The sequence below is a fragment of the Patiria miniata genome, unplaced genomic scaffold, assembly GCF_015706575.1.
Source record: "Patiria miniata isolate m_02_andy unplaced genomic scaffold, ASM1570657v1 HiC_scaffold_9, whole genome shotgun sequence".
Classification (NCBI taxonomy): domain Eukaryota; kingdom Metazoa; phylum Echinodermata; class Asteroidea; order Valvatida; family Asterinidae; genus Patiria; species Patiria miniata.
In genome coordinates, this window is record NW_024037076.1 from 9,032,142 (window position 1) to 9,104,230 (window position 72,089).

The following is a 72,089-nucleotide window of genomic DNA, read 5'->3' on the forward strand; positions in this document are numbered from 1 at the left end:
GATTTTGATGTAACTTGTATTGATTGATCCTTGGGGGAAAAGGCGACACGTGCGATCCTCGTGTAATCATATTTAAAATGTCACCAGTGACATTTACGAAATTTCTCATTTCAAACTAATCCTCCAAAAAGGCAATTTGACGTTTTCCTTCCAAAGTAATGTTAGGCCATTCACCCTACCAAATATGGACATAATCGACGAATTTGGTCATTTACATTGTAGTTTCCAGAGGTTAATAAACTGTTGTATGTGTTGTGAAACTTTCAGCGGGCGAACGACCTCATCAACACCTCGTGGCGAACCGTGGCGACAAAAATGCGACTAATAGCTGTTGTCTATGTGTTGAGCTTGGTGTGAATGCACTCCCATCATTCCTTCGGATAACACCCGCCAACACCCGTACGCTTCAAAACAACGCAGCTTTCAAACAATGAGTCACCGTTTTGTTTTTTGTTTTTGTTAGGGGGATTATATTTTTTTTAGTTTTTTTTTAAATTCAGGTATAATCTGTTAACTAAAATCTTTTCTTTAAAACTAACTTTTGCAAATAAAATATGTTTGCGTGTTTTTCTGATCACTGATTTCCTTGAGGACTATGCTTCCTAGACGTCATGACGTCATTCTCTTTTTCGCCGTAAGCAACAATCATGTAATTAACGTCTGGCAATTTTTAAATTCCATTGTGTGGAGTTTTCATTACATTTTCCTTTCATTTTCGTTGGTTATCATGAACACAAGAAAAGTGATGTCCCAGTCATTGAGAATACATGAAAATCTTACGATACAATTATAATAATTACTTCAACACTCGCAGTTGATGAAGCACATACGAAAAAAAAATTGTTAAAGGGTCCGCGAAATGAAGATTTCTTCGGAACACATTTTGTGCAACTTTCTACTCCTCTTAAACTTAGGAAAACTATTTGATATCCCTTTTAGGTTAATATTATTGAAAAGTGAACTTCTTTAAACATTCCAAATTGTCCATGCTTTTCCGGACAACTGAGGGCGCTGTTGCTGTGATGTCATTTCAGGAAGACACTGTTCAGTTAAGAGTTTTTCTTTTCAAATTGTGAACACAACAATGTATTCATTGAAAGCATCTATGAGAAAAGTTTGCTCACCGGGTTACTGTCGTGTACTGACAACGAATTATCTAAGAAAAGAAAAATTTCGACAGCGAATATCCAAACTTCTGGCAACTTTTGGTGCTGAAATAGCAATAACATTGAGGTTTTTGCCCGAATGGTCATCACACTTTTGCTCATGAATATGGAAATTCGCATCAACATTAAAATGAAAAAGGCACCAAAATACCCTTGAAAATGGCAAAATGAAAATTGGAAATAAAGTAAAATGTGATACAAAGGTGTATTTTCAAGGATTGCTTAAAAAAAATAAAGGAATGACATGGGCACTTTAAAAAGTAGGCAATTTAAAATTGCAGTTGAAGTAGTGCAGTCCTATTGTTGAAATGAGTTGCCAGAAGATGAATAATCATCGTCATTGTAATTATTATTATTAAAAATTTCAGTCCCGAGACACGCGATCCCATACATGTCTGCAAAGTACACCTGATGGATTATACGCATTGTCGAGATAGCTCCATAATTGTAATTGCAGTAAGTAAAGCCGTCCATGATTATAATTGCAAAAAGTACGTTTCGCTTGTTTGAGGAAAAAAATACCGTTAGTATTTTCCTGAAGTTCTATACCCTTAGCGTGTCAATCAACGCAACCTTGAGTTATATTATGAAGTTTATAATTTGTTTATTTCAAGTGCTAATGAAAGAATCGAGAGTGCACTTCATTGCAGGCAGGCTTTTAGATCTGAACTGGTGCAGGTCCTGCAAAACAGTGCATTTCAAATACATGTTGTAATTTTTTTTTTTTACAAAAGTGCATATTGCATTTATATTGAACCAATTATTTTTTGGGTGAAATATAATCACCGAAATTACAAACGTTTGTGCCTTTTCTTTTAAAAATTCGAATTTTTTTTTTGATAATTTCTGATGGTACGAAAAAATACTGTACAGTTGTTCATCTTTCATTGAATATATTGCTGATGATAGCGTCACGTGGCCTTTTGCGATTACCACAGGAAACAAAAATGCACCATTGCATACGTGTACAAGCATCACATTCACTGTGTGGACTCCCGAACAAAAGAGGTCCACATAAATCAGGTAACAGCGACGTTGTGTGGACTTACACAAGTCCACACAGTGTTTCCCCCTCTCTTGAAAACAGGTTTAGAGGCATTGTTGGGTCAGGTTTATCTTAATGAAGAGAAGTACTAAAGGGAAGCTTAGACACACACAAAATGGGTTGACAGTGTTTTCACAGTGTGAGTAAAACGAGGGAGTTTTTTTCAGAGTTTTTTCTTAACTACACGAAAACAAAGGAATGTCCACATTAATAATGTAACGTAAATGATGGTGTGCACACGTGTGAAGAGGCGCTCCGCGTTTTGCTCTTCCAAAGATAAACTGATTCAAGTACCGACAAAGTGTTGCCCGAGTGATACCTTTAAAACTTAAAATATGTCTCTGAACTGTGACGGACATAAAATTGTAATAAGTATTTTTAATCCATACAACCTTCCGCTGGATTAGAACGGTAATTGAATACGCATCATAAAATAGTTCGTTCGTGTGGATAGTTGAGTACCAGGTCTTTTACTTTCTGTCTCTGTTTGTATTGCCAGGTGGAACCCACAATCATTCGTTCCTGGATACAGCCAACGTTAATAGAAGTAATTAGGGGAAGACGAAAAGGACAAGACTCATCATTATCATATCCATCGACTCGAGAGCAAAGACTGAGTAGACACCGAGCCCGACACTTCCTGTACATCCGAGGGGATTTTGCGTGAAATACGCCACCCTCAGACCACCTGCCGTCTTTAAGCCACGTTCCCTCGTATCGCCCCTCTGTGGTAGACCTGAGTGAATGGATCGACCTTATCACAGCCGATGAAGTGTCACCCAGCATCCGATCTCGTGCCGCGCCGGCTCTTGATGGAGTAACGCTCCGCCAGCACAGGGTAAGAGTTGCCGCGATCGAAACGTCAATATGTTACATCTTTAATAGAAATATCCCCTCGCACACACAGGAAATAATCAGAACTCGCGGGCTTTGCACACAATGCGCATAAATATACCCGCTGATTGTGAATTATTGTGTCAGTGAGGCATTTCCGCGATGCAGCTCGGGTATTAATATGGCCAAGATCCGCGGAAGATGTATAATAAATAGCGGGCTATTAGCGGGGACGTCGTGTTTGCGTTTTTCGAGCGGGCACGTTTCCTCGCAGATAATGTCCTGCAGTGCCCTTTTTATCTCGAGATAGATGAGGCGAGTTGTTAAGACAAAACCGTGGACATAGCCCCGCATTCCCGGAACTCGACGCTCCTTGTCGATTCTGGAACTGGAAAGGCCAGACGTGTCCATACACATCAAGGCTCTTGGGTTTCTTGAGACACCTGTTTGTTCAGAGAGTCCATTAAGAACTCGTAGCGGCCAAAGTTGTGGCAGCCTGCAAGAGTCGTGAAATATTACACGTCAAAAGTTAAGGGTAGATTCTTTGGTAGCATTACAGAGAATTTGTCAGAGAGTGTTGGCACTTAACATGCTCCGCAGCGTTCCCATACAAGCAGCTCAGTATCATTTCGTGCCTTGTTTATCATGTTTAAGAGTGATACCCTGGTCCGATCAAAAACGCTTCGCCAATTCACTGTAAAAAAAATAATAATAAATAGATACATAAATTAAAAAAAAAACACTTGAGAAAATGGGTTGGTATTTTGCCTATTGTTGGTCAACATACTCCTGGGCAAAATCCCCCAATAGTTGGAGGATTTGTACCCAAATTAATCAGACAGTGATGTTATTACATCCAATGTTGGGTAAATGACATTCCCTACATTGTTTTTCTCGATTTCCTATTTCTTTTTACAATGGATGGTTAGCACATTTCACGTATAAGCAAAATTTTTGTCTAGTCCACTTACATTTTTCCCCTAAAGGATACTGTGTCTGTTGACACTGCAAGTGCAGAATGGGCAACGTAGAATACCGTGATTGGATAAACCTTTAATAATAAGTTTGCATAATATTTGAATTAAATTATTTTAAAAAGATGCAATAGCTAATCAGCCTAACTTGCAGTTATTTTCTATCAGTTGTTATTACTAATTTGATTAGGAACCACTAAGCCACAAATCCTATGTGTTATTCAACATCCCTGTCGCATTACAAAAACTGAATTCAAAACGATATGTTAAATTGCGTCGACCTTGGGTACTTAGTCCTTAAATACACGTTGATGATTTATTAATGAAATATACAAATTCAGCATTGCAATTTTCTGTGCGTGTGGGTTTTTTTTTAATTATTATTATTGCGTACCTGATGTACAGCCTGTCTAAAAAAAATGGTACAATCAGAGAAAAAAATTGGTTAAATATGAAATTTCAAAATAAGTCATTCTTACTTGGCATTATATTAAAGAACAAAGACTGGGCTCTCCAATAGCGTTTGTTTGATCTTATTTGCTTTTGATACACCAAAATTGATTTTGTGCCACATTTATGCATGGGCAGAGTTGTTTCGAGTACTGTGCCATGCTGTCTTGAAGCTCACAAAAGATTGCAACTTGGCAAAGAGAAACAAACTCGATTTTTGTGTTCCGCAGTAAACTGGAGTTATCTCTGGATTGAAAAAAAGCAAATGAGATGAAACAAAAAGTATTGGAAAGCCTGGTCTTTTTTCTTTAATGTGATGTTCAAAACGACTTACTTATGTTGAGATTTAATATTGAAAAAAAATCGTTTTCGATTGTACCATTTTTTTTTTAGACAGGCTGTAGTGTGTTTAACAAGAATCAATAGAGTACGTTAACGCAGTCACTGTCAGGATGTGTTATTATTCGGTATTCTGCCTTCTTGTTTCTTTGGATGATCTATTCAGTTCTCGATGTTACTTTGAAATTCCTTTGCCGTTATTGCTTGGAATTGACCAAAGATTTACTTTTGAAATTTCTTTCATCGATTACAGCGCGATCATTTGTTTCTTAAGCCATATAAGGGAAAGGATTGTGTTACTTTGAAGGAGTGTGGCCCAGTGGTTATAGGTTTGTGGCTCATGAACAGAGGGTCAGGGGTCCGAATCAATGCGCTGGCCATTTTGTTGTGTCCTTGGGCAAGCCACTTCATCCCCATTTGCCTCTCTCTACCAAGGAGTATAAATGGGTCCAAGCATTAGCTGGGAGTAACATACGATGAACTAGCATCCTGTCCAGGGGAACACAATTATTCTCGGTTGTTTCATGCTACTGAAACCCGTAACACGCCGGCATGATGGGCCACATTTGCTCGCAACACAACTTACAATTCTGTTTTGTATCGTATTTTGCGACGCAGGCAGTTTTAATTAAGCCATCCCAGGAAGCTAATGTGTCGTAAGGAGGCAAGGGAAACTTCTGTATCCGAGGCACGTGCACAATAGATGTGCTCAGTCCAGTTCATCCGTAAGGGTTCTTCCTCGTTTCCTCCTACAATAGTACAAGTCCTTTCAGACTAGGAAATAACGGTCACGTGCTTTACGGATGTCGAGACCAGGATAGGTCTAGTCTTCGTCCAAGAATGGACTTGGATTTTACTCTCCTTATACAAGCTGGTTCGAGACTACTAGCGAGATCACTGTATTAACAAGATTTATCAAATCCAGTCTTGGCAATATTGGCAGCGCTACCCGGGAAATTCTGAGCATCATACCTCACGCGCGCTGTATTGCGACCTCCGCCGCCGCCGCGGCAATTTAAGTTACTTAACCACGTTTTTCACGCGAAAGAAACAAATGATGAAAAAGGTTAATGACACGTGAAAAGCAAGGGCTTAACCCATAGGATATTACTAAAGCAAAACCTTCACAAATTATAGTGATGGGGGATATATACATTTCATTCAGGTTCATTACGAATGCTCTTTCTTATTATTTCAGTCTTGCAGATCCCCTATTCGACGACTGGTGTCTCGGCAGCAAGAGGAGAAACGGACTTGCCGTTTATCGCTTATACTAAGAAATACGGAGCAATCGGCTTTAAACAAAATTTAGTCCAAGAGCCGAAGCCTATTTGCTACGGCAACTTCATGGAACGACTTTGCATCTTTGATTGTGAAGTTTAGAGGAAAGCCGAGTCAAACTGCCTGCGGGGTCTCTAAAGATTGAGGCTGGAGGAGCACTTGTTGCGTGCTTGGAACATCTCTCTCCTGATAGCTAAGCCGCCTGGTTATTAACGTTAAATCAGAACCGGTAACCCTTCGATTCCCTCCTAGTGGCATTCATCATATAGCACTTCACTTTATCACATAATCTCAGCGAGAGATTCCGTTTCACTCTTGGTCCTTCCGGCGACGGAACACAGCCAATTGTTGCCGTTGATAGAAACACCCTCTTGAGTTGGATGGGATTTGCAGTCAAGGAGTTTAGCCTAAGGTCCATCGGGCGAAAATAACGTCCATCTCTCCATCTCTCGGCTTTACATTTTGGAAGACAACAACAGTACGATTCGTCTGAGGAGTCGATCATCGAGTCAACGAGACTGAGTATAAAGACGGCTAGGGCCGCGCTCTCTTAAAACTCATATGAGAAAAATCAATTTGTTCTGGATCACACCTGCTTTTCGACATTCATTGGGATTTTCCGATCATTTACGACGTAAATTGACATGGTGGTGCTTAAATATGGAAATACTGTCGTCGCCATGTCTAGTACGAATGTGCTTTAAAGACTGACTCAACTGAAGCACGCTAATCATTTTGGAGTTGCATTTGCACGGGAACTGGTGCGTTGTAACAATGGTGTTTGGGCCTTTCGGAGAGCTGGACCCAACATCTGACGTGGGTAACAGCACAGGGTCTCAGCATGAGAACCTGTCTATCACGTTGGATAATGAGGCTGGCGGACACTGGAATGGACAGGGCCAGTTTGACCCGTATGACTACGGGCCAGACTACGAACACAAACCGGTGATCTCCTACCCGCATATCCACATTGCGGCCAAGATTATCTTGTGTACCAGCTACGCCCTCATGATGAGCGTCTGCGGCATCGGCAACTTGCTCCTCTGTTACGTCATCTACCGCTTCAGGCGCATGCGTACCACCACCAACCTGTTGATTGGTAACCTGGCCCTGTCCGATTTCTTGGTGGCCGTCATATGTGCCCCTCTAAGCTTCTACCAATATCTCTATCAGCATTGGCCGTTTGGTACCGCCATGTGCGTCATCACCAACTACCTGAAGTTCACATCACTGTACGTTTCGACCAACTCCCTTCTCGCTATCGCTATAGATAGGTAAGTCATTACTTCATTAAAATTGTGCCTTCAATTTATGATTGACATTGATGAAATTGATAATCTTGAGTGGATTGCGTTTAAAGCTCACACTTCCACCGATCTCAAGTCCTACCCAACCAGTAGGTGTGATCGGTCTATCCCAAGTCCAATAATTTTTTTTTTATCGAGTCATGAAATACATACAACAAAGCAACGCAGTTGTTTGTTTATTTTGACAAGCTTGTTGCATTTATGGAGATTGTATGACTTCCGATTGACGTGATACAGCAGAACTGAATGGAATAGGTATGATGGCTTAATTCCACAATAACTAGGACGCCCCAAAGCTCGCTTTGGTATTTGCACAATGCATTCGCCTTAAGAGCAAATCCAGAGCAAATGTCGCACACTACTAATAAGGAGGCATAATCCGATTAATGCTTTACATTGTACTAAAACACTGTGTTGCTCCAGGCTAAATCCATTCAAATTCACCCATAAGTGCAGTCGTAATTACAGTTTCCGGCGAACACATTATCCCTAGTTCTCCTAGCAGGCAAGTCAGACGGAATAAGTACGTACCAGTCCTCATTGTTACCAATAAGCACGTTTCCAGCAGCTAATGTATCCAACTAATTGCAAGCATTAAGCATAACATATTCACATACCAAGTTGAACTTGGATTGCAGTTTAAGGTCATTCCGTCTACTAAATCTGTTGGATAAAGGCAGGTGTAGAGTAGCTATGAATTTCGCCTTCGGTCTTGCTGAGCACAAGCTGCCCCTCGACGCCACTCTATCAGAGACGGCTCTAAGTTGCCTCTGAGCAAATGTTGACTGATGACTATGGTACCAAGGGAACTTTAAAAAAAACAATAGAATAACATATTAAGATTTTGTTTAAAACAAATTGTCATTGGCAGTCCTCTTTTCATGAGAACTTACATTTTACTGTGTTCCTAGAAATGCAATTTTGGCAAGACTATAATGTTGCTCACAATCTAACAAGAATTTCCTTCCAGTTTTGTTTTTATACATTTTGGCATTTCCCCATGTTTTACAAGTATCATACCTTTAAAAGTCGTAAACCTGACAGTTTTAAAGCTATTCCCAATGACAGTTTAACTCGCTGTCCTTGGCCACGCACCTGTGCATGCCGGATTCGTTAATTTGGAAATACGACGGGAAAGTGTTATCAATCAATCCTGGAAGCGCAGATGCTAGGGCGTACAGGGAGACATTCTGGATACGCCTAACTACTGACGAAACGTTCTAGCAAAAAAATGTCACTAGAGAATTGGGTTCCGGGTTAAAGTCCCGTGCGGAATCGTCCTTGGATCGAATTGGCTGCGCAAACGAGCCCCTATTGCCGTCGGCGGGTTGTTAGTCTAGTTTTCGTTATTGGGAAAAGGTTCGTAACTTTCGGAAAAAAAATTACTCAACAACTGGCCACCGATCAGAAAGAACAGAATAGTTTAAGATTACATAGACCCTTTCGAACTAAGTGCTTGCAATTTTGTACGTTAATTTAATGGATTGAGTAACGTAAGTTCAATGAAGTTGATAATCTATCGATATTGCTTATTTACGTCCACTTCTTCCGCCACAAGACTATTTGTAGTTGCATTTTCAGCGATGGATAAAAGATGTGAATTTAGAGTTATCAGTGCATTAGACATAATCATTGAGAAAAACAGGACTAAAATAGAATAACATATTGAGACAAACAACACTATAATAGTTGCATTTTCAATAATGGAAAAAACATGTGGATTTAATAGAGTTCTCGGTGCATTAGACATATTGAGATAAACTTCAATCTGCTATAAGATTATCTAGAAACAATTTAAGTGTACCCCAAAAGACACCACTTTTCTTCGCAGCAAAACCTTATATTGCTAAACCTTATAGGCCTCGGAGCCAACTATCAAAATAGTAAACAAGAAAAAGAGTTACATTTTACAGTGCTGGGCCGATTCGCGAAGAACTTGCAAGCGACTGTTGTATTTCAAGTACCGCGTGCAATATTTTATACACAAACGTTCCAATATACGTCGGTACAAGATCAATGGTTATTTTACTCTTAATAGTGAGTAAATGTGACACGGTTTTGGTATCCGTACAAACAACTTCATGTTGACATCGTTCAGGGCTGAACAAAAATTATAAAGACAGAAATGTCTTGTTAAAAATATGTGTAATTCTGATGCAAAAAGACCGATTAAAAATAGATGTTGGTATGTATATGGGGAGTAAAACGCTGGCCATTGATTTCGAACAGTTTAGCAATCTATGTTCGTATTGCTTGAAATAAATGATAAGAAATACGCATGTTCCTGTTATCCATTAGTACAGATAATCGAAATCTAACCGGTAATATGAAGCTCGCTTTGCACAGCAAGCAGTTTTGTTGAGTTTGTAACGGCCATCGATCAAGCAGCGATGAACGTTAATGGTGAGAGCTGCATCAAAAAACGACTCATCTTGAGATGGGTAGCTTCCTACAATACTAATTCAGTCGAGAACCTAAAACCGTGGCAGATTTGTGTTCATGTCACTTTTCATGAACACGGAATTTGATCTTCTGTTGAAACAGGCCGGGTGTGGGTAATGAACAACGGAATTCGAGACGCGTTTGTGATAATTGAGTCAAAGTGACGCAACCAGTGCTCAGTTACAATACGAAGGAACATTTGCAATTTCCCGAAAACGTATCTACCAATTTCACGAGAAAATCCTTGCTCAAAGTGAAGATAGGACTGGTGCCAAATACCCTGTGAAATTATCCGCCTGAAATTATATCATTCGGGAGAAACAGTCATTGAAGGTGGTTGAAGAAAACGAAATCGTGCATTAGCAACGGAATCCAGTTACGAGACCCCAAACATTCTGCATACGTTTTCTTCATACTCTCCAAATGGATATTGTCCACTGAGCTGAGACGTATCAAATTCGTCGTTAATATGCACCATCTCACGATTTTGAGCAATTCTGTCGCTTCAAACGAAAAATGCTCAAAAAGCAACTTATTCCCATTACCTTAAAACAGCCAATGCCGTGGGGATGCGTCATGAACATAACTGTTAACTGGGGAAAGAGCATTTTTGTTTCCTGTCACATTGTCGCATAGACTGTTTCATTGTCGCATAGACTACCCGCCTTTGTAGGCTACTTGTTAATGCATGTCAACTAACTAAGACCATTGACTGAAAACACTTTCTACCTATCCGGGTGCTTTGGTTTCTCTTTAATTGAGGTTGTCACTAGACAGAAATCAAACCTGTTCCCTTGAGTTTGTCAATACAATTTGCAAACATCTTTACATTGGTATTTGGTTCTTGATTGAGACGTTGCGCAGCTATACACTTTGCTTCAGGCGCTGTCCAAGGTGGTAAATGGTCAGAAGTGAAATTCAAGCTATATTCGCTGTCTGGATAGAGCTTGAAACTGATATTCATCACTCGATGAAGATTTCTGCTTTGTTTAGTCTAACATTGTTTTCCATTGATTGTTTTTGTACCAGATACGTGATTATCATGCACCCTCTGAAACCGCGCATGACCAAATGCACAGCCAGCGTGGTCCTGGTTTGCATATGGCTAGTCTCCATGATAGTCGTCATTCCGTCTGCAGTCTTCACCAACACCCACGCGATCACCAACGAGTGGGGCGAATCGGCCAGGCGCTGCGGTGACTACTGGAAAAACCTGACCCTGATGAAGGCCCACACTCTCTTCTTGGCCATTGTGGAATTCCTAATGCCGCTGACCGTCATGTCCATTGCCTACGTCATCATCGCCAAGAAGCTGTGGTTCAGGGAGGTTCCCGGGGGTCACGTGACCGTCCAACAGGAGCTGGCCGCCGAGTCGTCCAAGCGGAAGACGCTGCGCATGCTGATCATCGTGGTGGCGCTGTTCGCGCTCTGCTGGGCACCTTTCTACGCCTTCACCATCATCCGGGACTTTGTCTACCCTTCAGAGGCCCTGCCCCTCTTCGGCACCTTCGAGAACGCCTATTACATCGTGGAGGCGCTGGCCATGAGCAACAGCATGTTCAACACGCTCATCTACATCGTCTTCAACGCCAACTTCCGGAAGTTCGTGCGTCAGATACCCGAATCCTGCCGGGTGATGCGGAGGAGTCCCCGGCGTAACCGCAACAAGTCCGGACGGCGTTACTGGTACCCGCTGATGTCCAACTCGCACGGACTGAGGAGCTCCATCCGATCCAGCCTAGCGAGGTCACATTCCACCAACATCTCCCGACTGGCTGTAAGGCGGGAGCCCTCTGCACCATCGAGCAGTACTCCATCGGGACGCAGCGGCTGAAAATACTAACATAGGTTATATCAAATATTTGTTGCTGAAACCAAGGCTTACATTGAGCTGTATGGGCGTTGTACATTATATTACCTTAACTGACAGCGTTCCTTGATATAAAAAAACGCAATCCAACGACTTTCAGCGTTGCACAGACCTTATGTGATAAGGCGGAGTTAGAAGCAATGGTTTTGTATTGCGTGGATAGACATGAGTAAACCTTTAGTGCATTCATGTTTATTCAATTAAAATGACGCCAGCAACGCATACGGTCTAATAAAAAAAAAGAAGTAACAGTAATAATTTCGAGGCTGGTTCAGATTTATTGCAGGCATAATTAGCCTTTAAAAGACAGTCATTGTGTTAGCGGCCGTACCTATGTTGCTCAATAGCGCGGGGTTCAATTTAGCTCGGCATAAGATTGAAAACTGCCATTACTTAGGTTTCAATAGATCTGAGACATGATGACGCCACGCTTTGTTTATATGTGCACTTTCCTATGGGAGCAAGGTGGGACAAGTGGCTCTCGTCCGCAACTGGCTTCTAGATGAATAGCGCACATGTACACAAAACGTGAAGTCATTATTTCTTAGGTCTATTGCTATGCCCACCATTAGCTAAGTAACTAATGAGCAACTTAGCTTATAAGGCCGTGATCTAGTATATTGTAAGGTTCTTCATCCAGAACAATATTTGTTGTCCACAGGACAATAGACTGAGTTAAGAAAAGTCTTGTCGCAAAAACTAGCACTGCACTAGCAGGCACCGCTTTGCCTCACTGCTGAGGAATCAACGATGTTAATCTCAGGACCTTAAATCGTACCTAAAGGAGATTCAATACAGCACGAAGCGCAAAACAGATTCACCTGTCAGTAACTGGATAAGTGTATATAATCCTCCGATATCGGTGTCAAGACCTGTCGACCAGTGATCTCAATTGCATGGACTTCCGTCTTGTTTTCGTCCCTTCGCCATAGGGGAAAGAAATAATCATGCTAGCATCTAAAGTGGTGTGAATCAGAAGTCTTGTGTGTAGTCCTTGCGAGGGCACGATTCGGAGCCCCGTTACCCCGGGCCGTTCAATCAAAAAGTAGATTCGATCTTTGTCCAACATCGAGAGCAAGGAACTTCCTATGTGAGTGCCGGCCATCGATTTTTGCTTTCCTCTCGCTGCACCCATCGCCGTCCGTACCCGGGCGGTGAGTTTGCTTGTATAGGGCAAGGTGTGTGTGTGCGCGTGTGAGGTCGAGCGGCGAAAGGGAAGTAGGCAAAATGAGTGAGAGACAGAAACAGGAGAGCGCTTTGGCTGCAAAGAGAGGATTTGTATTGAATGTGACAATGTGTGAAACGCGAGAGATCCATGCGTTGGCCTTTTGCGGATCTGATTTTCAGCTCAAACGTGTCTGTATCTGTATCTGTATCAGTGTCATTATAGTCGGTAAAGCATCCCAGGAGAAACATCACACCAACTTAGAGAGAATTAAGACAATGAGAAGAAAATACAGTTTTAGAGGTGGGAGGAAAAGCCCAGAAAATTTCCTGGGGAAAACCCACGGAATCAGGTAGGGACTGAAAAGCCAAATCCACATATTGACCCAGGCGGGATTCGAACCCAGGTAACAACGATGGAAGGCGAGGAAATACTGCTACGTTAACCTGACTCCCATTCGGTGTCAAGGAAAACGATGTGTTGTAAATACATTAATTAATTCATTTATAGGCCTATATGTTTACCCGATTTTTAAAAGGTTCGCTGGTAAACTTCGTTGTACATATTGGTTGATAAATACTTTTGTTCGTAATTTAATAATATACAGATCTTTAAAAAAAAACTCATTAACGATGATACTGTGGCTTAGGAACTACGCAGGTGCTATTTGTAAAAGAAACATGGAACATCAGTCGGGCGTTGATGGCATGTTTGATCACCTGCGTTCAGTTTGGGTGGCTGGATTTGTTCCAAAAACACATAACTGTTTTGAATATTGCTAAAGGTGTGCAGCTGCATCCACGCGAGCATATAGAACACTTGATGCTGTGGATAGATGCAACTGGGAGGTATATCATGTTAGGCAGTGCAAAGAACCCATTCGATGACTGTTTTGCGGCATATGCAGCTTGCATCTTTTGGTAAAGGAAGACCATCATGTGAATTAAAGCGATGTTGTTTGACAGTATCTCAAACGCCATTCTGTTTGAGAGCACAACTAAGGCGTTGGGAAATAGGAAGTACAGGTGTTATATTTGATCCAATTAAAAATGCACGACTAGATTCTCACATAGGAGCATCTTCATCTTCACCTTAATCTTTACCTTCACCTTCATCTTCACCTTCATCCTCACTTCATCTTCACCTTCACTTCATCTTCATCTTCATCTTGATACATGGCAACAAACCAAACTTGGCCCATGTCGCCATGGGCTGCAGAGTGTGTTCAGTTCTGTCCAGGTTGGAGCAACAATATGTGTCCTGTAACGTCACACCATCGGGCAACCACCGGGCTACCGACTGGCAAGCCAGACATTTAAGCATATTTTACGTTATTTTGCCCACATTAAACAATTATGTCACCACTTTTACACCAACCACATTTCAAAAATTACACAAGCAGTGCTAAAAAAGAACCTTATGCTGAACCACGTGACCACAATATCCACCACTTCGTAAACAAATGCAACGTGGTATTTAAAACAGGGAATAACACAAGTTGTATCTTCATTCGATAAGTTTGTAGTGACTCAAGATTTGGCTACAGGGCTAACAAGCAGTCGCAGCCATTTTGAAAATGGCCGCCGTTGCTTGTTATGTTTACCTGTAGTTTTTCACAGGACAAATCTGCGATGACTCTTGTAGCCAAATATCTTTCCTAAGACATACTCTGACTGTGTGCCAAATGCCATGCGTGTATCATCAAAAGCATAATTCCCGCAAATATTTCCCCTATCTAATATCAACCTTCTCACGAACATAATATTTTCTATAGTAAGATTTCGGATTGAGAGATACCGAAGTGAATTTAAAATTATGCGCTGTTACTCCATGCGAAAAAAAAAGTAATCAGTGACACATTGTCCTATACAGGCTCATTCCATGAATCTAATCCAATTATGTACTGTTCTTTGGGTAACAGGACATTGTTCACCACACTGTCCTTCCCCTGAGCCATTCATTGACATCTTTCCATTAGTGACTTTATCATCTGTAATATAAATTATTATTATCATTACCCTGAATTGGACATTTTGGAGACATCCCCATAGACTTGTGCATAACATTTTTCATACTCAAACATTAGGGAGACATTAAAATATCTCTCGAATGACTGATGTCTCCCGCCGTTCGAAAAAATTACGATACCGTGTCTACTTAATGGTACATTTAGTCGTATAATAATAATAATAATAATCAACATAAAAATGTGCCTTTGGGATCAATACAAACGAGATTTTCTAAAATTGAGAGGGTGATTGATAACGAACCCTCTGACGCACCTGCGAGACAGAATAATTATAATCGGAAGAATATTAATTTTCCCTTCTATAGCTCCACGAGGTTTGCCGCCTCCTAATGATGAATACGTTGCACGGTAACATCCACAGTGTAAATGTGGGGGAAATGCACTTTCACCCACGATACAGTGTAACTTTAATGTCGATTCATGGACAATTATTATGTACGTGTCGGACCCCCCAAAAAATTTGTTTACTCTTCCGTCCCAGTTTCGTCCTTTCGTGTTGGCACTTGTCGAGAATAAAGACATCGTCGTAATTAAGTTGCTACACCCGGCGTCTGTGATTGACAGTGTGTGGAAATGTGATGTGGTCTGGACAAATTATAAATTCTCTGTAAATAGTACCATGGTATAACACTGCTATTATACGCACACAGCAATTGTGCAATACAGTGTTTTATGTAAAAAGAAATAAACAGATAAAAATAAAAATATATAAACCACTAAATAATGAATAATTGGTTGAAATGTAAATACTGTACTTTATTGTTAATGTAAGCATAAGCATCGACCAAGTGTAACATTACAATGATGGCGGTACAGTATTCACTTTGTTCATATTGTGCACAAAATATTAGTTAATTAAGATATTAATAGCTAAATGAAGATTTTGTATATTCATTGTTACGTTTGGGTTTACGGCGTGTATAATTTTTGTATTTTATGTGTTTGCTTATTTGTAACGTGCAAATTGTGTGGAAGGAAATTACATGAAACAGGGGCAACATTGATGCAGACATTCATTACTTTTGTGAGGGAAAGGCGTAGTGAAACGTTCAGCCTCCGTTTGATATTAAATTCGAAGGGGATAGAGTATTTTAGCAAGTAACCATGGCTTATTAAACAGACTTAACCCTAAAAGGGCCGGGTTATTTTGACCATCTCTCTGCCGGGAGGAGGGGGGGGGGGGGGGGGGGGGGGAGGGGGGGAGGGGCGGATTCCCCCCCCCCCCCCCAGATCTCGGCCATCGAGTGACAAAAACATTTGAAACTCGGTACATGCATAGAGCAACTCCACATAAACATACCCAAGAAATCTCATGACAAGAGGTAAAAGTGTCTTAGAATTATGGCTAATTAATTATTCATATTTACGAATGGTCATTGTGGTCTGTGTACACGACGTATATGGGAAAGCGGCGCTTAGCGCCGGAAAATTTTTCGCTGCACGGCAACCCGTGCTCCGATGTTTATGTTTTTGGTATCAAAAGATGTGCAAGGCTCGAGGCTAAAAAGTCATAACAGCTCGGATTGCGAAAAAAAAATCAAGGCTATCGCGTAAAAAGTTAAGGGGGGGGGGGGCGGATTCCGCCAGGCCCTTTTTGGGTTAAATAATTCAGAAAATAGCAACTGGGCAGACCGTTGTTTGCAAGCAATGAATGAGTATAAGCACAGCGGCTCTTACATGAACACCCGAGACGCATAAGTTATTGTTGGGCACATGCGTTGTGTGTTGGGGTCAACGATACCTGTTTCACCTGTTAAATATTCAACAATGTAATTATTCACGACTATTTTATGAAACATATTTCATGGTGAATCGGTATGGTCCGTAGGGTCGTTTCAGAATCGGTGTCAGATAGAATTCGGACCCCTGTTAAATTTGATCTATAATGGACTCGCAACCTCACACGTGCCTGTGATTTTTGTTCCATGCACTGAGACATGCGCAGTACGATTGTTATGAGTCCGTATTTAATAGACTTCATTCACGAGTCGGCCATATTAAGCTGAAAGCGAGGTTAGCCCTTCAATTTTGGAACTTGCAAGTGGAAATGAAAGCAATGAAATAAACGTTCATTACACATTAATACCAGTCTGCTCTGATAAATAATTTTATAATTTGTTATTAACATACCCTAAAGTTTAAGCTACATTTAAAAAAAACCTGAAAGTGAGGCTCGGAACACACTCCAATCATAAAATAGTCTGGCACCAGCCCATCGAACAGTTCACAATTCACGCAATATATTCAGGGAACACGATCGGAAATGGCTTCCTCGTGAAATTGTATTGACTCCTGTATGCAATAACGGAGTCTTTGGGGTGATGAAATCGAACTCTGTCAGGGAATGATAAGGATCGTGTCCCTAAGCAATACACCTTGCGACAATTGCGTCATTCCGAGCTAAAAGCCACACGAGCCGTGGAATGGAATTCAGCTTCCTTTTAGCTCAAATTTCTTCAGTATGGTTTAGGGGAAATTGTATATATCAGGTTTGAAAAAATGAGGTGTTTATTTTACAGTTTTCAGTTGTACAACGTTTTGTGTTATTTTTTTAAATATTTTGTTCAGTCCCTTATCTTCGGACACGCGGTATCCACAGGTGTTTTAAAGGCAGTTATCATGGGCGTCGCGAGGGGGGGGGGGGGGGGAGGGGGGCAGGGAGGGCGCTCCCCCCCCCCTCTCTGACAAACAACAACAACAAAAATGGCGCGAAGTCATATTGCTGTTAATTTAATGGGTTGGGGGAGGCAAATGTCCCTGTCCACCCTTAAAAAAAGATGAATCGGGAAAATACTGGAAATTATAGGGATTTTGGGGAAAAAAACATGTGCTTTGCCCCCCCCCCCCCTTAAAAAAAATGCTGGCGACGCCCATAGCAGTTTTAGTATGTACATAAAAAAACACCTGCCATTTGGGACGTACAAGAATTTGATTGGCAGCTGGTGTAGGAATTACCTTTTTCAAGATAAGTTACCAACTTTAAGCCTTGTACAATATGCCTTTGTGATCTGTACTGAGAGAAAAAAAAGGTCAGCACTACTCAGACGAGACAAGCTAAACTAGCGTAAATCTCGTGTTTCAAATTACGAATACATTTGAGGCGCTCGAAAACTGATGCCTCGGGCCACAGTTTAAGTCAGCTTCGTCGGCGCGACGTGTCCAAGGTCCAGGAAGAGGCCGTGTGGATTGCCTTACACACCTTTGGTAGTTTTACGTTTCTCGGTCACATTTGAGTATTCAATGTTATTTTAAAGTCCCTTTTAGTCGATTTTATTCGGAAATGTGTCCCCCCACCAAAAAAAACATGAAAATACGTACTCTGTGGTCATTTATCAACGATATGACCGTTAATGGTTAAAACCTTTCCATGTTGAGTTGTCAGTTGACGCAAATGCATTTCAGCATTAGTTCAATTTTATTACCCTTCCTAAATTGAGTGAAAGCAGCGACGAAACCATTAAGGGTTATAAAATGTGTCCCTGAGAATACAGCGGGTTGACCACGATGGCGCATCGACGTCTTTTGTTTTTGTTAAGCAGCTGAAGGTATATTATAATTAATCAAAACAAAGTGAAATTCAGAGTGTGCTTTTTCAGCATTATTTTGTTATGTTCAGGAGAAGCTGTGTCTTGCGTGTTATGCTTGAGTAAAATATGTCTACGGTTATTCAGTGTCTTTCTTATCCTGTACAATCCACTTTTTTAAGGTCAGAACCCTTTCAAAGGTATTTTTTTATTTTCCTCTGCGGAGAATACATTGTTGGGGATTGGCTGACGATATGAAATTGGCATTTGTTTGACTTCTACGCTATTTAAACTCCATTGTGAATAAACTGATAGATTTGTAAAGTTGAATTGTTCTGCATTGTACATGCCCCTCAGTAGGTTCGAATGGTAAGGTGAAGTGTTCATGGTGTTTTTTTGTTTGTAATCGGATTAACTTCTTTTGGATGGCTGTATAGGTTAAAAACAGGCATGCGTAAGATGGGTATGTTCATGCTAGCCAGGATGCCCCCCTTCAATAGCAAAAACATTGTGCTAGCTGTTGTTCAGATAAATCGCCATGGGTAGAAGCGTTGTACAACAAAGTACCAAAGTGTGACGTTATTTAGAATTAGAACGTGAAGTGTAAACGAATGGAGTACGATCGCGTGTTGGTTCACGGGCTGAATCACGCGCTAACGTCTTTTACACACATTTTGTGTGCGTGATGTATTTGCTTCGGTACTCTATAGCATGCACAATAGTTTCTCCTTTGAAGGGGGCCGCGTGAAAGTACAGTGATCACATTCGTTTATATTAGAGTTGCAACCTTAAAACAAATCATATTGTACAAGGTCACCGTTTTGTAGTCAGTCCCAGGACTGGCCAGGAGAATCATAGTTTTAAGAGAAAAACGGAATACTGATTGGAAGTGGTATAACATTGATACTGAATCGTCGAGCTCGAAAAAGGAGCCATTTTATTTAAGGAGGTTTTGAAATCGGGTGTTTTAAAATAAATATATAATATATGATATATAATAGCCTGACTTGAATGAAGGAGGTATTTATATATAAATTCACAAAATATCCTATTGTATGATAAAGCATCTTTATTTTAGTACCTGTTTGTGACTGACCGACAAGTTATTTGTCTGGTGCTTGAAAAGCTGATGTTAAATGAACATATATGTATGCCTTGCTATTAACTATAATGAATAAATGGATTATAATAACGGGTGTCATGCTTTCCTCTGAGTCATTTAATTTTATGTTTAAATCGTATTTCTGGGCATTATAAAAAGAATAATTATTTTCTTCCTATTAACACAACCTTTTTTAAGGGGGTGGGGTAGAGTCGTTCCTCTTTAGATGGGCAGGGGGGCCGGGGGCTGGCCCCGTCCAATTAATTTGGCCGGCATTAACACACGTGCCATGTGAAGTGTCTTCGGCTGCTATCACCGGTGCATAATCTAATTGCAAGCAATGGGTGATTATCGTACGCTGCCTCATTACGTTGCTCGAATCCATTCCGTCGCAGGGGGCGGTATAATATCATAGAGGGGATCGTTTTTTGGCTACGTAAACAAGTTATTGTCCTATTCCCCAGGATGGTTTGTTTTTTACTACGCGAATGTCATGATGAGCTCTCGGATATGCGAGATTTAACAAAAAATAGCTAAATCTAAAAACTTGACTTTACACCCTCTTAAAATGATTAATCTACGGGGGGAAGGCAATGGAACTCGGGTAACGATCGCCAAACCATAATTTCATCGATTTAAGCCCACATGTACGCCTACCATGCACATATACAATATATCAGGGAATGATAACGTTTTATTGATGTGTACCTCACCTTAGAATCGCCAAGATCGTCATGTCCTGGAACAAGCCTGGCCTGTACAAATCGCCCAGTTCCTCACGAGATTGCTTATAAATATCCATCATTAAATAGAAAATCCCGTCATGCTTCTGTTCCCCACGGGAACAGGAAAGGGTCCATAGGTGTGAGGGGTGAAATCCTGCTAATAATTTTTCTCTGTCTCTGGCGTTGTCAAATATTCACGACCGGTTTTGGTAGCCACTGTTTAACAACTAGATGCAGAGGGTGTCACGCGCTATGTGAATTCTTATCGCTGTTGCTTATGGAAAGCTTGCTTTCCGGACCTACGGTGAATTGACGTGACAAGTAACCATAATAGCCAATCACCAAGTGCAATCTCACGAAGGCAGTGCTAACATGTGACAATGGCTTGATATCAAAACAGAGCGTTATGGTTTCTCATTCTAAATTAGATGATTCAGCTTGATGTTTAATTAATTTAACGGTGCTTTGACTGATTTGTACTTATACCAATTTAGTTCTGCTCTTTTACTTTTTCCTAAATCTGCATCTTCTATTTTATAGAATTTAGGTTGAGAACGTATATTGTTGCTTGCCTTGTTGATATTATTTAACAAAAATGATGTTTCATAACATCCGAAAAGGACTGTTGGGAACAGCAAACAGATTAAAGGCCCGATCTGGAGATGTATTTGCGGACAGACGATGGAGGCAGTGTTGACAAACCAATTTTAAAAATCCCTGCATCTTTCCACACCTTTCCCACCTAATCCTCCTTTTGTGTTTCTTCTTTCAGCCCTGCATGTTTGTGTGCACCCCCATGTTAATGTATGTACCTCTGTCATTTCTGTTTTAGCCTCTGAAGAAGAACTTGCTAAGTTCGCAACGTCAGGCAACACTAGTTTTTAGATTTTTTTCAATTTTAAAAATCATTAGTCTGTCTTTTTAAGATATCCGTAGGCCAGAAAGTCGAAGAAGTTTTAGATGGAGGTGAGAATTTGTGTGCGTCGAGATACAAAGAGTATTAAATGGCTGCGGTATACAACTTCCAAACAAATAAAGCACAGTGGGTTCAATATTCCCTAAAAAAAATTCGACTTGTTTTTGTCCATGGAGCAAATGGACCTAGTAATCTTCCCGGCGCGTTTCCTCGCCTATGCAGAAAAATTGTTTTTAACGTACGCGTTCAGTCATTTAGTTTAAGAGATTAAATTTCCCGTTGTAAAGTAACAGTACCTTAGCTTCATCGTTAAGCGCTGCTGCACTATGCTGGGACTATCTTCAAAGTTCAGGTTGTGCATCTTCGTACAGGTTCAAGGCATGCGTTCACGCGGAGGATTAGGGCTTAGGGTGCCGCCTTGTTACTCCCTAGCTCTCTGCTTTGACATAGTGCCTTGCCCTCCGGGGTTATATGGATGGATAGGGAAGTAAGTGTGTATTGGCTGGGAACGCCGAGATCCCAGAAGAGTCCTATTAGGGATCATTATGAGTTCATTGCGATGGCTCATCCGCTGAACGCTTGGTCATCGCATACGTTTTGGAAGTTTTTATCCTCTATTTTGTTTTACCATGGTTTAGTTTGTAATTTTACATCTGCTAGGCGAGGCTATGGTAATACAACTTCTGTAAAACAAAACAAAGGTGTACTTATGAATTAATTTCACTACAAATGTATATACATGTACTTAAAAAGTACTGTAAATAATCAGAACAAAGTTAAGTTCAAATTTGTATGAAAGGTTTTGTGAAGTCCAGTATCGACAAGCTTGGTGTGGGCATTTCTACACCACACAGGTGCCCAGTACTTTGCGGGAGCGTACACAGTTTAGGGGCTAGACGTTGTTATTGTACGCGATAATCCGCCGCAGCGATAACCCGCCGCCGCGAGAGGGCGCTATCACGACCAACCAATATCACCCACGACTCCGTCGGAACAACATCTAGGCCAGCTCGTACTGGTTGTGTAATGCGCTCGCACCTGTTTGGCCTAATTATGCAGCGCGCATTCAAACAAATTCATAGTAGTTCCAAAGCAAGCTCTTAAATGTCTTCCAGTAATGTGAAAGATGCAGCAATACGCTTGTGCAACTTCACGGTTCAGCTCTTTTGTTGGGTTGTGGTATGTGTGGGACTGAAAATGAACAGTTATTGCCTGCTGAAGTCGCGCATGCGCACTAGTTTCCCCCATTTTGCTGGGGGAGATTTTAGGAGTTGGCCTCGACGTTGTTCGGACTGGTTCTTCGGCGAAATTGGTTGGTCGTCATAGCGCCCACTCGCGGCGGCGGGCATTGGTGCAGCGGGTTATCATTATTTATCGTGAATTAAACCATATGTCTAGCTTCTATACTAAAGCGTACACATAGATGAAGATGTGCGGAGTGTTGTATAGCACTGGCTCCCCCAACTGGTTCTGTAGTTAAACGCTGTGAAGCGAGGGGCGGGTAATTTGCATCATCCTCGTCCCTAGTGCTTACTTTATTACCAACCTCGTTTCCAATAGTAAGCCCTGGACAGGAAACTTTCTTCCTGTATCCTGATTCGATACCGCAATTGGCTAGTAATGGATTTTTTTCGTGTACTTAGTGCTATTATTCACAACAATCATTCGTCCACGCCTTCTCGAAAATACTAATTTCCTTTCCAATTTGCTTATATTAATATGGGATATGATGCTGCTTGTTGTCTCGATAAGATCGTAACAGTTTAATTTAAAAATCGTGTTTTCGTAACTCACGCCGTGTTCGCGCTGCGACGAATTGACTCCTGTTTTTACCCCAGACACCGCATACAAAAACAAACGCTAATGTAACGCATATCCAGCTACCAGACTGTTCCTCATTTGCATACGTGTTCAAAAATCTTGCACATGCAAATGATCCAATACCAGGGTGAGAGAGCAGGTAGTGGGATTGGCGCATACTGTTCGACACCCTGGGGACGAGTTTGGGTTTGAATCTTATTATCCCAACAAATTAGAGTCGCTGACTCGAACAGAAACACGAAACCACTGTTTCTTCTTCCAGGGTTTATTTTTCCAATTTCTTCTAGCCTTGTCCAAGATCCAAAACATGTTATTTAGTTCCCAGGCGTTTCCCCAAATAACAACTTCCTCGGCCTCCTAAAGTGCCGGCCACCTGTGGCCTGACCCGGTGACCTCTGCCCGTTTGAATGATGCACATTTTATTTTTAGAACTTGGTACGTCGGACTGACTGGTTGTGTTAGTTAGCGCCCTCTATTGATTATTTTTGCTTCGTAAAAATATAGGCCCCTCAAAATAATTTCACCACAGTTCCAGAAAGGCGGCAAATAAGCCCCCCCCCCCCCCCCCCCCCGTCAGTCACTTTGTCACGAAGGCTCGAGAGATGTTGTCGATATGAGCGTGCTATCCAGCTTCACTCTCAGATCTGTTGGTGTTGCTTGGAAGGCGAGGCATCTGTTGTTGATAGATGATGTTGATGTTCGGCTCACGCTTGGCCTCCACGTTGTTCAAGTGGAAAGATGCAGACATGATCTTGCCTTCACTTAGTTTCAGTGCTAAAAGTAGGTGGTGGGAGTGTGCATGTCCTTGCTGAGTGCGTCCTCAGATGATAAGGTTCGATAGTCCGAATACGGTAGGGTTCGATAGTCCGAATTGACAATAAGGTTCGATAGTCCGAATTGAGAATAAGGTTCAATAGTCCGAATGGGCAATACGGTTCGTTAGTCTGACTGTTCGGACTATCGGACCTTACTGTTGATTCGGACTATCGGACCTTAGTGTTGTCGATTCGGACTATATCGGACCTTATTGTCGATTCGGACTATCGGACCTTATAGTCTTTTTCGGACTATCGGACCTTATTGTCAATTCGGAATAATGAACCTTCGGACTATCGAACCTTTTTTTCGTTTCGGACTATAAAACCTTCGGACTAATTAACCTTATTCTAAATTCGGACTACCGAACCTTCGGATAAATGAACCTTCGGACTAATGAACCTTCGGATTAATGAACCTTCGGACTATTGCATCAAATGTTCGGATTAACCAACCTTATTTCATTTGCGGACTCACGAACCCCCTCTTACGGACATTTTGTGCATTCGGACTATCGAACCGTCGGACTAAAGAAACTTCGGACTCTGGTGGCCCCCGGTATAAGGTAGGTTCAGGAGTAGGGGGCTAGGACAGAGCCTTGGGGGACGCCATTTTTCAGCTGGCGTGGTCTACTCAGTTGTCCATTGTAGGCTGTTCTACGGCACGCAAACCTAATTATTGTCCTTATTATTGTAATTTGTGAACAATAATTAATTAAAGGAACATTAATCAACGATTGTAGACTTGTCTCCAGTCTCCTAACCTGCCTTTTTTTTCTTTCAATAGTTATTCACATTCGAATGAGACATCTTTCTAAACAATTAGCCAATTGTTAGCTTGAAAAAAATCTTAAAATTCGAAATATTTGCGGCCCAACTACACTACTCAAAGGCCGGATCTGATTTTCTACGGAAGGGCAATAGGGAAAAAACATTTTGGGTTGCAGACAACCAACGCAGAAAAGTCAAGTTTTTTGGAATAAAACACTCAAAGTTCAGAATTCGTTGGGAAAAAGCTAAAATGTTGATGTAGAGCACAAACAGAGCATCTTCAAGACAGATGATTCGTTCCCGTTATAAGAAGCAAAGCACTCTTCATCTCTTGACAAGATTCTGAAAAAGCTGCTAACAGATACTACAATACAACTGATTTTATGGGACCAGTGGCGTTGTTGTACAGGATCAGAATAGGTCTATGATATAATGGAGGCTCTCAGGAACACGAGTTCGGTGCACTTATTGCGATGGCCTTCAATGCATACAGCAGCAAAAACTAGAAAGTACTCAGAGAGCGCAAACCTGTGCCAATGCTAAACAATTCCTCGCCATATTGCCAGTACACCCCCCCCCAAAAAAAACCCCGCATAAACGGTGAAGAATCCTTTGAACAAATGCTAGATCCAGACTTCCAAAATCTAATCGATTTGTACTTTTACCAAGGACCACCCCTACAAACATGTTCATGCTATTACTTGTCATAAATGGCATACTTTCGTACACATTGTCACTGTTTTGGGCCAATAAAGAGTATGACTGGATTGCTAAGGAATTTCTGTCATGATTAGTCATTATTTGAGCGACAGGTGCTCTGTATTTTTTGAGTTAGAAAACAAAGTATTTGGGGAGAATTTCTATTTTGGTTGAGTGTATTATTACATGACACGCTAAAGCGTTCTCCAGATAATTTATTTTGGGCGATTAAGCTTCTCCGTGTGCAGATGGCTTGGTTTATGTTAAAATGACGTCACAATTACGACCCGGACAGGCAGAAATGTCGAGAAAAGTAAGAGGTCAAATAAAACAACTCTACACATCCCCTGTCCATCCATCCTAATGTATGCTTCATCTTTAATATTGGGGTGGTTCAGCCTCGATCCATATGGTGGCAACGGTACCTGCCAAAGGACCGGATTTTCGTCTGTAAACACCGCTTGGACTGTCTTTTGATGATCGGCGTTCCAAGAATGGCCCGTTTTTGCGGCATATACAGAAAACTCCCACACGACCGTCAGGCTAGGCAAACTCACCACACGACCACAGCCACGGCAACATGCATTGTACGTACTCCACGTACGTCAGTGAAATATGACACCAGTGTCAACTTGGTCTGAGCGTGCGCACATAAATTATGATAATGGCCACCCGAAATCCCGCGGGAGAACGCTGTACGCACGCGTTTGTGACGTCACTACGCAAAAACGCGCACGAACTTTCCACGCGTAAAAACGAACCTCAAAGTCCTGCTTTATCATTCCAAAAATGTTTTTTTCCAGCAAATTTGCCTTGGCTGACCTAGTAGTCCATTAATTATTGTAATTTTTCCATTTTATGAGAACTGAGCTAATATTTTTTGCACTCGACCAGAAGTTGATCTCGTTCGCGTATTTCACGCTTTTCATGAGAAGCTTGCGTGTAATTGTATAGGGAACTTACCTGCGTGCTAAAGCATAGGCAGATTCACGAGTGTTTAAGCAGTTCCGTGAAATTTTTTATTGTTGCACCTGGTAGACTGTTAAATTACAAGATAATCCTTTTTTTATGAAAAGTAGCAATGGTATTCAGTAGACCTATTCCTCATTTAAATTATTATAATTATTTCATTGAATTTTCTCTTTCCATCCCTTTCTTTTTGAAAGCCCTAGTTTCAATTTCAGTTTTAAACACCGACCAGTTTTAGTGTTTTGCTTTTTGTTCTTTCAACAAAATAATTTGTAAAAAAAAACACTTTTATTCGAAAATCACTAGAATGAAAAATTAAATCCTTGCTGCAATCCTAATTTCGAATCCAATATAACAGCCGATGTTACTAGACCCAAGCATTTTTGTCTTATAACCATACTGCAATTTTTGTTCACTACATGTATACTGCAATATCAATTTAATCAGGAGATATTTTGTCTTAATAAACAATTAAAGTCTCTAGTTTCGCATTGGCTTGATGATACATGTACTTGGTTGTCAGCAGAAGCCATGTAATTCTATTCTAAGACTAAGTCGGTAAACTTACTTTTGATTTCTTCTGACTACTTCTGAGTACATTTGTTAATGGTTACATTTCTGTTTAATGCATGTCTAGTCTCCATTATTAAAATAATTAAAAATCTTTAAAGTATATTAAATAAAAGGATTTTTTTAATTCAGTTCAAGTCTGGCCATAGTTTTATTCTTCACAGAGTTCTTCATCATGTCTCGTAATGTAGATTCCAAGGTCTGCATCGTCATCAGAAGGAACGACAATCAAAACATCTCCATTTACAGCTGCAAAAAAAATGGAAAAGGAAATAAAGCAAGATTAAAAAATGCAAAACGCAACATTAAAAAGTCTAAAAAATATATGACACAAAAATATATTGGAAGAAGGAATAGCCAAGTCATAATCACAAAATTTAATTTGAAATTGAACCAGTTTTCATATTTAATGCACATAACCAAATCCCTGTTTACCCGCATATTACACCCAAAACTCGACTCCAAAGCGGTGCCTGTCACAAGCGATGTTTGTGGTGGGGTTTCGAGCTCAAATTCCCGGCACGGGTGGCCAGCGACGACCGCGTGATGCCGCCGAATGGTGTCAGATTTCTTCCCACGAGCATGACGAGTGCGGGCATGCAATGCCTGCCATGTCCTTTATAACGTGGTGTGAATGGAGATCGAAGGTTTCTTGACTTCGACGAGACATAAGCAGTACAGAATCTTCGTTTTTGCTGCAAGATTCAGCATTTTGGAACTCGTTAAGCAGCTTCCCAGTGTGCATTTCTTGATGCTCAACGCGTGTCACATGCGTTTTCAAGCCGAAATGTCGCCAAAAATGTGATATTCAAGGACGAAAATTCACGGAAAAAAAAATATTAGCTCGGTTCCCACATAGAAAACAATGAAGATTACACCCTCGTTCACTACTTTTCAGAAGTTAAAATTCCGTAAAAAAAACACTTTTAGAAATATGCCCTTTTTTGATGAGATATCAAGAAAAAAGTTAAATTTTCATGCAAAATCATCCCAAAATTCAAACTTGGATAAAATTAGTTTACAAAATGATATTTTCATAATTTAAAAAGTATTTATCATTTTGATGAAGCCTCCTTACCAACCGGGGTGCTTAGAAACCGTCAGAGGCGATGTCATCGCTGATATGGGGTGGTTTAATTGGTGAGTTTTCGCGCTGATAAATAAATGAATATTCATGAACCGATAATTAGGAGCACGTACGCGCGCGTACGCCCGCCATTTTTAAAAAAATACGCGCACGCGCAAACCGTTTTGCGCGGAATAAGATACGTGACTCATGTGCTGTACATACACCCGCGATACGCGTCGAGTGCACATAACCACCGAACAGAACTATATTGTGCGCTGCACGCATGGCAGACATACAATGTTTGCGGCGGGGTGCTCCAGCGCAGCACGCATCGACTTGCAACACGGCACATCGCAATACCAGAAAGCCATCGATGATCAGAATCAGCCTCCCAGTGCCGAAACAAAAACTCCTTGATTGGCATGACCTCTCGTGCACATCTGCACTCCTGTCATTCACCGGCGCTGCACCTAATTCGTGAAGACGGCGCCAGCAGCATAGCAACGCAAGAAAAACCACACCTTCCCAGTCGACAGTGTGTGTCATCACTGCACTCCAAGAGCACCGCCTATCCTACCAGCGACCTCGCCGGATAATTCTTCCAACTGGTACGTACGTGCATTCAGATGACCCGATTATAGCAGTACTACCCCAATCAATTACACAGCAAAAAAACTGAACGGGTGTCACAATTCACTTTGTACATGTTGTAAGTTATATCAGTTTGAACTATCGCTGTTTAATACGTCTGTATATAAAGTTGTCAGAGTTGTATAGACTTAAGGTTTTTTGAATTATTATAAAGCCATTCTCCTCTGCGTGCAACGCGACAGTGTAAATCTGATTTCGATGCCAAATTTTGCACGGACAACACTAATGACTTAGTTAAAGTTGAGTATGTAACAACACTGCACATACTTAATCATTGTAGTCAAAGCAACAGCAAGCTAGATCACCCTGTCTGTCATACTCTGCATACTAAAATGTGCTATAGCTGTAGCCGAAACCAAGCAACATGGCCTGATATCCTGAAATGAACTGGCACTGCTAGGCTAAAGACTTGGCGGAAGAATTAATCTTTTTGAAACACTTGATCCTGTGAACGCAGGACAACTATATTGGCCAGCCAGAAAAGGTGACAATAAAGACCAAGATTGCTGTTGACACAGAGGGTTTAAGACGCCGTATTGCGTTCAACCTATTACAAGAAGACCTTGCAAAGCCAGATAAACTGTGGGCACTTTTTAAAGACCAGTTGTGGATCAAATGTAAATGTCCGTATCAATAGGCTTGAACTTATGCGTTACTGACAAAAACAAAATGAAAACGCTTGACGAATTTGCCAATGGGTTTAGGGATATTAGGCCAATCATTGCAACGTGTTGCTGGCAGAACTCAATGAACGAGTAGTTGAGCTAGTTATTGCATCTACACCACTAGAGCCATTTCGTCAGAGCTTGCTTGAAAAGGCCCATGGCTGTAATTATGAAGCAATGCTCGAGTAGGGGTGCCGCCATGAGGCCATGGCTGCCAGTAACCAGTGCCTGCAGACACTCTCAAGCGAAACCACCGAGCAGGCTTCTTACTGTGACACGTGCAAAGTCTGCGGTAGCAAGGACACAATATTGCCGAAAAACCGAAACTCGGCGACGAGGGCGCTCTTAAAGCCAATCACATAGCAAGGGACGCCGACGGCCGCAGAGTGCATCCAGAAAGGCTAGTAATCGTAGCCTCTCCCATAGCGGAAGTGGTTCCAAAGACAGATACCTCACATGTAGCAGTAAGAACAAGAGTACCTTGAGGATGACCAAGCTGTAGTTGATTTGCCGTCCGAAACATTCAGCTCCACTACCTTATCAGTATCAGACATGTGCACAACAAGCAAGGACGAGGACCAGCCGAGGCCTTTACCAGACTAGATGACATATTGTGATCTGTCCCGATCGTCTCGGGCAACACCACCATCACGTTCATTGACAAAGGGAGAGTGCCAATACCTTACCAGTTCGCATCACGCGCCTAATATGAGACAAGTACAGAAACCAACTCTCCCCATCCAAACCAATCCTAAGGCATACATCCGAAATCACCTGCCACGGCTAGATATACCTTTGTGTTTACACGGAAAAGCAGAATGACTGGAGTCGTGAGATGTTATTTGTGGTAGACGAGACAGATCCTGTTATTGCTTGGCTCCCTAAAAGCACTGGCACACATGTCTCACAGCCTCAGGTACCGCCAGGGTCCCCACAAGAACCGAGGGATGATCCTAACACTCCGGTGAGGACAAAAAAGACCTGTGGGAACGGTACCCAATACAGTTTGACATACCCTGGGTAGGCGCACATTCGCCTACACCTCAAGCTAGATGCTGCGTTCACATCAAACCCAAATTACAAGCCGAGCTGAGCAAGAAGGAGAACAACTTGGTCGTAAGAAGGATCTCCCAACACTTGGACTGGTGCAGCTCGATTAACAACAGCTGTTCAAAAAAGACGGCTCACTCGGGCTGTGTCTCGATCCAAAGCAACTTCTGAAAACAGTGTCCATATAAGATCCCCTCTCGAAGAGCTTAATTCAGAATTTACACAGGCAAAGCAGGATATTGGTCCGTCCACCTTGTAAAGGAATTCAAGGAGCTGACTAAATTTAAAACACCATATGGCCGCTACTGCGCTCGTCGCCTACCTTTCGGCTTATCAGTGATGCAGGATTATAATGAATGGACCGCATCATAAAAAGCCAGGTGCCTGAATGTGTTGGAATCGCCGATGACGGTCGGATAGAGCGGGAGAATGACGAGTACCTCATTGCCCTGATGAAAAGCATCACTAAGAGAGGTCATCAGTTTCTAAATGGTGTGTATAATTAAATCTTTATTATGATCTACTCTGATCCGTCTTGTCGCTGGTAACTGGGTATGATGAAAGAGTCTTAACTGGGTAATATGAAAATAACATACCAAATGTTCCCTTATGACAATGCGGAATTTCATTGTTTGCTTGATATAACTGTTGTCAAAATTGAAGTTGCATTATCTCATACGGTAACCATAAAGCCATTATGGTGGTTGGCCGAGTTTAATAGTTTCCGAATCTGTATCCTTGATTCCTTTTAAAAAGTCTTGACATGTTGATCAAATACAGTATTAAAAGTGACTCCACAAGGAGGAGGCATCGTTTGAAATAACATTATATAATAACCTAGATGGCAAATTGCTAATTACCCAAGCGGCAATACTTTATACAATAACAACCCTCCCGATCATGATTATGTGAACACAATCAATGTCCACCACAGAAAAGCACTAAAACAACTGTGAAAACGTTTCAATGTTTAATTCAATAGCATTTATTAAAAGCAATTACATTAGATGCAACGTGATATAGTCAGAGGTGCCGATTGTTGTAGAGACAAATGGATTTCTTGAACCCAATGTTAGCTTCTTTGAAAATTTTAAAGCAAGAACTATTGCCAAACCAACATGTAAATGGACAAAGTACAATACAACAACGCGCACAAAATGTTAAAGCTGCTTTGCCTGAATATCACTTGTACTTAATACATCAAACTAGTTCTAAAATAAGACAGCCTGCTCTGAAAATGGTTCATGCTATTAATCTACTAGTACTAGGATGATTTATTTGGATTTTTTTCTGGGCCGGGAGAAGGGCACATGGTGTTCCCATTTTTGTTTTCATATTTGACAGCCGACTTTCGTAAATTTTTGCAGGAATGTTGGTTGGCTGATAATCTACGAGGTGATTTCGTTTGGTTGCGCCTCAGTGACAAAAAGAGGACGTTTTACTGTCTTGTGCCCATTCTTGGTCTTAAACAGTACGTATATGGAATAATTTAAACAATCAAACGTTTTTTATATCAAGGTTGCTTAAAATCATTCTTTTGGTCAATAGGCATCCGATTACACAACTTTTGGCATGCAAATATACCGCTAGAGGACGCTATACCCATATGGAGGCAACATCGTCATTTGTTGTAAATTTGATTTGGCTCTGATGAAATACCTGCATTGCTTAATATTTAACCATGCAAGAACTGTATAAAAGAAGTACCACCCAAAAAGAGTGGGAAGAATAAGAAACTTTTGCATAAACTGTGAAAATTAAAACGGTTTTTCGTGCCAATGGCGGCGATAATGGATTCCATGCATGCATTGCAGTTGGTCACGTGACCATGGTATTTAGTCTAAAGTGGATAGTTGGTTCGGGCACAGAAATGGTTTACTTACAAATGCTTATTTCCATGTTTTTATAAAAAAAAATTTGGCATGCACAATATTCATCACCGATGAAGGTAAGGAAAAGTCACTAAAATGTCATGCCGATCAATTTAATCGTTCTAGAGCTAGAGCTAAGAAGGTTGTTGGGGGGGGGGACACATGCACTCTATACCCCCCCCCCCCCGGTCCGATAGGGTTAAACAAAGCAATACAGTTATATGTTTGATGGATTTTCATTTGATGGATTAACAGAAAAAGAATAAAGCAAAGGCTCTCCTAACTTTTAAGAATCAAACTAAATCCAACTATTTCGAAGTGAGCATTATCTATTGTCATCCCTGAATGTGTTAATCAGAATGTTAATAGCTATTATTTAGACAAGGACGTTGAGCGCCCGTCTCTATCTAAGTGTTGAAGGACCTCAAGCAATTTAAAAAACAATCAAAATTGGCATTTCGCCGCGGAGACTCACCATCTCTTACTGTCTCACAGCGGCGAGTTTCTATCGCTGAAAAAGTGACTCTCCGTGGCGACCTTCTTTCTCGCCGCGGCGAGATATTAAGTTGCCGCGGCTAGATAGTAGGTCAAAGCGGCGAAATACTAATTATGATTTTGTTTTTAATTAGTTTGGCCCCTTCTACGGTTTCGTATTTTCGTTATTAAAACTAAGAGTGATTGATAAAAATCTCGGGATGTTATCCTGGAATTAGATTGATACTAATTGAAACTCAGCTCTCCTGCATTCGCTTCTTTCGGCTCCATATAATAACTGATTTCAAAGAGCTGAATTCAATCTGAAATAAAAGGTATAGGAAAAATTACCATTTAAATATCATACAACGGGTTTACAGGCGATGAACCACCTCCACCCGTAGGAATCATGCGGAAACTCAAACATTCGTCACAGGTATGTTGAAATTAAGCTGATAACTTTGATCAGTTAAATGCTAGGCTCCGCGCGCGATGATCACGATTTGTTATTTTAAAAGGTCATCTTCAGTCGCTACGCCACAACTTACTCAATCTGAAATGATCTGAAATCTGCAAGTAACGCCATAGTTTGTTGCGCCAGTCGCAGAGTTTCTCACCATGAAACTGTCGTGGAATATGTCATGCACGCATGTGCGTTCCTTCCTGACGTTAAGATCGCGCAAGGCATGATGGAAAAACAACATGGCGCAGCGAGAGCATACGCACCATGGAAACTTACGCAACTAAGGGCCCTGTCACACTTCTGCGTATCCTAATTCCTTATGAGTTGCGCATTGACTTTTTTTTCATACGCAGTCGTACGCACAATACGCACCTCATATGCATCTCTATCGTTTTATGTAAGTTTTATGTACGCAGGTATACGTATGGTACGGCCAAGTACGCTGGATAGTTTTGGGCATGCGCAAAACTACGCTGCGTACGCTGTTACGCAGGTCATAAGTTATCAATACGCAGCGCATCGGTCCCGCGTCGGTCGAGCGCGGTACGAGTACGCTATGTGTTCGTGAGGGATAAGCCGTTCATGCGCGGCAATACGCTGACCTCCTATATTGGACGTATACATAGCGACGTATTGCACGAATTAGTATCGCTCGTCCTGCGAGCGGGCAGCGCATTCTACTTATTCGTAACTTATGAGAAACGCACAGATGGCGAACTTGCGCACTGCATACGCAACTCATACGCATCTCATAAGCAGTGGATGCGCTGAATTCGTTACTTGTTCGCTAGATGTGCGTCGCACATATGTCAAAGTAATCAAAAAATTTCGACGTTTTTGATAGTACGGCTGCGTATTGAAAATTGTTGATAAGGAACTCATAAGGAATTGGGATACGCAAAAGTGTGACAGGTGCTTTACGCAGTGAATTGTGAAGGTATGCCATTGCGTAAAGTTTCATGAAATGGGCTCCGCCTGGTTATTTACTTGGATATATATTGAATTCATCCAACTCAAGTATTACTGCTTTGCATTCGCTGTTGCGCATGCGTCTGATTTGCATATTTTTCGCTCATTTAATTAGATCACGCCCCATTCCTTTTCGTTTTCTGTACTCTCAAGGTACCGGTACGGCCTTGGTGCACGGACAGGTAACGTGTGGAGATGGCTATACGTAAGACCATACTCGGCTGCAGTGGGTTGTTCCACTTTGTACTTGTTATATGTGCAATAAGTTTAATAATCGAAAGACTGACGATTGTAAAAAGGCGAATTGTTTCTGATTTAAAGGGGGATTATAAAATGCAACCAACCATCGGTATTTATTTCATGGCATTAATTTGTGAGTTCTTTAAGAATACCTGAAGTGGAATCTCCAGACTAAGGTTTTTGTGAATCTGGGGCCTTGTTTCCACCTCCAGTAGCACCTGTATCATGGAAACAAAGAACAAGTATACAAACAGAATCGAATGACCATCATGAATCGAACACCAAGTGAATTGCTAGAATCGCCCAAACACTTGACTACTTCAATTTGGCATTTGAAAACCGTATAGAAATATTCCTCGCTCCTCCTTTATTCACCCCCTCGGGAGCTTTTGTTGGTATACACTTTAAACTTTCAACACATATCGACTCTGACCTGAGGTGTGCATGCTACTCTGTCATCGGGTATGAAATGACTACAGATTTTAGTTCACAAAATGACAATTTGTATTATCTATAAGTCATGATGAATCATTTTTGTCGTGTACATGGAGTTGCTTGACCTTGACCTACGGTGGTACCGGAATTGCAATGAGGATTGAATATCACTTGAAAACGGAAGGATTTGTTTGTTCATTTATATAAATTATGCAAAGGATTAGTGAGGAATGCAAAAGACAGAAATTGGCTTTGTGAAGTCATAACTCGAAAGGGTGCCCTTTAGTGGCACCTGAAAGATATTTGAGACTTTAGAATTTAAAACTAATTCGTCAGAATTTACAAAATTGGCCGTAGATATTGTCTTTGAACAACCGCAAATGCCTTTGCGTGGTTTCCAAATCATGACATCATCAGACTAGTCGGGTTCGCTATGTTAAGAAATTAGCAAACATACATTTTTAGAATCTTCATAGCAAGGAGAATCGGAAAATCAATGTTGGCATTTGCGAAGAAACCTGCATGGCGGCCATCTTGGATTTTCAAAATGGCCGCCTTGAAATACATTATTTGCGCTGTTTTTGGCTTCTAGTCAACAAAAAAATAATAGTTTAAAAGGGTAATCATATGTTTTCTGGGTCAAGGAATCTACTAAAAGCCTTACAATAGTGCTCAGGATTATAGTGAACAAAAAAAGTAAGCAAAAACCATTTTCCTTATATTTGTAATATATGCCAATCGTATACGCCACTGAGTGGAACAATAATATTCCGCTTACATTTTCTGATCTACAAACTCCTTATCTTACAGGATACAATTATAGAAAGTTTTTGTAGGGAGAATTTGAAAATGATATATTGTCCTTATTTTATTATACAAAGCCATCATTTGATCCGTTATGAAGTTGCTCGTAGCACAAATAATGATGCCATCTACAATGTTCATCGAACCGGAAGTTAGGTGTTATCGATAGATACATTCGTTGTAATCTTTATTATTTTCTGATCAGAAGTTCTTTTCACTTAATGATGAAGATGTATGCCGTCTGAACTAAATCAATATTTCTACAATATTTTTAACTGATGACGTTATCAAACCGGAACTGACAGATACGTGAAATAAAATGTGTAATGATGTTAATCAGACCCAAAGAAATGCACTGTTTTCAAATTAAAGCACACGGTTTCGCTTGAAAAGGCAGCATGTCTTGATTTTTTTTTTTCTGTTCTGGCATAAAAAAAAATATTCACATCTTCATGTCCAACGAAATTGCCTACCCGATCACCATGCGTTTGTAGCTCAACAAACGCAAATCTATAGTTATGAATTAGTAGTTCTAATTGCCCTGTGGACAATTCCAGTGTTTAAAGGAAGGAAATGTTATGTCCAAGATGGAGCCAACTAACCACGATATCTAATTATTAGTTCAGAGAAATTATCCAACACTCTGTAAAATTTTGTAATTTGATTGACCATTACTAGATACCGGATACATATTATTTGAAAATACAATAAAGCTCTGTCACAGACATTTAACAATGATGAAATATCGCCCCCATCCCTTAGTGGTATATAAAAAAAAAAGGCCCGAAAGAAACTTAAAATTCGTATTTACCTGTAGGCGGCGGAGCGTTAGTGACATTGAAGGTAACTTGACTTGACCCAACAATGGTAGGGTTGTAAGTACCCTTAACAGTGTCGATGTTTGTGACATGCGCACCTGTTGATATTAATTCATAACGTATGCTCATTGATATTTCTAAAACAATTCTGTGTTTTAATTTGCTCAAAATCATGTTAGTGGAGGTTACTAATTTGCTAATTATCAAATATCGAAGTGAGAGGGCAGATACCTGTTCGAAAGCCATGGGAACAACGTTGAGTCTTGACACTTTGATCAAGTTAAAACACATAGATGTGTACGAGATTTCTCCCAAGATGACGCTATTGTGACAACTATACGATTGAAAAGCTTTATGCACTCAGCTTAGTCTGAGGTAGTACAACACTCATTGGTATTGTTTGTTTTCGTGCTACAGATTATGTACTTGTACTCGTTGCGGCTGTGAAGTGCTGATGCCTTCAAGTCACATAAAAATAACAAAAAGGCAAGTTCCGCTTCTCTGAACCCCCCCCCCCGCAAGTGTCATCAGTATACTCCAAAAGAGGTCGTAGTTCGATCTTCTTTCTTGGATCCTCGGCATTACTCACCTGTTGGTGCCTGGGGTGCCTTGGGCTCCTCTTTTTTCTTGTCATCGTCCGTCTGCCCCTTCTCACAATGTCCACTCATGGTTCTTTTTTTAATTACTCCTTAACAAGCCCTGCAAGTAAATGTAAAACATTTTACTCTTTGTATACATTTTCAACCAAAAACCACTGGAAGACAAACAGAATGAGCAAAACTGCTATGCGTAAGCAAATACAAAACCATATTAGCACCAAAAAAAAGAGCTCTTGGACTCCCCAAAACCTGCATTTTGTATAAAGCAGACGTATTCATTATGCAAAGTAATAAAAAACCAAGTTTCTCGTCCCCGCCCGCTTCCTTTTTCGAGGCCGCCTGGATTTTTTTATTATTTTTGAAAAATGCAGTAAAAACACTGAAAAAGTCCACAAATTCATCGGAAAATAAAATACTTGCGAAATTTTTGAGTCGAAGTTTTCAGTATAGACTCTGTCGGTCACTTTGAACACCACATAATATCTACGTGTGATCACTACCCCTGCGACAGTGCAAGCATGGCGAGTTCACAACAACTCACCCATTTGGTTCCCAGACCAAAATATTCTGACTATTCGTGATGAATCTACGCGCCCATGGAGTCGAGGCTGATACGTGAGCATCAGGAATAATTGTCAGGTCTATGGAACCAGACTACGTACATGTATGTCTATTGGTAGTTTTAGAATACAGTCGTTTGAAAATTCAACCGTAATCTGTCTGCCGTACTGTATGCGGTAAATGCTGACTTCAAAGCCAGAATGGAACCGGTATGAGACTAGCTCACGCTGGAGCATGTGTTTAAAGAATTTGCTCGCGACTTTTGGCGGTTAAAGCAAATGCACCCACATACAGTCTACTGGAAGTTATAAATTGTTTCCGTAATCCACAAACCTACTTCGATTGGAAGTCAGTTGGTATGTGTTTATTTAAAAGTGTTTGGGTATGGTACGCGTACATAGAAAATAATTATTCGAATACGGTAAAAAAAAATATGAGGTTTGAATGGTACAGAATCGATTTTAACCAAAATACAGTCAATAATTGTGGTAATTGTATTTACACAAATTCCATGAGGCTGTGATTATTTTGATCCCGCTCATCGATATAAAAAAAATACTGAACAAACAACTATATGCGTCCTGGTACATAAATGCATTTGGGATTTCCCAACGTGTAGTCGACTATTGTGAAAGGCAAACAAAGATCCACAAAGGTCAACAGGTGCATGGTATTCGACGATATTCAAATGCTCATGCCATGATAAGTGTCCTTTTTGGTTGTGTACTTGATAAGTTCAAAACGTGTTTTTTATTCCAATTTATGACACATTTGACTGGCTGGGTTAAGCACACAATAGTAGGTTGCGTACATGTCTTGATACGCTCTAGCAGGATTGGGGGGCAAAGTTCTTCTGTACGTACTTTGCGTGAACAGTTGGCTAATTGTTCATGATACACGGAATGGTTGTCGTTTGCCAAACTGCTCGTTAAGCACAGTATGTTTTCATGAAATATATACCTGCCTAACATTTTAAATGTTGGCGTTGGATGAAGTAAAAATAAACACGGTAGGCACTCGCACAAATAATTATAATTTTGAGTCGTTGACATAAACAAACAAACAAGCATATTATAAAAGCCATAGGTCTATTTGCTTATAAAACCACGATATTAATTGTAATATCTGTAGTGATAAAATCATGCTGTCTGTCAATATCAACATCTAGATTAAAGGGAATGTACATCTGTTCAATGGTTTTTGCTGTAATTTTCAGAAATGAACTATTTGAGAGGTTAGTATAATAGATCAAATATTATTACACTGACATTTTTGATGTTTGGTGTTCGAAAAGGTTGGAAAAACCAAGAAAAACAAAAATGTTCAAGTAGTCTGGTTCCCTGACTTCACAAAAGATAAAATGGATCAATTTATAGATGATGGAAAATTGTAAGGCAAGGGAACCAGTCTAGCTGGCCTGCACCCATTCATGAACATGTAACCGTAAACAAAATTTGGACTGAAAAAATGGTAAATTTGGAGTAAATTTGGAGCAGTAGTTGAAAAATAGTTAGGTTTTTCCAACGCTGGTCGGCCGACCACCGTTGGAAATGTTTACAAAAATACAATTTTCTTGAAGATGACTTCACACCAGGTGCTTTAATTTTACAAGATGCTTGAGACTGTCATTTACCAACATCCTAGTAAGGTATTTCGTAAAAACTTGGTAGTTTTATTTCTCGATGTTTGCAAATGTTGTATATTCCCTTTAAGAAATGTGTTTATTTGTTTATTGTTTCCTTGTGCATGCGAATGCTTAGAAAGCTTAATTGGTTGCCTAACGGTATAGCTAATAAATCCATTTCGAGAGCTTTAATTGCATCATGTTTTGGTTTTCCTTAGAAAAAATATATACATGTTATTGTTGCGTGTATACACAAGTGCTGCTCTTGAAAGAATATTTCTTCAGCCTAGAATGATGGGGGGGGGACACTTGTGCTAGTTATTACAAATATATACATCTTGCGCCCTACTTTCATTATTATTACTTGGCTTTACGAAAAAAATCTGCGTTCGAACGAAAAAAATCTGCGTTCGAACGAAAAAAAATCTGCTTTCGAACGAAAAAAATCTGCGTTCGAACGAAAAAAAATCTGCGTTCGAACGAAAAAAATCTGCGTTCGAACGAAAAAAATCTGCGTTCGAACGAAAAAAATCTGCGTTCGAACGAAAAAAATCTGCGTTCGAACGAAAAAAATCTGCGTTCGAACGAAAATAATCTGCGTTCGAAAGAAAAAAATCTGCGTTCGAACGAAAAAAATCTGCGTTCGAACGAAAAAAAATCTGCGTTCGAACGAAAAAAATCTGCGTTCGAACGAAAAAAATCTGCGTTCGAACGAAAAAAATCTGCGTTCGAACGAAAAAAATCTGCGTTCGAACGAAAAAGTTGTTTGCTGTTTGCTGTAAGCTGTTTGCCCTCCCTGTGCTGCCCCACCACTTATGTGGGTGATTTGGTCATGTTTTTTTCAGGTCCAACATGCATGACATATGTGCCCAATGTAGGTCCGTGGCCCAAGTACAGGAATTTCAATAACTGGTCTAAAAGCAGTCTATGAGCTTTTAAACGGTCTTACTAGTTGGTCATGACGTTTGACCATTGCAATGAAGATCTAGCTAATTGTCATTCTTTTTTTAAGAGTCCCTATCCTGTTACAATACTAGCTACAACACACACCCCCCCTCCCCCACCCCATCAGTCCCACCCATTATGCTATGCTGAGGCAACACACTTATGAGATATTTTAAAAAGTAATTTGCCTTTTTGGTTTCTTTTTATAAAGTGAGGCAAGTTTAAAAACAAATAATTAAAGAAGGCTATATAATTATCTTTCAAATTTTTCAGGTAAAAAAATATAACTGGTCGTCATTGTGATTTTCAGAAATTTGTCTATCCACAAATCCTTTACAGTATAAATTTTCATTCCTAATCCTTGTAATAGTTCCAAACTTTAGAAGCGACTGACATGTATATATTGTTTGATCATTTCTGGCTTTCAATAAGCCTATTTTACTAGTCTAACACTTGTACATGTACATGTACTTTCTGCTTCCTCACTTTCAGATACGGGATTCACTAATTAGCTGATTCCTACTCATACTCATAGCAATTGACAAACATGTCGGGCTATTCTGATAGCCATGGCTAGCCCGACATGTTTTTTGGTGGCCCATGGATAACCAGTTAAATGTGGAGAAACTGTTGCACTTACAAGAGCATGATATGAGTCACATCATGATTGATACGTTTTACATGTTTGGTACAACAGTTTTCAGGGCAAAGAATGTTTGGACCCACAAAAATCACCCACATAAGTGGTGGGCAGCTTACAGCAAACAGCTTTTTCGTTCGAACGCAGATTTTTTGCGTTCGAACGCAGATTTTTTTTGTTCGAACGCAGATTTTTTTTCGTTCGAACGCAGATTTTTTGCGTTCGAAAGCAGATTTTTTGCGTTCGAACGCAGATTTTTTGCGTTCGAACGCAGATTTTTTGCGTTCGAACGCAGATTTTTTGCGTTCGAAAGCAGATTTTTTGCGTTCGAACGCAGATTTTCTGCGTTCGAACGCAGATTTTTTTCATTCTTACGATGGATTTTTTCAATTTTTTTTTCACCTATGTCCCTTTAAAAGCTCCGTAGATATTGCTACAACGTGGGGCAAGTAGTTTCATTTAAAAAGAACCGCTGCATTGTTTTTAATAGAACTATTACCAAGTTGTATGTAAAAGTGTTGTATTGCAACAGCAAAATATTCACAAGTCAAATTTAGCATCAAGTATTTCGGCTTCATCTTTTTTTGTCCTTTTGAAATCCAGTGATTAGGCCAACTTCACCTGTATCAGATTTATTTTGGTTGCAGAGGCTTTCTTTTTGTATAACTACTTTTATGCTTCGAAACGTCCTGTCACAGGGATCGGTCCACGCTCAGATTATATTTAATATCTACACAGCCGACATGCCCGACACACCCTCCAAGAGTACCTGTACGTGGACGACTGTGCCTCTACTTCTCTAATCACTCTTTCAATTCTATCACCAATCACCAAGGTTGAACATGACCTGACCTCCTTCTGCAATTACTTCTGACTAAAAATGAGCCTCGAGAAAACGGTCTGCTCTTCAGCTTACTGACCGTTATGCCTAGAGAGAGATGAATGTCAATCTGAACGGACATTTAAAGTCCCTTAATTAAGTTGCCAGCCCATCCAGCAAACTAAACCTGCCGGCTGTACCCCTCACCTTGCATCCTTGGCAAAAACGAAGATATTCCTCCGATGCTTATGAGTGTGAAGTCTGTCAGTTTACGTTGGAAGGTACGGGCATTTCAAGCACTGATTGAAGAGCACAAAGCTGATGTGATCTGCATCACCAAAGCCCACTTAGACAGCTCTTCGGAATTCTGCCATATGAACTGTTTCCTAAGGCCTTTAACAATGTTTATTGGACCGAACACTTTCTGCTATTAAACATGAGTGCTTGCCTTCCTTGTCAAGAACAGGATACCGAGTCTGAAATTATTTGGGATCTAATTTTGCTCCAAGGCTCTAGACAGGGAAACTCTTCTGTTAGGCTGTTACTATCGCTTAAATTCGCTAACCCTGCCGTCTAGCGAACAGAAACATCCTGATTCACCATTGGAAAAGATTCCGCACAGATCTCTGAAGTGTGCCAAATATCATTTTAAGCGGTGAATACATTGCCAAATCTATCAGTTGAGGGAGGTGGGATACAGACTTCTACATCAGGCGATACCCATCTCATTGACATGTAAATAATGCACTTCTTAATTCAGCATGTTCTGGAACCATCACATAGGCCTATCACTGAAACTACAGCTAACACCTAAGATTTGTTGTTCAGTTCCATTCCAAGCAGTATTGTTCAAGTTAAGTTCTACACCCGAGGCGCCATTCTCGCAACAGGACCACTGCTAACGCGACTAAGCAGCGCCGTGGCATCTCTGTCACCATCCCTACCTGCATGATGTCGCGGATAAATATCAAATGTATCCTGGGCGATTACCGCATCCCAGTGTGCTTCAAACCAGCCGACACTCTCTGACAGAGACTGGTGCATCCCAAAGACAAGAGCACCAGACCGAAACAGAGCAACATTGTTTACGGCAAATGTGAAATGTTGAGAAGGAACCTGAAGCATTGCTCCAAATCGGCAAAAATATCAGCGTGTGATACTCGATCTTGTGCCTCAAATCCTGAGTATGCATCAACTGTATGTGATCGTTCGAGGCAACATCTTTAAAAAAAATCAGCTTGAAATGGTCAAGAGTCGTGCTGCCTGAGCATGCATTGCTTACAATTATACTAAAGGAATGCAATTTGATTAATAGCAGTGCAACAACTGACCTTTATGGTACTTTGTACGCTTTAACATATGTATTTTTGTCTTGGGGGAATTCCACGCCATTGGAATTACACGCCATTATGCCTGTGGGTTACGTAGACCTAAATTCATACTTTATTAATCCAGTTGAGTCATATTTATCGATTCACATTATGGTAAAGGTTTTAAAAACCAAATTTCATATCAAAAAAGTTAATTTGGAGGTCTGAAAACAGATATTTTTGGATGACTTACCTTTAGACGATGCGACAGCTCGACCAACAACTCACTTATAAAAAAGGTGTGTGAATAGTCAATCACGTGAGAAGAAAAAGTGCGCGCGCCCTCATTCGTTTTGTCAATTGGCGTAAATAACTTTATGACCAGGGGAGATGGGCCATTAAATTGTCCCCGCCATATTCGTTACGTGAAATAAAAATCTTTTAACTTTCCAGTATTCAAAATGAATTGAAATAGTTCTGAAACTTTAAAATACACCGTTTTAATGTAAAGTTAAGAGACGTAAAGCAAGCGTGCAAGTTTGCATCAACAGCGCCCCCTTTACTGTCATGTGGTGTCCAGCCCTGCCGCCCCCCGCCCGCTTTCTATAAGGCATGAAACTTTATACAGAATGTTTAGTGTGAGACATATATTTCCTGATATGGAGGCAGCGCAAACTTCCCCATTGAGAGGCGTGGCAGCCATTTTGCAAAATGGGGGGATATTACTCATTGTGACCATTACCACCTTTATAATTTTCGTTTGTGGTGGCCATTTTTGCATAATGTTTGCTAGCCGATGACCTAATCGGGTAGCATACGTCTTACGCACGGAGGCACTTTACCAATGTTTTGCCCGTGTTTTTGTTAAAATGCTATTCGGGGAATGAGTTGTTCCAGTTCAACCATAGACATCTAACGAAAACCTATACCCGCCTATTTTATTACATTGTTTAATTCTGGATGCAAAACGCTGTCACATGACCGCCATGTTACGCCAACACTATTGGATATCCTACATTGTGCGTTAACTTAATGGTCTGGAAATAAATACATGCTCATGTCAGGTCTAGGGGTTTAAAGAATGTCTGCTTCACCATTACGATTGTCTTGTAGTTGGGCTGGTAAGGTCAAATATCTGATACTATTGTGCACCTTTTGACTAAAGCATAAAACTTCGCATGTTTGTTCTCCGTAAAATGTTCAGATGTAGAGGCATTTCATATATGACCTCTGGTGATATTTGAAAGGTCAGTTACATTTATATACTCTACTTATAACAACTGTTCTTGGGAACACCACTTTCATATGACCCAAGTCCATGTCATAGGTCTTCAGGCCATGATGAAAATAATGATCAGATGTAGAAAAAATCGTATTCGACCTCTTTTGACTTTACAGAGGTCAATGACCTTTGTATACCGTATTTATCGTTATTTATATGATTAACTCTTCAAACCCCAACTTTTTCAAGACAAGCCTAACTATTAGGTGCTCCAGCTATGAAAGAGGTGCCCTTCAAGAATTGAACAAAATTTGTATGCCCTTTTTATAGATATTTATAAGATTTACTATTCAAAAGCCAACTTTTTCATGACTCGGGTCTAAAAGTTGGCTCTTCGTGCCATGAAAAGACTTTTCAGATGTGGGAACATCATATCTGAACTTTGGTATCCTTGGGGAGGACAATAAATGTGTATACCTTATTTGTGACTATTTATCATGTTCATTCGTCAAACGCCAATTGTTTGTGCCCCAGCTGAGTGCAAAAGAAAGGTATTGCACCTATTATTGTATGGTCATTTTATGAATTCCAACCACACACAAACAACTGGAGTGACATTTGACCTCCATTTCCCTGTTAGTATTGGTAGACGCAACATGCTGCGACTTGAATAGAAGACTTTGAGACTTTCTGTACAATGGAATATGTACAAGAGTCTAACAGTATTCACCCTTGTGTACTTATTACACTCTGTTGTATGTAGATGGACTTGAATAACCACATTTTAACCTTTTTACCAAGCCCACTGGTCACTGTTAGAGTATGATGCATGTCCAATGTACCACGTATTATTCTGTATCGCCTGTGTCCGCCCTTAAAAAGGGAAATGGAGATCAGAGGTCATGAAAGAATTGTTTTTGGGGTATAAATTCATGACATGCTGTGGAATATTAGTAAAAATACACTTCGTTTGCACTACAGGGAGTATACAAGAGGAAACCCAAATGTAAATATAAAATAATGACAAAATCTAATACATATTTTCAAATGCGATAAAGATCATGTGAAACGCCAATGTGTCCTCTTTCCAATGATGCCTTGATTTGATTTTGTGTCTGTGGCCACGGATGACTTAATATTCGTTGTTATTCTGTCAAGGGTCAAAACCTGTACTGGTTAACAGTACCTGGCGGAGCTTGATGGCTGGTTTCTTACGCAAGGTTGACATGGACTAGACATCGTGCAGACCTTTGTGTGGAAAGAGGTGGTGGCCACGTTAAAGGCATTGGGTGTGGGGGGTTAACTTCAACAATGAGAGTGTTTAAATCACTGTGTCGAAATTGGATATATTGGTTTGAAGAAAATGATTATTCTTTCTTTAAATTAAGCCGATCAACATGCCCAGAGTACTAGTTACCCTTTTGCACGAACTTGGCACAGTGCAGGTTTTGACCCTTGACAGATAAACTACGAATGCTCGGTCATCCGTGGCCACAGACATATAACTGAGGTATCATTGGAAGAGGTCACATTGGTGTTTCACGTGATCTTTAACTTTATTATTTATGTGAAAATATTTATTAGATATTTTATAATTTACATTTACATCTGGGTTTCCTTTTTTTTTGCTGATCCAGCCTGTATTAAGACTTGAGTCATAAAAGTGGTCTTTGAAAGATTAAATAATAAACATAATTAGCGGCAAATAGGGTTTACGAAGTAAATTCATTTACCTCTTAAAGTTCACCAGTGATCAGATATGAATGTTCACACATCTGAAATTCATATATCATTGCAAGAAGACCAACATTTCGGAAAAAGGGGTTTTGAATAGTAATGTATTTTATAAATATCTATAAATAGGCATACAGAGTTCATTGACCTCTTAAGGGTCATTAGGGGTATAATATGAAATACCTGTACATCTGAAAATTTTCTTCATGGGATGAAGAACCAAGTATTCAAGGTTCCATGCCTTAGTTACAAATTTCACAATTCTGTCACTCAACTGCCACACTATTGGAACAGATAGTCTTTGTGTTATTGCAAACTACATTTAACAGTAAAGGTCACCACCGAGGGACACTATACATGTAACTAGTTTTTGAGTAAAATAATAGTTTCTGTGATTTGGTCCTCATAATTAGATTTGTTCGTTGGAAATGTGTTAATTAATTAAAAAAGCAAAAGTGATGCACAATTGTTATTGTAAAGCAGATTATTTCCGACACTGAAGCGGAATCATATACCCTTTGAATAGCGAGCCGCCTTGCAACGTTTCACCTTAAATGGCAATACAAAATTGCACAGTTGCAAACTTAGAAACATGACCAAAATTATTGTGAAAGGAGTATTTTAAAAACGTTCCCGTCGTCATCGTTGTTGTCATAATCAGTGTCGTCATCAACATAGCACTGGTTTCTGCCCTCAAAACTCTTCAAAATGAAACGCCCGTTCAGACCGATTCTCAAATTCAGACGAAAATGAATGACTGATTTTCAGAAGTGAATGAAAATTTTAGGAAATTGGCCTGGAAAACGTATATTAAAAGTGTGTAAAGGCCTACAAAAACAAACAAGCAAATTTATTTGTTATAGGACATAATAATCGGAAAAGAAAATCGAAATTTTGAAAAAGCAAGTCGTATACCAATTATAAAAAAAATGTCGTGAACATTTCAAGCTTGACGATGCAGTATTACGATGATCTCTCCCAAAAATTAGATGCTGCGTTGATGGATTTTTTTCTTTCTTTTACCGATATTCTTAGCGCCGGTTTTACCCACCTCAGGGCAGTGGCGTAGGGTGTGTGTGTGTGGGGGGGGGGGGGGGGGGGGTGCACAGCCAGGGGCTGATCCAGGAATTTTCGAAGGGGGGGGGTTCATCGTCAATCTCCGAACTAGTCTTCAACTCCCAAAATCCATAGGTGGGGGATAGGGGCTCGTACTATACGTTCAATGGGGGCGCTGTTAAAATCTGTCGATTATTAAGGTTCACCTAAACTAAATTATATTTACCTTAACAAAAGAGGGCGCTATTTACTATTCACTATCATACCACAGGCGCTGCAGCCTGGCAAGAAACACGCCGCGACTTTGAGATTTACTGTTTGTCTTTGAGTGTGTACATCTGGTTATAAGGCCTTTTCCTTTTCACGCTTTTCTCGGATGCTAATTAAAACACACAATGATCTTTGTTTCGTATTGTATGCACTTTTTTTGTAATCTATTTTATTACGGATTTATCTACCATCTTCTGATATTCAAACTGAATTCGGCATTTTTTTTTCAATACTCAAAACAAAGACATACACAAGTTCATCTTTTTCAACACAAATTTGTACAAAAACGTATGCACTTTCACGCCTGAAATATTCGTTTCTTTCAAAATAATACAAACATTTTTGAGCAACTATTTAACTCAACTTCTATGGACCCCAAAATGGCTGTATATGTACAGCGTATTACGTATACATTTTGTACCTTCACGATGATCCTAATTCATCATAGAAAATACGAAATAATTTGCCGTTTATTTTCAATTTATTTTCAATTTTCACAACAATAAATGTATTTCTTTCTTTCTTTTATTTACTAAAGACTGATTCTTCTGACCGCAAATGATCTATCTAGTATCAATGTCGCCGCCGAGACTAAATTACTTCAACCGGCCCGGATACGGTTTTTTTCAGTCCAACTTTGATACGTAGGCCGTAATTTACAAACGTTATCGATACGATTTCTGTTAGTTTTATACACACCAACTTTTAGTATTTTGTAAAAAGTATTGAACTCAATATCATGTTTGTAACATAATTCATTGCAATCAACACAAAAAAGTCATGATACGTCATCATACAATTTACATGAATTTGTGACTTTTTAAGTTGATCATGCCGTATCTCACAAACTCAATTGACAGATATTTGCACAAAAATTATGTGAATTGAAATGTTTTTGGCGTCATGTGCATGACGTCATCGACAATGCAAAATCATGAAATACATATTTTTTTTTAGAAAAGGTCATGTTGTTGCCACAGAGCCCAGACTCCCTGTCTAACGTCTGATAATATCAAAGCATGCAGATTTATGCGATCTGGTGCCTCGGCCAATCGGAGTCGATTTTCCTAAATCGTTACTTCGATTCATTCCCCAATCAGGACTAAATTGTGTGATTGGTCAATTCCAATGCAGTGTTTTGTAACACAACAACAGCCGCGCGCGTACCGCGTAACATAATACAGAGCGCGTGACACAGCCTTTGTTGCTGTGTCTAGGTTTGTCGCAAGAACGGGTAAATAACCGACGACCCGATACAGAAAGCGCCCGCCGATCGGTCAAAATCTAGAGGTCAAAATGCGGTTGATTGCATACTTAATCAGCAAATTTGCTCAATGGTCTATTACATAGACTACTATAATTGTGGGAAGCTTGAAAATATTATCAATATGCAACATCCCAAGTGGCGTCACAATGACATCAACAGTTTATGTTGCATTACATTGAACTTTTTAATATTTAATTTAACTCACAAATTTGACACCGTCTTTGCTCAGATCAACTCCAAGCTTTTGAGCAAACGAAAACAAACTGTCTTGTAGCCGAGTCCCAAATGGAAATACATCTTGATTCATTGCTTATCTGCGTAAGAAAACTAATTACTACCACCATTATTTATATTAAAGGAAGTGCATAATTGTTAACGCCAGAATATGCCCATGAAAATGTTAACGTTTATAGCCGATGAGTAAAGACAAAAACATGTAAAATTGAGTTAATGATACATAAACAGGTTTGGTTAATATTACTAAAAACAAAACAGACTCATCATGTGTACTGCATTTAAGTACTAAATACTTAAATCATTAACTCGTAGATGCAGCGTGAAGTATTTACGTCATAAAAACACAACAAAGCTAAGTAAAGCTGATACCGATAAAAGAGTCATTAATTATACGTAACATTTGATTAGCAAGTTTGAGTAATAAACACGTAAATCACAAAGAGTGGGTATAACTTAAATTTTTTAAGTCTTCAATGATAAACTTAATGTTCAATAAAATTGTTTTAATTATTAAGTTGTATGTATTTGGCATTACACTGCTTTTCGTGCGAACAAAATGTAGTTTTTCGGGGGGGGGGGTTATACTAACTACGATGAGTTCTGTGTTTTATGGAGATTATATTAAATGGCATTGCGCGGCCATCGTATCCCTGTTGTAAATAAGGCACTTCAGTGAATGCGCGCGGAGTCTTGTCTTGAGAACAGTGAGTAAATGCAAACAGTGCGCACGTTCTTCCACTAGTGCTGTCGATATTGAATATAAAAATTCAACTTGAAACTTTGTTATAATGTGCGCAGAGATTATGTTTTGATACGTGAGAATACCCTGATGTTATGTAGCAACACTACAATTTGGTAAATGTAACAAAGAGCAGATAATTCCATTCTTGTATTAATTGCTAGATCCCAATTGTATATGAAGTTACCATTACTTGTTTTAATTCACACTTACTTGGAAACTGAGGTGGCAATGACAAAATTATTACAAGTTGAAATGACGTTATCGAATAAAAGGGAACGTACAACATTTGCCTTTGCTGCAATTTTCAAAACTTAATAGATGTTGAGGATTAGAATATTATAGCAAATATTGTTAAACTTACTTGTTTGGACTTGTAGATGCTGGGGCAATTGATACACTTTAGGAAATTGTAAGGTATAGAGAATCAGTCTAGAAGGCTTTCATCCCTTCACAGATGTGTAATCAATTGCAAAGAATAGACGGAATAACCTAATATGAAAAACAGCCAGGCTTTTCTTCAACGCTGGTCCGCCGACCAGCATTGGAAAAATACATTTTCTTTAAAAGCTTTAAACGCTTTTACAGAATGCTTCAGACTGTCATTTCCTAACAATCCAGTAAGGTATTTCGTGATGATTTGACCATTGCATTTGTTGAAGTTTGCAAATGTTGTATCTTCCCTTTAAGGCAACAGTGTTGCCTCCGTTTTATTGAGTGGATCGAAATAATTTTTTAGAGTAGATGTTTACAAGTCAAGAAATTTTAACCGGATAAATTTCCGCCGTAAAATATTGAATGTTTCAATGAAGCTAATTCAGTTTCCGATTTAGTTAACTTCCAATGCAGTTGAACTTCAGATTACAACCAATGATTTAATTTATGGATAATTGGGGAAGAAGTAGAAAGCTTTGAGCATGGTCTTGACGCACTGCGGCGTTTGCTTGACGTAAACATTACGTTGTAATTCCTGGTCGTACAGCAGGCCTGTCATGCTGTCTACTTTACGGGTTACCTAGGCAGCAGCAAAATGAGGGAAATCGTAAAGAAAATGCAGGTGTTATTAAAGTATGATTAAAAAACATAGATGATTTTCCACCGTTTTGTTCCATATCTCATCTTTCTGTGTTATCTTTCCTCGAGATGGAAACTAGCGACTCCAATGACTTGATGAACTGATGGCGTCAACAACTTTAAATTAGAGGCTACGGACATAATGAGGCACTGTAGCGATACAAATTTGGTTATAAACTAGAAATATCAAGTTGATTGAAGAAATTTGGCAACTTCTCATCGTTGTAAAAATATGTAATTTTTAATTATGGCGACATGTAAACTCGTTCGCTCAGAAATGTGACTTATTGCATGGTCTCATATTTGCAAATAGAGACTTCTTAAAGGCGTCAATCGAAAGAAGGGAACAATTCTGGTGCAATCGTTCCCGGGTGGCTAAGACTATAATTTTGTTGTCGCACCTGAGTCCCACTCCTTATCATGCATCCATTCTAGAGCACAACTTCTCACCTCATTCATCAGTGTATCTAGATTGTCCAGATGGGCTCGAGCGAAGAAGACCTCACATAAAGCTTGAACGAAGAAAGAACCAATGACCTCATTTCCCAGAGCAAGATAACCTGTGAATAAACACATAGGACTCGTAGACCTAAGCTGGTATTTGAGCATTGTATTTTCAATCAAGAAAACTATAGTAATGGTCTTATGAGAAGTTTATGAATTTATAACATTTTGGTAAAAAAAAAATTGTGGTGCTGTCGATCAGGTACACATGAGAAGGCTAGTTATATTAAAAGGCTAAAAAGATAACGATTGATAATAAGGAAAAATCTAAAGAAATATCGATGTGATTTGTTTTTCAATTTTCTTTCCAATGCGTGGAGATGTCATTTGACACTCATGGTAACAATTATATTTTACATTTTTCATTGCACAATTTAATACAAATATGAGTTAGTAATCAGTACTGAGTACGAACCATCAGTTGTTGCATAAGCGAAGTGTACATCCGCGGGGTTCCCAATATCTGCAATGAAGGTGGCTAGTTCTTCCGGGACTAACTCTTCAAGAGGGTGGTTAGATTCTTGGGCACCGGACGCAGTGTTAGGCCCGTCATGACTTACAGGTAGTGTGGTAACAAATCCTAATTTTCAGGGACACAGACACGAGTTTATTAACAACACAAGACAAAGCTGGTCCCTGAGCGCACAAATCTGTTTAAGTGATTCAGAATGGATACAGTCACATCAAGTCGTTTCATTCATCTAGCCTTCACAACAGAAAAATCCTATTTCACGGTTATTGACGCACGTATACATTTTGCATTAATTCAGAGATCACATTTTTGTTATTTATACGGTAGCTAGTTTGTGTTGTCGTGAATGTGAAAACTTAAAATGTGTAAAAACATGATTAGAGAAGGGGACAGACCCAAAACAAGCTTTGGCAAATTGGCTGACCTCCACATACTATTATTCAAAGTTGACAATAGTATGAAAATAAATTTGAAACCTGAAAGCTAGGGCAAGTTCGAGCAACAACCGTTGGTCGACCAATGGTTGTTTGGTGTCAAACAGTGCGCTTGCGCTGTAACATTAGAATGCGAATGACTCTAGTCGAACCGTTGTCAACATATGGAGGTCATGAGTATGATTGTTTATGATCTTTAGCCTGTTGAATGAACCGAAATAATCTCCGAGGCCCACCAGCAGGTAGTACAACTCGCTAGTACGTTTAATCATTTGTCAATGGTTCCCTCGGCACTATACGAAACGAGCCTGGGCTATTCTAACCAGCGATGCGACCAGGCCCAGTAGGCTGGTTCCAAAAAGTCGAATTGTGTAGTCCAACCATCGTTGACTAGACAGAGTTCGGGCTAACTTAGTCTAACTATGGTTAACAATAGTTCTTACGCGAACTTTCCCCTGATTTCAACTGTTTGTAACAGAAAATGGGTCGGTAAGAGCGCCATCATACTGCCAATTGGAAGGAATTGTACTCACTTCCCCTGCACGCCTGCACGAAGAACATCTTGGGTTTCCCATCCAGCCCCGGACATTTATGGGGTTCCAGCTCCCCCTGCAAATCTCGCAGTTTCACTTGAATGTTATCAGTGCCGAGAATGACTCCCGTATCGCCGTGGCTCATCAATGCTATCACGGCTGAGTCGTAACTTACGCCAGTGTGATTGAACATGGAGGCGAACTCCTTGAAATACTTGGTGATATCCTGTAGAGGAAATCAACGAAAGGATAAACTACACATCATTTAACATAGTTTGCTAAGAATGAAATTCCTTGCAAAACATGGAAAAAAAAGTGCGCGGAAAAATACGTGGAAGTTCATTTTTTTTTCCTCCGCCTACAGACCCTTTACATTTGACAATCACGCTCCATGCCATACGCACGTGCAAACCAGTGATTTCGTCATATACATTGCGTCGTACACGTGCGAAAGACATCCTTGAAGCAACGGCATATGCTCAATTAGATAATTAGTACGGGCTATGGTAAACAGTCTTCTCTCGTTGGTTATGGGTTGACCAAAATAACGAATAGTTATTATTATAACACCTCACCCACAGATTCTGTGTCTTGATTGGCCGAGAGCGAGTCACATGTTACTTTCTAATTCTGCTATCTTTCTGTGCACGGTCAAACGTACTATACCCGTAGCAAGCAAAGTACTAAACCATTAGCAACCAAAGTACTATTTCCACGGCACGGTATTTGTGTGCACATTGCGCGTTGCGCGTAGCACGTATTGTTCCAAAGAGAGCGCGCCGTAGACTTGGGTTCATACATTTCGTGAGGGGGTAGTTTGGAAGAGAGAAATACATTTTCCACCAATTTTGTATTGAAATTGAATTTTATTTCAACTGTGTTCAGATTTAAATAATTTAAAATATTAAAATCAAGCAGAATCTGTGGGTGAAGTGTTATAAAACAAATAATGAATGCTTTATCTCGTGGTAAAGTAAAACTAGCCTCCCTCGGTGGTCCATGGACCATTCTATTTTCCCTCGGCTTCGATTCGAGAAAATAGAATGTCCATGGATCACCTCGGGAGGCTTGTTTTACTACACCACTCGAAGCATTCAATATTTGTATATTATATAACCGACATACAGATCCTTGTCACTTGATTGGTGGAACTCACATCACGTGGCATTCGTTATTGCTCCCATTCATGCCGCGGCTCAAAAAGTACTATCCGCCCATGGGAATGGGAAATACTATTCAACAGTTAGGATCATGACGCGGTATTTGTGTGCAAATGCATGCTGGTGTGCACGTTCAGCATTGCGCGTAGCGCGTATTGATCCAAAGAGCCAGCGCTACAGCGTTGGGTTCAAACATTTTCGTGAAAGGGTGGTTTGGAAGAGAGAAATACATTTCCCTCCAGTTTTGTATTAAAAAAAAAGTTCAAATATATCAAATGACAAGGATCTATATGTCAGTTATATAAAACAAATATTGGTTTGGGGGTGACCGCTGTTAATGGACCGAGACGAAGGTCCATTAACAGCGGTCATCCCAAACACGGTTATTATCACGCATTGAAGACCGGCTCCTCACACTTTTATTCCCATTAATAAATACCTTTTTAACGAAATAAACAGATAAAATGCTCCAATTTTGTGACTTTTTTTCCGGCGATATTTCCATTTTTTTTTGTGTTCATGTTCATGGGCCATATTTTAGCTTATGCGTGGTACCCTGTCTCTTCAATAAGCGTTGTTATATACACCACAGCCGGGCCCTGGCTGCGCTGGCAACGTCTTCATTGCGTACGCGTACGACTTCTGCTGCCGTAGCCAAACAAATTACAACAATGTTTTTATATTTTTACCTTATGGAGGAAGCTGAAATCTCGTTCACACAATCCTTGTGTCCAGAATTACAAAGATGCTTGGTTTAGGAAAGGTAAATATGTCGATGGGCGAAGTATTTACAGAAAATAAATCGTAGATCTACGTTTTTGTCGTAACATCCTCAGTATAGTGCACTGCCGCAGCTGTACGATGTCGTTTCAAAACTTCCTTACGCGCGCGCACCCATAGCAACTGTGTTGCGTACGTGCGCGTCAGTCTCACGCGAAGGTGGTTGAGCGCATGTGCAGTGCTGTATTGTTACAAGCTGCTATATGACTGTTGTAAATTTGGCCAATCATTGCCTTCCATGGGGCTGGATCAATGCTGGTTCAGGGGCCATTTATTCGCTTGTTCTTTGAAGCCGGCCATTATCACCGTTAATGCCCGGCCACGTGATCGAGTCTCGACCAATCAGAAACCATCAACTCTCCAAGGTATTTATTAATACTGCATAATAGACCAGTTTCCTAATAAATTCAAATTCATGCACGCATGCGCATAAATAGGCCTTGAAGCAAAAAGCGAAATCTGTCCATTAAAAATGTACAGGGGGCAAAAAGTTTTGTCATTTTCTTTCAATTTCTCCAGGATTTGTCCCAGTTGTCTTTAAGAAGCCCCTGAAATCGTCATAGGTATTACTTTCTGGTCTTTTTTTGGAAGTACGAAATAAAAACTTTTAAAAATGCTTTTGAGTGCCAAAAAATAATTGTGTGATTTTGGGTACCATCCACGCCGGCGCAAATGAGTTTACCGTGCAACGGACGCTGTCACGTTGACTGGAGATCGTGTGTAAAAGCCCAGGCCGTCCCACACGAAAATCACGCTGCTCTATATCGGTCAGCGGCAAAAATGTGCAACATTCTCGTCAAGCACTGCTAGTTCTTTAAAGATAGCGAAGGCAACATTTTCAATTCCCGGATATTTATTATTCAATAAATACGTAAGCCGGTTCGTGCCATGTTTAAAAGAAAAAAAAAACTAACGCAAAAGTTTGTGAAATAACGCAATAGTTTGGCGACTTAATGTAGTAATTTTGCGAAATAATGCAATAATTTTGCGAAAATAAACAATAATATTGTGAAGTAATGCAAAAAGATATTTTTCAATCCTCAAATAGCAAATTTTAGCAATTTTAGCGTGTGTTATTTTGCAATACTATTCCATTTTTGAAATAATATATCAATAAGCATTGCCTTTTCTGCAACACTGCGATTTTTTTTAATGTGATAAAATTGGAAAATTTGATATATTTATACACAAGCGTGCATGAATTTGAATTAATTAGGAAACTGGGCTATGCATCAAAGTTCAGTCAACTTCGTATACGTGCGAGCGTGTAGAGCACGTTTGTTTTGTATGCAGTAAGCTGCCAAATGCGGATCCAAGTTTAATGGCTTTGATTGGATATCATGTTAAATTGTGCATCAGAAATACTCGGCCGAATTCGGCCGAAAATGTAGAGAAACACATAAGGAATTAGCCACGGTTGCTCCAAGGTTGTCTTTCGCCTCGACTGGGGAATGGTTACTGTATACTGTTTATGGATATGTGTGTGTGGCGTTCGTACTGTAATGTGCAGGCTAGCAAATGGGCGTGGCGCTGTGCCATGGCAGGTACAGTTACATACAACGGGTACCGGACAAATCAGCCTAATGCTGTACGGTAGCGGCCTCTCGCTCGTTCAGGGAACAAGCTAGGCAGCCTTGGTCAAGTCTAGATTATCATAGGAGTCTGCTTTTCAAATGACACCAGTTCCAATGGTTCCAATGTAGACTGTTCACCACCCCCATAAAATACGGGGACCGGTAGCTAGTCCTCATTCAACTTAAGGCCATTAATATTGCATCATATCAGCGTGCGCAGTACGATCCTACTCTTGCCATACAATAAGCAAAATCGCCAATGTCTCCACGAAGGCAAATTTGAAACCTTTCAACAGCATTGGTTTCAAAATACTGAAAAGTATGCCCCTCTCGTTATTATTGATAATTATCTGAGACACTTTCAAATTCAGCGAAATTCGAAGCTCATCCCCACACAACTTGCACATTTGTGGTAGCCGTTGTTGCCATTTTGCAATAGGCGCGTTCTGTGCTAACATTACTGTTGTGATTTTTGTGTTCAGGGTGCAGGAACCAGACCTAGGCCAGTCCTTCATATAATTTTCATACGTTAGGAAGAAAACCTCCTGAGGATTCATTGATAGATACCTGAAGGGCACCCACGGAACACCGTGTAGCTTAAGTTGAAATGACTTCACACTTACGAACCGGAAAGGTGTACATGACATGGTACATTTATGCTTACAGGAAAAGGTGGATTGGAACTACTTAATCTGCCGTGTGTACAGGTGGGTTTCTAAAAAGTCGGCATTTTTGTGTATACGTACTCCATAGGTGGCCCCTTCCTTTTTTTGTTAGAGAGCGCCCGTCTAGCTCTATCTGCTAATTCCTTATTTCTTTTTTTTTTTACCTCTCCTTTAAGATTCTTGTGGCAAATTGGTGTGTATCCAAGTTCTTTAAAGAGATGTTCCATATTTGCCAAATCAATCTGTGAGCCTTCCCGCCGATCGCTTTGGTTGAAATCGATGTTGTTTAGAATGAATGCAAGTCCTTTGCACTTCGATGTTAGCTGATAAGTCTGTAAATAATATTGTAAAAAAAAAAAATACAAAAAATACAAAAAATACAAAAAAAGACACTCCATACAATGTCATGTGGGCTTAAAAATAAAAAGCAAAATGACATTTACTACGATCTACAAGAAGCCTAATTTCGAAGTAACATAAGTGTATGCTTCCATTACAAGTTGTGGATTCAGCATATCCGGCGTGGGTTGAGCTGTCTTCATCTTATGAGCTGCGTAAGAACCGTTACAGTCGGGTCTCACTTCAGACAAGTCATCTGCATTCTGGGGAGCATTCAAAGCACCTACATTGTGAGAAGAAATCGACAAGCATATTAGTCAGGTGGAATGGGTGGAATCGTTGTGGGTGGAATCGTGACCGACTGGTTCAAAGCACTAAACTTGGAAGATGAATTCTTCTAGCCCCAGAGAAGACAATTAGAAGGAGTCATCGAGGGGCGAAGATACAGGGGTGGGGATGCACGCCCTCTATACCCCCCCCCCCAAAAAAAAAAAAATCGTCGCCTCCGAGTCACCCCCCCCCCCAAAAAAAAGTCATAAATAAATAAATAAATAAAAACTGGAAATTTGGCAACCGGAGGAAATCCATTACTTTAAAAGTAACAATGCTGAACTTGTTTATCATAAATTTAGCGTTTTTCCCAATTGTTTTGTTTATTTTTGTCAAGAAAACAGCGTCCCAAGGGGAAAACGGTACCCAAATCATGTATTCCTTTGAGCATGGACAAAAAGTGCCCCTGTGGGTAATTCCAGCGTTAAAAAAAAGAAATATAATCTAGTTAATGATTCAGTGGAAATAATGATCAACACTTCTGGTTTTAATACAATAAAGCTATGTTGTAATATTTTTAATATGGCTCTGTCACTTCTTTTATTGAAAGGATTAGGGTCATCACTTGAAAATAACGTTAAAAAAACACGGCTGGAAACACCTTCCTATGATGGAGGTTGAGGGTGGTGGAAACGTCCGACCCCTTACGACACTTGGTCATTTGTTTTTAAGTACATAAAAGGGCCAGCTCTGCACTACCGGTACAATAAGTAGTACTTAACCCTGCCCCATTAACGAGTTATAATCACGAAACATATCAAGGCAACCATTTCAGGTAAAATGACTCGTTTACCCCGACTAATGCCCCACCACCACTAACAATATTTACTAGGAATGCCATAAACATGATTGGTTTTTTGTCTACAAGCAGTACCAAAACAAATCCGGTAAATGCATTTTGCTCAGCCAAAAAAATGGACTAAAACATTGGTCATAGCAAACGTGTTTATATGTACAACAAAATTGAATTAAAACAATAATGGAAAAAGGAGATCTCATTTTAATATGGAAAGGAAGTTAAATTGCAGGGCCTTAGTTTTTTTAACAAACATCCATTGGGATTTAATTATTGCTGTAATAATTTGTCACTTAAAAAATACCTGCAGTGGGATTTCCAGACTGAGGATTTTGTGAGGCTGTACCTGCATCAGAAAAAGGATAAGTGTAAACACTTAAATGAGTACCATACCCTACTGTCAATCTTATACACATGTACCGCCCTCTAATGACGGGTCGGTAACTGGGCCAAGGACACAGCCATCTTGGAAATACTATAGGGTGCAACCGAGTTAATAAATTCACATAGAGACCAGTGTTCAATCTCCATACTTCCAAAATCTCATTTTAGTATAGGAAGGATTTTAAATTGCAGGGCCTGAGTTTTTGGACAAATGACTGTACCTGCATCAGAAAAAAAACAGTCAAGTGTAAACACTGTAATGAGTACCTAAAGGGGTATATTGGAGAGTTCTGAGAGCCATAAGATTGGGAAATTGAAGAGATATGGTAATGAACCTTTGGCCCGGACTTGAGGCTTCTAATTCTGAGTATCTTGGATGCAAATGGGCTCGAAATTGGCGCTATTTTGCCATGTTGTGGAGGGATCGTTTTTCAAGATAGCTACTTTTCCGCTTTGGGGAAAAATAGGGGTCGTCTTCTTTGGGTGCGAATATCTCGAAAAGTCAATGGTCAACCCTCCAAAAAAATAAAAGTAAATGAAAGATGACATGTTGATCATCATTTGTCTGTGCAACTTGAATACCTGCGAGAGTTCTGAGTATTTTTAAAAGGATTTTGAAGTATGGGCATTTAGCACTAGTGCCTATGGGAGTTTATATACAGGGTTGCACCCATAAGGTTGCAGACCAGTAAATAAACTGCCGTAGACTCTAATGATAAGTGCCCCAACTTCAAAAATTCAGGAATAATACTCACAACTCTCCAAGGTGTTCCAGACACACATCAAATTAAAGCCAATTTCATCATCTTTTATTATCTTTTCATTTTTTTTTTTGGGGGGGGGGGGGGCTAACTGATGACTTTTAGGAGAAATTTCCATCCAAAGATGACCACCCCTTAAATGGTCCTGAAGCCCATTGCCATTTTGAAAAACGACGCCTACACTCCGTTGAAAATAGAGCGCTTTTAGGGCTCCATTTACATCCAAATTGCACAGAACTTCAAGCTCACAGTCCTGTGCACGGCTTCCACATATATTTTTTACAAACCCTCAAGTTCACGTCCTTCAATATTCTCAAAAAGCGAAGAATTTGAGGGCATGAAAATCGTGATTTGGCCGGCGTAGGTGAATTCGGACCGATTTACTGGCCTGCAACCTAATAAGCGAAGTTTTGAAAAGTTCTCCCAAATTGCTTGTACGACATGTGGAAGGTTGGATGACCTATGTTTCATCAAAAAATTGGAAGAAAAACATTGTTTAAGTTCGTTATCAGGCCTGATAACAAACGTTCTTTTTGCGGCTGACGTGCTGTAAGGCGCCCCCAACGCGAGTTAATTGAGTTCCATTTCATTTCAACCCCAAATCACCCCCCTCCATTCTTTTGGCTCAAAACTGCTACATTCTGATGACGGTTTATCGGTTCATTACGATTTGCGAGCAAATTGTTGCGAAACCGCCACTAATGACCAATATTTTAAACGCTTCCCCCCAGGTCACGTCCCCTAAAAAGAACCTGTCGTTGCATACACTGCGCATGCGCCCACCATCTTGGCAAGAAAACATAATAATAATAATAATAATAATAATAATAATAATAATATGATAATAATAATTTGGGAGGCTAATCATCCTTACTCGCAGCTGGTATGCTGAATTGCGAAGGACGCGGCTACAACGTGGTCGGGCCGCTGGCACGTAAAGGCGCCTATGGCTGCCGGCCACATCGACCCATATGTCCACAGAGCACAGCCTGATATTGAAAGTGTTTGATTTTTTTCCGGAGGAAGGGAAACCGGAGTGCCCGGAGAAAAAAGTGAGAACGCTACTCTAGATTATTCCGTTATAAAGTTATAATTGCGAGTAAATTTTCAAATTGTGACGTTAAGTCGCTTGTAATTTAATACACGATGACGTCACGATGACGTCAGAATTTTGTTCACGTCTTCGGACCAGGGTTTAAGCTCTATTTAGGTTTATCGTCATCCCATGAACTTTTTGGAACAACTTGGTTTCGTTTTGTTTATGAGGCTTCTGTCTGTAGATTTTGTTTGCTCTTCCGAGTGAATTGTAATCATCTTCCTCGCTCCAGTCTTTTTAATGTGCTTTTTATATAATGCAGTTTTATATATATATATATATATATATATAAATTCCTATCTTCTCTGTATAATATTTGTTTTGTGTGTGTTTAAATTCATTGGGTTTTTTCCATCATTAAGTCTTTATTTAAGCATTTTTCTCAACTCTAGCCGTTTTTTTTTTCTTTTTCGTAAAAGTTTTGGTTTTTACGTCTTAATTCAGTTTTGCTTACTTTCATTCTTTTTTTCATTCAGTCTTTTTTTCTGTCATCATCCTTCAGCATTCTTTTGATCATGGTAATTTTTATTATCTTTATGTTTTAATTCATTCATTGTTTTGTATCTTTGCTTTTTAATCATCCGTCCCCGTTTTAGTCATATTGTGCGTTTTTTATCACGGAAATCTCCCTCAATTTTTGGGTTCATGTTTAAATTCATTGGCTTTTTTTCTGTCAGTGTCTTATTTTTTGAAACGTTTTAGTGCTTGTTTATATATGTATATATAATGTACTTGCTTTTTATGTATTAATATGCTTTTTTATGGCTTTTTTATTTTATTTATTATCTATTTTAGCTTGTTTTAACGGTGCAGCAGGTCCTCTAGCCTTGACCAAGGCGTTGGGCTTATCGATTCGCCGATAAAAAAAAAAATCGCCGATAAGAAAATCCCTAATCAACTTGGCAAGCCATAATTGCGTGCACATATCGATGCCCGTACGCTGCTAGTGGGAAAGTAACTTGTACCATACAGCCAGGCTATGCTCGCACCACTTGCTCTATGCTTGCACTTACGCACGTATACATGTACACACACGTACTCGTACAACAGCCATGAACACACAGTATATGCATGACTAGTCCGCGTAACCCAACGCCTTGATGGTTTTGAGTTGACCCAGCAAAACCTATTACGGTAATGAGGTACCACCCCCGCGTATATACTGAATTCTCATTGGTTAGCCCGCGATATGCTAACAAACACGTTGCATCCGCGAAGAAACGCTGTAATGGCGGCCCGTTGCTGTGGGTGAAAGTCGTTCAGTCCCAGTCTGTCCGAAGCAGTATTGATGGCTCCAACGAATTCTGCAGGTAATGCTGTCATTAGACGATCGTTGCCCACTCAAATGGATTCATTACACGAGCCGAAAAACTCGAATCAATGTCAAATTGTTGAAAAAGTGACGAACATTTCGCTCTCGCTAAAAAGACATGGAAGACGCCATGATGACTAATGCATTATGCATGCCGGGCGACGTCACATGATTCTTGTGAAGCTTACGATTGGTCAGCTTAAACATGAATTAATCATACTATTGGGAAGGTTGTTTCATGTGATTGGTCCAAGACGAACCTACATAATAATCACGGCATACCCGCATATCCTGAAGCCCGCCCATTTTTTTCCAAAAACTGGACGAAAAGGTAAAGAAAGACATTAAACCCGGAAGTTGCAGACCCAACAAGGCGGTCGTTCGACAGGCCACGCGGCGCGTATATCCCCCACACGCACGTACGTACACGTACACCCACACGCAGAACACAGTAGGGACATTTACTGCCTTATTACACCATGCTTGGTTGTGCTAGCCGTTCGTACGGACAAGGGTCGTACACGCACGTAGCCGCGTTGATTGTGGGTGCAGAATCCCGGGACATACCGTTATTTCGTTTTACCGTTTTGGATTTCCTCAAAAACAAAAACAGTAAACGAACCGATGACCGTTTTGTCGTTTTACAGTTTTGTAAAACGGCAAACGGTATTAAGATAAATACGATTATTCCGTTTTATCAGTTTAGTAAATTTCATTACAGCATAACGATCAATGATTTTTGTTTTACAGTTTTACACAAATAAGTTTGATAAACAGCAAAACGGTCAGTATTGAATACAGACTGTTTTTTATTTCAGTGTCATAGTTAACAGTCCGTGGTGCATTTTGCGGCAGTGGGCAAGGGGGAGGAGGGTGGAGGGGACCATGCCGTGCACGAAGAAGTGTTACCTCGGCATAATTAATGCGTGGTGTGATTCCTCGCGTGACCTTGACCCCCATCTACTGCGATTCAGTTGGTGGGGCTTGAAGAATTGCAAACAAAAATGGCACTGAAAATTTCATGGAGGAAATTTCAGAATAGTTACAGGGCGGTAAGACGTACGAAGAAGTTGCAGATATGTTGAAGGAAATTGGAGGGGCCAGCGCGGCTCTTTAATAGCCAATATTCTCAAATTCTGTCGTGAGAACTAGAACGACATAAATGTAAGGAGGGCAATTTGACAGGCAGTGACTTAATCCCAAGGACACATTAATATTCCAAGGTGCCGCATTGCTATAATTGCCAACTTAAACCTGAATAAAAAAACGGTCGACAGGACTATTGACCGTTTTGACATTGTTATGTTTTGTAAAACAACACTCTAAAAATAAAGCAACTAACCGTTTATTACTTTTTACAATTTACAAAAACAATAAAAAGGTAATTGTTTTTTGTGACTTAATACCGTTTGACCGTTTAACAAAACTGTAAAACGACAAAACAGTCGATGGCTAGTTTACTGTTTTTGCTTTTGAGGAAATCCAAAACGGTAAAACGAAATAACGGTATGTCCCGGGATTGTGCAGGGCCCGATTATCTCCCTTCGACAAAAAGCCGAGAGACCGCATTGAACAAGGCTACAGGTCCTCGGACAACAGTACTTGTACTTTTTTTGTTCCTTGCCTTTCTGTATAATCGATTTGAGGCCATAACTTTGGCTTCAAATAATTTATCCCAGCTAGACACTGAGGCTGGTCAGGTAGGGGTCAAAAGGTGGCCCTCCAGATTTGACCGCAAGACAAAATGTTTTATTACCTTGGCTTGTCAAACTGACGGGCGGTTGGACTATATCTACCAAGGTTTTACGAGCAAAGTTCATGATTGCTTGAGCAGCCAAAGGGTGAAGTTATACCCAAATTATTTCGTTAGCATAGAAATTCTAAAAAAATGATTTTCCGGCTTTCTTGAGCTTAGTTCTGCGTTCGTGATTTTTAATTATGCCTCGCTCTAAGTCCAAGCGACAAGCTGCCTCTGGGCCGGCAAATGGAGCGAAACGGTCTCGGGGACGGCCCCGCTCGTCCTCCCAACCAGCACCGCCGGTCGCCGGTGGAAGTGCGACTGCGAGTTCGGGCGAGATGGACGCGGCAGCCCCGGCTGGCACCGCGGTTCCCTTGGCTACAGGCGGTCAGGGGAGTATCAACGAGGTGAGTTGGTTGCCGCTCCATCAGTCAGTTGGCCCGGAGGAAGCTCGTCCAATGCGGAGTTGGGTAAGTCCATTGTGACCATTTCTTCCCCATTTCCATCCCTGTCTGTAAGTTCGGCCCCGATCACTTCTTCAATTGCATCGTCCTCTTTTGCTAATGATGTCACTTTAACTATTGTGTGTGATGATCTTGGGTCTGGAGTGGCACAAAATGTGCAGGAAAAAAATTGGAAAGGGGAGTTTGTTGAGTTTGGCGCACTTTTGAAGTCCCTGTGTGGTTCGGGTGCTGATATTTCTTTGGATGATACTGTTTTTATGATCGGGTCCAATGAGTCGCCGGCTTGGCAGATTCGTCCTCATAAGCAGGCTCCTAGAATAATGTCAATCGAACAGTGGACATCTGCCTTTCTAGTTTTTGCATCGTTATATTTGGTGCGACACCCTACGCATGCCCGCCAATTGCTAAAATATGCGGATACCATCCGCTCTGCTGCTTTCCGACATGCTGGCTATGGCTGGCGGGATTATGATGTGCAGTTTTGATTGCGGCAAGCGCGTATGCCATCTCGTTCCTTGGCCAGCATAGATGCTGAACTGTGGCTTACTCTTCTCGGCGCGCCTGTTAGTCAGCCGCATATTTTTCGTCCCTTCCAGCAACGTGACCGTACCGGTCTCGGGTTTGGTTTCGGCACAGGACGTGCAACCTCCCTTCCCACCAGTAAACTCACATGCAATGATTTTAACAGGGGATACTGTGTCCGTGCCACTTGCCGTTTCGCACACCGTTGCTCCGCCTGCCAGGCGGGCGGCCACCCAGCAATTCGTTGTAGGGGAAACCAAGCAATTCGCGCCACAGCACGCCCCGCGGCAGCTGGCGCAAACCCCAGTAAAGCTAAGTAAGATGCTGCCATTCTTATGCACCTACACGAATCGGCAAGATGCAGTTTTGTTGACTGAGGGTTTTTCACAGGGTTTTAGGCTTGGCTATTCAGGGCCTAGGGCAAGCTTCTCTGCTCGTAATTCATTGTCAGCTCGCAAAAATCCCACAATATTACAATCTAAAATTTCTCACGACGGCATGATCTTTTATGATAAGTGTATGCCTATGGGTTGTTCTATATCATGTGTTACCTTCGAGCGTTTTAGTACGTTCCTTTAATATTGTACTCGTAAGGTAGCACAATTGCCACGTATTCTGCATTTTCTTGATGTTTTCTTGTTTATGGGACCAAGCACATCTCCCGAGTGCGCACGTTCCCTCAAGACTTTTCAAGTAGTTTGTGATCAGTTTGGGGTCCAGTTAGCAGAGGATAAAACTGAGGGTCCCACCACTTGCTTAACGTTTCTGGGGCTCGAAATTGATACACTAGCCCAACAGGTACGAATTCCACCTGACAAACTGGTTGCAATCAACCACAAGCTTTGCAGTTCGCTTAGCAAGAAAAAACTTACCCTAAATGATCTCCAATCATTGCTGGGCAGTTTGAATTTCCTTTGTAGGGCTGTATTGCCGGGTAGGGCTTTTCTTCGCCGGTTACATGATTTAACTAAGGGTGTATCCAAGCCTCATCATAGAATTCGTATTTCGCATGGTGCTTGGGCTGATTTGCGGGTCTGGCAGCAGTTTTTGCTGCATTTTAATGGCACGGTTTTCTTTCCAGCGTCAGTTTGGCTCAATAACGACCATTTACACCTGTACACCGATGCGTCTGCAGAGATTGGGTTTGGGGCTTTTTTGGATGGGAGTTGGACTCATGGTAAATGGCCCGAGTTTATCAAATCGAGACGTTATTCGATAGCATTCTCGAGTTGTTTCCCATCACTCTTGCATTACTGTTGTGGGGTGAGCATTTGCGCAACAAGCGAGTGATTTTTTGGGTGATAACCAGGCTGTAGTTAGTATCATCAATAGACAAACGTCTAAGTGCCCGTTTATTATGCAACTGGTGCGTACATTGGTGGTTCAGTGTTTGACATGTAATGTTCAGTTCAAATCTCGCCATGTGCCAGGCCTTGCTAATGGCGTTGCTGACGCTCTTTCCCGTTTCCAGATGACACGTTTTCGTCATCTCGCCCCAAATGCAGACTGCGATATGACTCCCTTGCCCGCCAACCTGTGGAGCAGTTACAGTTAGAAGTTCAAGGTCTTTTGCAAGACTCATTTGCACCCCGTACGCATTCATTATATAAGCGAGCTTGGAGTCTTTTTCGATGGGTTAGCGATCGCCACAATCCGAGCGATGTCCGTCTTTACAACAATTGGTGCAGTTCATTGCATTTTTGTCTGTTTCTGGCTATGCGCCTGCTTCCATCGCGTCGTATGTGTCCGGCGTTTCCTCCAATTTGCAACTGTTCGGCTTTCCGGACGTGACCAAGCATTTTTTGGTTAAGCGTTTATTGGAAGGTTGTCTCCGGCGCAACTCTCGTCGGGACAGGTGCCGCCCCATAACTTTCGACATCTTGAAGCGCATTGTACCGGTGTTGGATGTAGTGTGTACGAATCTTTTTGAGTCTCGACTTTTTCAAGTGGCTTTTCTGTTTGCCTTTTACGGTTTTCTTCGCGTGGGTGAGCTCACTGCCCAGTCTCGCCGCGAGCCTGCCCCACTAGCCCGGTCTGATGTTTCTGTGTTAGATGGGCCGCTTCGGGTGGAAATAGTAGTGCGGCGTTCCAAAACAGACCAGTATGGAAATGGCCATGTTATTTCCATTCCGGCATTGTCGAATGATGATGTACGGCTTTGCCCGGTGCGGGCGGCTCGGGCGTATATTGGCTGTTGCTCATCCTTTTTTGTTCCTTTTCTGGCCCATTTTGACGGCTCTGCTGTAACGCGTTCTCAGTTCACGGCGGTCCTCCGTCGTGCCCTAGATTTTGTTGGGCTTTCTGATAAAAGGTTCACGTCGCACTCTTTTCGCATCGGTGCAGCTACATCAGCAGCTATGGCTGGTGTCGCCGAGGGGGATGTGAAAGCTATGGGCGTTGAAAGTCGGGTGCTTACCTCCGTTATATTAGGATCCCACCAAATCTGTTTAATTAATGTCATGTACAGTAGATTTAATCAATTTGGTACATTCAATTTTGTTTTGTTTGTTTGTCTGTTTTCTAACCTACACGAGATTCCCCGTGCAAGCCAACAGTCTGGATTGTCGGGGATTCGTTTGTGTCCTGGGCATCTCGTGTGGCGAACGTTTCTCCCTGGGGGGATGAGATCAAACGGCTGGCTCACATCCACTGGATGGGTCGACGGGGATTGCAGTTGCACCAATTCAATGAACTAATAACTGAGGCGTGGCACAACGCCACACAGATGCCGGACTTCATCATCTTACATGTTGGGTCAAATGACCTCGGCCTTGTTCACAAGCAGTTGCTGACTTTTATGGCCCGCCAATGCCTGGTTGCCGTCCGCGAAATGTTCCCCCATGCGATGATTTTCTTCTCAGAGCTCCTGCCACGATTAGTTTACCCCACTGCCTTGAAACAGAGCGCCGTTGAGAGGTCCCGGCGGTCCATCAATCGCGGTATCTATGCCCTTTTCCGAAACACTCACGGAGGGGTCATTTGGCATCCTGAAATACAGTGGTCCCGTTCTGAGTTGTTTGTTGCCGATGGGGTCCACTTGACAGATGAGGGATACGCATTCCTTATTGCCAATTTTTATAATTCCCTTTTGAATTATTGTTAATGTATTATTTACCGATTCTAACTAAGGCTCTTTGGCGGCGGTCATGTTGGAAGTCCCAACATGTCCGTTTGGCGGGAATTGCATTCCAAGACCCCCTATAGGCAGTGGCGTCGCCAAGGGGGGGCCGGGGGGGGGGGCACGTGCCCCCCTGGAAAACCTAGTGCCCCCCGAGTGCCCCCCCATCTGAGATTTGGGTTGGTAAAAAAATATATATATATTTTGTTATATTCAACTCCCATCATCTGAGTTGGTTAAATAGCAATTTCTGGAGATATCTTCAGATCGAATTTAGCATCAAATGTGGCACCATTTTGCATCTAGCCCATCCTCCGTATGCGAAAACCCCCTCCCCTTAGACCCCTCCCCAGGACGGCGATCCGTATCCACCTAAGTGCCCCCCCCCCATCAAATGCTGGTGCCCCCCCTGTGCCCCCCCCCCCCCAGACTGAAAAGTCTGGTGACGCCACTGCCTATAGGCCTCAGGTGCTTACCATAAAATCAATACTTCATTTGCTGCAGGGCATGGATGGGATAAACACTTCCTAAATCCGGTGTTGGTTACTGTACACATTTTGAGCGGCAAACTTATGAAGGGGGTCAATTACAATTTGTACAAGGAATGCGACTTGATTAATATTGCTAATTGCATTAACCCTAAAGGGGCCGGAGGGGGCGGAATCAGCCCCGCCCCCTCAACATTTTCCGCGATAGCCTCTAAAAAAAAAAATTTCGCGACCCGAACTGTTATGACTTTTTAGCCTCGAGCTTTGCACATCTTTTGATACCAAATATATAAAAATCGGACCACGGGTTGGCACGTAGCGAAAAATTTTCCGGCGCTATGCGCCGTGAAAACTGAATTTTCCCATATACGTCGTGTACACCGAGCAGAATTGCCATTCATACATATGAATAATTAATAAGCCATAATTCCAAAACCCTTTGACCTATAGTCATGAAATTTCTTGGGCATGTTGAGGAAGAGTTGCTCTATGCATGTGCTGAGTTTCAAAAACTATCGGCACTCGATGGCCGAGATCTTAGGGGGGGGGGGACCCCCGGCTGAGAGATGGTCAAAATAACCGGGCCCCTTTAGGGTTAGACGAGAACAGTCTTGTTTAAAAATATATGATATGTACTTGCACTGAAGTTTTGCAAGTTAGCATCGACCGGAAACAAATTATTGCAAATAGTAGTAAGGATAGTGGGGGTGCTGGACTTAAATGGAAAATCTGTGGCAGACCTGAACACGTCGCTCTCGTTTCTAAAAATCCCCAGCGTCAAATTCTTAGAAAAAATCTCCCGATCCAAATTTTTAGAAAAAATCTCCCGATCCAAATTCTTAGAAAATCTCCCGATCCAAATTCTTAGAAAATCTCCCGATCCAAATTTTTAGAAAAAATCTGATCCAAATTTTTAGAAAAAATCCCCAGCGTCAAATTCTTAGAAAATCTCCCGATCCCAATTTTTAGAAAATCTCCCGGTCCAAATTCTTAGAAAATCTCCCGATCCAAATTCTTAGAAAATCTCCCGATCCAAATTTTTAGAAAATCCACCGTTCCCAATTTTTAGAAAATCTCCCGACCCCAATTTTTAGAAAATCCACCGATCCCAATTTTTAGAAAATCCCCCGATCCAAATTCTTAAGAAAATCCCCCGAGGCAAACGTCGGGTACCAGCAACTACAATAAAGGTGGGGCTGAGGGTGACACTCTAAGAGGAAAGTTATAACTCGGTGGATCGTCTTCATAATGTTTATTTACTGAGAATTCGAACTTGTAAGTTTTTCGATAAGACATTTTTTTCTTTTGCCAGCCGTTCGTCTACCCGTTTTTTAACTTCTTTTTCAAAGTCTGTATCGTTTTTAATCTTTTGAAGCTTTGTGCTGGTCTTTGTTCTGATTTTTTGTTTAAGCTCGTTAAATTTTGCGAGCTCTCTCGTAATCAGTAAGAACTCTTCGTGCGATATATCTCCGTCGTTGATGGCTTGAGACACGTATTCTTCAATCGTGTTTAGTTTGGAGTCAGCTAATATTTTAATCTGGTCGTGCTTTTTTAGCTTGGCGGATAATCGCCTAGACGCGATTCTAAGCAGAATATCTACACCAAAAGCGCCTATAAACGTTCCTTCTAGCACCAATCCAACGGGGGTTGATATAACACCCAAGAGAGCGGGAATACCAACAGCCCTCGCTATAGCCCCCAATCCTTTTAATCCTATCTCTACGTAATTAATAGTGTCGATCACTCTCTTTATTTTTTTATAAGTGCGCTCTCGATGGTCTCTCTCTTTCAAGATTAAAGATCGAATCTCTTCAATCTTTTTAAGCCTGTATACTTTTGTTTCTTCGTTAACGTTACTATTTAATCGGAGTACATCTCCAGAAATATCGGGGTATAAAGCCTTACTATCTATACTCATGTTTTAATATAAAAAGATTTTAAAATTAAAAGATCTCCAACTCTATCATTATACTCACACCCTTGTTGTTGATGATCTGTCCTTTTTCACCTATGATTGAAAATGTAAGTTTGTCGATTATACCGTTTTTAAGTTTCTTGAAATCTTCGACTCTATCAGGCTCGGGTTTGCGCGCACCAACGGGTATGATTTTTAATATGTCAGACGGACGACCATCAAAAAAGTTTTCACTCGTACTTAATTGCGGGCAGCGAATAAACAAACATTTAAACGGATTAACGTTGTAAGACCCCGTATATACCACTTTGGGTACCAGTCTTCCTTTGGGTAAATTGAGTAATCGAGAGACTTCTCTGTTCAAGCGCAATTTGAGATTTACGTCGGTTACCACCAACGTCACATTTTTAGATTCTTTAAATATTCGAAAACCTACCCCGGGTATAGAGTTTAAAATGAAATCGAACCAATTGACGTCGTACCACCCCGGTGGTATGGTGACCGAACCGGTGACTCCGGCTGGTAACGACACTAAATGACTCGGAGAAATAAAATCTAAATCATCACCAGACACGATAAGACTTCCCCGTATTGTCACCCCAGCTTGTCTAATTAGTCTAACCCTAGGTTTGCTTATTATACCTTGGATATATTCTAGCGCTATCCTTTTACCTTCATTGATAAAGCCTTTTCTTTCCATTATAATTGTTATTAAAAAATTAATCGTATTGATTTGTACGTCGGATAGTGTTCCTTTATCTCTCTTTTTAATGGTTAAAGTTCCTTGTATTCCTTCTATTTGTCCTATTTCGTTTTCGATCGATTCTAAAGCAGAGTCTAGTCTATCTTCTTCGTATGCTTCTATAAGATCGTTTATAACTCTATTGAAAGTATTTTCGTCGTTAATTAAATAGTCGTAGGGGTACTCGGGAATCAACGATTCAATAAAATCTCTATCTGTTCTTACTGCTATATTTGAGTCAACCTGTTCGTATCTTCTATCATCATTAAGTCTTTCAGCGGGTCTCCCATCTATATGCGTATACCAATCAATCTCCGTGGCGCTGGAAATATTAAAATATCCGGGGTTAAATATTACCCTTTTTACGCGTACAGATTTTTGACCGTTTAGATTATCTACAACGTCTTCTAATTTAAACGTCTGCTCATTTTGAAACAAGTGAAACGAATGCATTTATTTTAAAGTCTTTTTATATTAAAACTGAAACTAAAATAATGTTAGACAAGGCAACCGAGCTAAAGCATCAAGCAGCATCACAAGCAAAGTTTTTAAACAGCACTAAACCCAGTGAACTGGAAGTTATAGTTAATAATACCAAAGGGTTTTTAACCTTGTTTTCCGACTTAACCTCAGACTATAAATTACCTCGCATCAAAACGGATGAGGATGTAGATCGTTGGAAATCACACCCCATGTCGTTTTATCAAAATCAGTTAAATTTTGCGATATACTGCGCTACTACGGGCTGCGGTGTTGGATTTGATCTTTTAAACGCGAGCAACCGTTACGTTTGGGCCATCTCTAACTTTCATTTATATTTTACGGTTAGAAAGATCCTGTACGACTTTGCCGCTCCTTTACCGGGAGATGACGCATTTAACGCTCTAGACAACAGTTATAATCTCAGAGCTTTTACCGATACCTGTTTGTTGTTTGGCATAGATCAAAACAAGTCTTTTAAACAGACGAGAGACACAAACTCTAACGGTTTAGGTATAGCTTATTACTGGAACACGTCTTACGTACCCGTACCCGGAAACGATTATGATATAACCGACCTTAATCTCGAGTACAGTCAATATCGTAAAAATATGATGGGTGGAACTAAAATGGGGTTTGGTTTGGAAGATCCACCCAAGGGTTCGGGGCGTTACAGCGATTACACCGTAGCCTTTATCGAACAAAACGAATCGGTACAAAATGCTTGGTTAGATTTTATACCCGACACGAGTTTGTTTACACCCGCGGGAATCATAAAGATCAACGAATCGATCAGATCTTACGTGTACGCTTTACTCGGTGCGCAGGCACAAACAAAAACGAGCGTATTATCACCAGGCACCGGATTAGACGCTCAGAGACAATTTAACGTCATCGTTGAAGATATCATCAATGCAGTAGACGACATGGAAACGAGTATCAATCAATTTCAAGACTCTTTGCAGTATGCCAGAACGCCTTAAATTTTGTCGTGAAACCGGGGTTGTATTTAATTCCATCGGATATGAACTTGAGGGTTGGAACGCACGACGGCTATAACA

At 40.6% G+C, this 72,089-nt stretch overlaps 2 protein-coding genes and 2 long non-coding RNA genes across 4 annotated transcripts; 1 reads left to right on the forward strand and 3 right to left on the reverse strand.

Moving 5' to 3' along the window:
• The first annotated feature begins 2,714 nt into the window (after positions 1 to 2,714).
• LOC119720505 (prokineticin receptor 2-like) lies at positions 2,715 to 12,921 on the forward strand. Its single transcript, XM_038190188.1, has 3 exons — positions 2,715 to 3,049; positions 6,007 to 7,363; positions 10,868 to 12,921. Exons 2-3 carry the CDS (start codon positions 6,864 to 6,866, stop codon positions 11,670 to 11,672), a joined length of 1,305 nt encoding a protein of 434 aa, XP_038046116.1. The 5' UTR covers positions 2,715 to 3,049; positions 6,007 to 6,863; the 3' UTR covers positions 11,673 to 12,921.
• A 13,350-nt stretch (positions 12,922 to 26,271) lies between these two features.
• On the reverse strand, positions 26,272 to 28,040 carry LOC119721095. Its single transcript, XR_005270147.1, has 2 exons — positions 27,250 to 28,040; positions 26,272 to 27,063 (listed from the first exon to the last, which is right to left on the reverse strand). It is a non-coding gene; the product is annotated as an uncharacterized LOC119721095 (long non-coding RNA).
• Positions 28,041 to 32,306: 4,266 nt separating this feature from the next.
• On the reverse strand, positions 32,307 to 36,382 carry LOC119720061. The gene is made up of 3 exons (XR_005270050.1): positions 36,317 to 36,382; positions 34,419 to 34,484; positions 32,307 to 32,917 (listed from the first exon to the last, which is right to left on the reverse strand). It is a non-coding gene; the product is annotated as an uncharacterized LOC119720061 (long non-coding RNA).
• A 13,751-nt stretch (positions 36,383 to 50,133) lies between these two features.
• Positions 50,134 to 57,137, reverse strand: LOC119720684 (cell death protein 3-like). Its single transcript, XM_038190481.1, has 6 exons — positions 57,041 to 57,137; positions 56,708 to 56,875; positions 52,365 to 52,590; positions 51,341 to 51,505; positions 50,872 to 50,981; positions 50,134 to 50,362 (listed from the first exon to the last, which is right to left on the reverse strand). The coding sequence occupies exons 1-6, from the start codon at positions 57,083 to 57,085 to the stop codon at positions 50,228 to 50,230; spliced, it is 849 nt and encodes a 282-aa protein (XP_038046409.1). The 5' UTR covers positions 57,086 to 57,137; the 3' UTR covers positions 50,134 to 50,227.
• Positions 57,138 to 72,089: the final 14,952 nt, after the last annotated feature.

Coding starts and splice junctions, on each gene's coding strand:
- LOC119720505 (XM_038190188.1), top strand. CDS start 6,864: ATGGTGTTTGGGCCTTTCGGAGAGCTGGACCCAACATCTGACGTGGGT. Junction 7,364..10,867: donor CTCGCTATCGCTATAGATAG/GTAAGTCATTAC, acceptor TTTTTGTACCAG/ATACGTGATTATCATGCACC.
- LOC119720684 (XM_038190481.1), bottom strand. CDS start 57,085: ATGAAGACAGCTCAACCCACGCCGGATATGCTGAATCCACAACTT. Junction 56,876..57,040: donor ATATGCTGAATCCACAACTT/GTAATGGAAGCA, acceptor TATTATTTACAG/ACTTATCAGCTAACATCGAA. Junction 50,982..51,340: donor CGCTTATGCAACAACTGATG/GTTCGTACTCAG, acceptor GTTTATTCACAG/GTTATCTTGCTCTGGGAAAT.